The sequence below is a fragment of the Dama dama genome, chromosome 25, assembly GCF_033118175.1.
Source record: "Dama dama isolate Ldn47 chromosome 25, ASM3311817v1, whole genome shotgun sequence".
NCBI lineage: Eukaryota > Metazoa > Chordata > Mammalia > Artiodactyla > Cervidae > Dama > Dama dama.
The window spans coordinates 72,870,136-72,941,986 of NC_083705.1; the positions used below are offsets into that span (position 1 = coordinate 72,870,136).

At 49.0% G+C, this 71,851-nt stretch overlaps 1 protein-coding gene across 2 annotated transcripts; it reads right to left on the minus strand.

Moving 5' to 3' along the window:
- Nucleotides 1-443: 443 nt before the first annotated feature.
- ICE1 (interactor of little elongation complex ELL subunit 1) lies at nt 444-60,084 on the minus strand. Of its 2 annotated transcripts, XM_061129357.1 has the most exons (19): nt 59,992-60,084; nt 48,877-48,935; nt 48,147-48,181; nt 44,769-44,787; nt 43,886-43,997; nt 41,928-42,004; nt 40,945-40,982; nt 38,884-38,966; nt 38,632-38,671; nt 38,498-38,554; nt 31,616-31,702; nt 29,147-29,520; nt 22,177-26,787; nt 20,821-20,989; nt 15,403-15,563; nt 12,379-12,569; nt 10,472-10,578; nt 4,000-4,098; nt 774-1,682 (listed from the first exon to the last, which is right to left on the minus strand). In XM_061129357.1, exons 1-19 carry the CDS (start codon nt 60,073-60,075, stop codon nt 1,501-1,503), a joined length of 6,585 nt encoding a protein of 2,194 aa, XP_060985340.1. In that variant the 5' UTR covers nt 60,076-60,084; the 3' UTR covers nt 774-1,500. The 2 variants fall into 2 exon arrangements, with proteins under 2 accessions (XP_060985339.1, XP_060985340.1); XM_061129356.1 differs by lacking the exons at nt 48,147-48,181; nt 48,877-48,935; nt 59,992-60,084 and adding an exon at nt 444-724 and having other exon boundaries at nt 1,534-1,682; nt 44,769-46,280.
- Nucleotides 60,085-71,851: the final 11,767 nt, after the last annotated feature.

Below are 71,851 nucleotides of genomic sequence, written 5' to 3' on the forward strand. Positions count from 1 at the left end.
CACCCACCAGCGCCACCCCCCTGCCCCGTCACACCTGCTCAAACCTCCCTCAGAGTGTGACCGAGCTCAGGGCTGCCCAGGCCCCAGGGAGGGGCGGGCACCCATGTTCCTGAACAATGGGCATCACATAGAGCACTGCTGACGCAGGGCGGGCCCTGCCCCTCTCAGAGCCGGCACACCTGTCCACCAGGACCATCCCAGGGCCCCTCCTCTCAGGGCCTAACTCACCAGTGACCTCCTCAGGGGAACCCTCCTGGGTGGGCTACCCTGCTCCAAGCCCCCGGGTCCCTCTCACCGCACGTAACCAAAGATGACACAGGTCTTTGAGAACCTGGCCGCTTTCTTCACCAGCTCCGCCCAGCCAGGCTCTGGCACAGATTACGCGCTCCGGGGACGGAGGGAGAAAGAAGGAACACACAGACAAAAAGCATCCAAAGGGCGAGGCAGAGGTTTCTTTTTATAAATCTCCGTCTAATTCCTTTAAAAACAGGGGGAAGGAATAACAAAATAGTTGTCAGAGGTAATTTTTAAGGGGAGCATCTCTAGCTAAACAGAGACATCCAACACTGAGTGCCAGGCAGCGCTGGCGCGGGGTCTCCCGTCCCCGAAAGCCTTGGAGGACGCGCAGCGGGCACATCCCGGCGTCCGTGCCCGCGTCCACAGAGGAGGCTCCCGGGCGGCGGCTCCGTCTTTGGTCAGCACCCGGGGCTCACTTCATCTTTGGCTGGAGCAGAAGGCGGGCAAGGGTCACTGTACTCATCAGGACACTCATGTGCATGGCTTACTTTCACTTTTTATTATAAAAAAACACATACAAGAGTTTTAAGAAATGATGACTAGCAGACAAATCAGGACCAGGGTGAGTTATTAAACCCATTTTTCTCTGTACAAATACTAAAATTCCAAAAAGTGGAATATCATCAAATGTGAGACACATTGTTGGCTGTCCGTATATACAGGGCACACGGGGGGCCTGCCTGCGCTGGGCGGGGTGCAGACCCCGGGAGCCTGGACTCTCTCCTCCCGGGCTGAGCGGCGGGAGAGGCGCGCCCCGGTCTCTACCCTGAGCAGCGGCGGCCGCGCCTGCGGGGAGACGAGCGGCCCCTGCCGGCGAGGACGCTGGCAGAACCTTCGGCCTCCACTTCAGCCGCGCTTCCTCCAGGTCAGTCACTTGGGCACAAGGTCCAAAACTGGCTCATGAACCAAATAATGGTTTTATATTAATTTCATTACAAAATGCCACTCAGTTTCAAAAAGCGACCAAAAAAAAAAAAAAAAAACCACTTTCTGCAGCAAAAAAGGGCTAGGTTCAAGTTTCTGTTGTTTGACCAAGACACAAAACACTCCAGTCCGAACGTCCGTGCTCACCACAGCCGGAAGGGAGGCGAGCGCGGTTCGGGGCCCGCCCCGGTCTCTCGGCCTCGGCCCAGGGGGCGCCTCCTGGAGGCCAGCTGCCCGGCGGCCCCCAGACGCGTGAAGGCACTTCGGCGGCGCAGGCGCTCAGCCTCGCCCCTCCGCGCACAGCGCGCCCACCTCGTCCAGGGCACCGAGCACCGCGGCGGGGACGCTGCGCGCCGTCTCCCTGCGCCAGGCCTCCAGGATCTTGGAGATCTCCGCCGGGTTGCTCGGGCTCAGGTCGCACAGGGCGTACACAGCGGCCAGCTGGACCCCCCACGGGATATCTGAAAAGCATTTCCACAACTGTCATCACACGAGAAAAGTTCTGCTATTCACAATCTTAATGTTAATCTAGTGAATCACTATTCATATACTTTGTCAGCAATGAAAACTAATAATAAAAACAATACCGACAATGAAAAAATAGCTCATTAAGTCCTTCTACAAACGAAAAGACAAAACACAGCCCAGTCTCGACAGGCCCCTGGTGATGCCGGCACCCCGGGGATGGCGTGCAGAGCGGAGGGCGCACGGGGAGTGCCGGCCCTCCCGGACCGCAGTCAAGCTCTCCAGCGGCAGTTCTGGAAGGACCACATCGCGCACTTAAGGTTCAAGAGAATGTGGATCCCTAAGCATCCGTCAAATAAACGACTCCATTAACCCACTGCAAGTATTTACACATGGACTTTGGAAAGGAAAAACATGAAATGAGAGCAAATGAGAATCTGCTTTTTAGTATGAAAGTGTTAAGTCACTCAGTCATGTCCAACTCGTTGTAACTCCATGGACTGTAGCCCGCCAGGCTCCTCTGTCCCTGGGATTCTCTAGGCAAGAATACTGGAGTGGGTTGCCATTCTCTTCTCCAGGGCATCTTCCTGACCCAGGGATCAAACCTGGATCTCCTGCTTTGCCTGCATGCTCTTTACTGTCTGAATCACCAGCGAAGTCCAATATAGTGCAACAAATACACTCTTACACGCGAGAGCACAGTGCATGATCACAGACATGGCATTTAACTGCAGACTAGAGCCAGGTTAGAGATTATGGTATGTACGAGCTCTCATCCAGCTCCAGTTTATTTAGGAGTCATGTAATTCAAGTTTAATTTAGTTCAATTTAGTCGCTGAGTCGTGTCTGACTCCTACGACCCCATGGACTGTAGCCCGCCAGGCTCCCCTGTCCATGGGATTCTCCAGGCAAGAATACTGGAGTGGGTTGCCATTTCCTTCTCTAATTTTAGTTAAATTCACTTAAATTATTTAGTTTAAAAAATTTAGGAGTCATTTCTTTAAACCTTATTATTAACTATACACTGTTAGTGATGCAGCTCAACAAGGCAAACAAGTGTTTAAAAACAAACGTCTCAAACCCCACACGCTCGGAAGGTGATGCCGTAGGTAGTGCTGCACCAGCTTTAGAGTTACTTTCCCGTTTGGCTCCACGGTCATCAGAGAAGGGAACACAAGACTAAAACACAAAGCCTAACAAAGGAGTCACACGGGTGTAAACGCCACGGTGACGAGCAGGAGCGCGTGCAGAACCGCGGCTCTGGCCTCGGGCCTAGCTGTGAGCTGGCCACACCATCCAGCTTGGGGTCTCTCCTGGGGCGTCAGCTTCCTAAGCATAACACAGTCAGTGCCGCCCGGGAGGGCCGTCCTGGGGACCGATGCTGCATTGGGGGGGCAGGCCCGAGTGAGTTTCCATCAACCCTCCTCCTGCTAGGAAACGTCTGAGCTGGCGGCTCTGGGGACAGTCCATCAGCCACTCTCCAGCAACTCTAAGATGACAACACATCGTCTAGACGGGAAGGGAACACGGTCCAGATGGGAATGGAACATGGTCTAGATGGGAAGGGAACACCGTCATGGGCATTATCTCAGCAGCTATGCTAAGACCAAAGAGAAAGACGTTCTCAGTAGCTCAACCTGCCAAGCCTTACCCTGAAAGAGGAGGACAACCTAGAGGTTAAGCTCATCTGGGATGTAAACTGTGTAAACGCATTACCCCTTGATGGCATAGCATTCAAATAAAAACGACAGACTCAAGCTTCAAAGGGTCACTTTCTGAGTTTTAAGCTCTTCCCACTAAAGAATAAGACTATAAAATTACATGCTTTGCGGTATGCAAATTAAAGAACATGGGTAGCGTGAAGATTGGCTCAGAGGTTTCCAGTCTCCAAGTTCTCCCGGGTACTATGTATGGACACCAGGCCGCAGTGGAGCCGCTGCTTCACACGTGTGACCCCCCCTTGTCATCAGGACACACCTTCGGCCAGGCACATGGGGGCAGCGGGGGTCACAAGGCGGCGTGAAGCCAGTGCCAACGGCTGCTGAGACAGAATGCCAGCACCAGGTCGGGAAAAGTCCCTTCCTTCTTAGGGGTTTGCTGCCCAAGGGCATGAGTGGTGACCAGGCAAACTGCAGGAAGCCCACACAGGTTCCAATGCCGGTGCTGAGAACACGGGCGGAGTGCGGCCTCGTCGAAATCACGCCCGAACGGCGGGAGACGCGCAGAGTACGGCACACAGTTAAGAACGCAAGAGAGACTGGATGAGAGGAACGCAAATGATCTGAAAGTAAGTATGATAAACAGAAGCTATACCTTCATTCTGGGCGTGCTGGATAAACATACCAATCACCGTACTGATGTTCTTCACTGCAGACGGGAACCCTTCCTTCAAACCCAATTGACCTAAACGACCTAGAGGGAAACAAATACAAAATGTAAACAACCTTGGGTTAAATGCTAACTTTTCCTAAGAGTTTAAAACCTACGTGTTCATTTGTTTGACATTATGTGTGCTGAGCTTCAGGGTCTGAAACCGGGCTGCCGCTGCCACTGTTTAGTCGCTCAGCCGTGTCTGACCCTTTGTGACCCCATGGACTGCAGCCCGCCAGGCCCCTCTGTCCGTGGGCTTCTCCAGGCAAGAGTACTGGAGTGGGTTGCCATGGCCTTCTCCAGGGGATCTTCCCGACCCAGGGATGGAACCTGGATCTCCTACATTGCAGGCGAGGTCTTTACCACTGAGCCCCCAGAAAGCCCAGTGTCAACGAAGTACACCCAGAGTTACTTCCACAGGCTGTTAAAATACTCCTTTCATCAACTACAGAGCTGTGTGAGACGGGATTTTCTCCAAATACCTCAACCAGAACAACGTACAGCCGAAAGGGAACGCAGAGCAGCCACGGGAAACCAGACAGTAAAGAGGCTTGCAACAAGATACAGTTCCATTCTATTTTTGTTTTGAAACAGCTGTTTTTCATTAAAAATGCCATTTACAATGACTAGTATCATTTAATTAATTTCAAATGAACAGCCAGGTTTTTTTTAAAGTACGCGTTTTAATTTCTATTACGGTCAATGACACACAAAACCTGGGCTGACAAAAGCTCTCTGGGAGTCTCACCAGGACAACGCTCCCCGCCGAGCGGCCACTCACCTGGGGGCACCCACCTGCTCCAGAGCAGGACCCCCCCTTCCCCCGGGCCAGGCCGCGTGGTCTGTCCCCCTTACTTGGGAGGGGGTCCCCGAGGCCCCTTCCCGCGCTCTTGTGACCATGCTACCCTGCACAGGCACCGCTGTGTCCACACGCTTTCTCAGCACGACAAGCGGCCCACAGGTCTGTGCACGAACCAGCCCACCTGCCCTGTGGGTGGAGACACGCGGGGCGGGGCACTACGGCAGCTTCGTCACTTTGCATCCCCGGCCGGGGCTCGCTCAGTGCTGGCCACATGCACCCTAAACGCTGCGACAGACACAGCCCTCCAGGAAGTTCCTTCTACCAGGGACTCCCCGGATAATGCCTAACACGGGAGGAAACCATGAACATCTGGATCATCTCTCAGGCAGTCTTTCACTGAGGCTGAAAAGTAACATAGTTCAGAGATGAGAAAGGTCAAGGCACCGTCACTCTTAAACACCTCCTTGCATTAGATCAACGTGCTAAGCGCCTGTCCGCAGCCCTGCCCTGGAGACCACCTCTGAGGCGCGTCCGGCGGGCAGCTCGCACAGCTGTGGGGCCTTGTGGCTGTGCTCCCAGCAAACACATGGGCTAGCCTGGTGGCTCAGTGGGGAAGAACCCGCCTGCCAATGCAGGAAACGCAGGCTCAACCCTTGGGTTGGGAAGATTTCCCGGAGAACAGAATGGCAACCCACTCCAGTATTCTGGGATTCCAGAAATCCCATGGACAGAGGAGCCTGGTAGGTTGCAGTCCATGGGGTCGCAAAGAGTCCAACACTACTGAGCGACTACATCATCACCACCAGGTAACACCTGACTGTATTATACTGGATCCTTTTCTTTCAATTAAAAATGCTTAATGAATTGGGTTTTAGAAGCTATCTACCAGAGTAAATCAGAGATACAATAAAAGGAACTCATGAGTGAGATATATGGTCTAGGACTTAACACTTATACATATGATGACTTGACAAAGACAATGGACAAATCTGTTAAAGAGATTTTCCGTGGGGGGAAGAAAAGTCCCCCCACAGAAGGAATGTGGGTGAGTCCAAGGCAGTTTGGCCACAATGAAATTCAAGTAAGAGACATGGAGGTGATCTTAGATCAAAGGCAACACTCTCCACACTCAGGGAGGCCTGGGGAGAGCTGAGGGTCATAGAGAACGTGGCCCGTCTACAGGGCAGGGCTCAGAGCTGGACAGTCACCCAGGGCTCTCTGTCACGGTTTTATACGCAGGTGTGTTAAGGAAAGGATGCATTCATTAAGACAATTCCACAGAAAAGCTGAACGACATGGCAAGACCCTGAACAGAAATCACGCAGGCCTGGCTCCTGCAGTCTACGCACAACCCTGACGGGAGGGACAGTGCCGGCTGGCTCGGGGCTCCGCTGACCCCAGCCGGGCCTCCTCAGAACTCTCTGGGGGCAGCAAGTGGTATCACGTGGCTTTATACGCTTCTGCATCCAGTGGAGGCTGACTTCTGGCCCCGCTCTGCTCCCTTCCGACCCAGGACCTCAGACGGGCTCACCTCTCCCCACACCCCAGCTCTGCCAGACTCTTCACTCCTCCAGAGCGATCCAAACACTCCACATGGGGCCCTGCGCTCCATCAGCGTTCAGGCAGGCTAATAATCAGGCGTGCCCACGGCGTGCACCCACAGCGGTGTTCACACCCCAACCCAGCACCAGATGGCTCTGGATCGTCCTGCTTTATCTCCCAAGGAGCAGAAACCCCACTGGGATTTACACATTTGGAGTTAAGAATACAGATGATTGCTGTCTTTTATGAACACATGCTGTGGGACTTCATTTATTATTATGAAGTCATACTGACCAACCTAATTATTCACTAAATTCTTTAGTAAATGTCAGCTTCAGAAACTTAAGATGCTTCTCCAACACTTTCTTCTTAGAAACGGCTCAAACTCCACCTGAGATGAGTACGCGGGAAGGACAGCCCCTGGCCCACCCTAGAGCTCGCGCAGGATCCCGCCCCGTCCTTAGACTGGGCCTCACCGGGGCCCACCCCCAGCCCACCCCCCTAAGCAAGCCGCTAAGCAAGGCGGGGGGGGGGGGGGGGTGCTTTCAGTGCCAACAGACACCGCGTGAAGCTCGCCGAGGCTCTCCTGGAACAGCCCAGCGGCCCCCTGCCCTCTGCACGCCAGCCTTTCCAGGCATGTGAGCTCCACCCGCCCTCATCCTCCTGTGACCAGGCAGCGTTTGCTAGGTAGGCCAGTCTCTGCTATCTTCCAAAGGACACTTGCTTCCTAATTAGCCTTTCTTTGAACTACATTTAAGTAAATGTAGTTACATTATCCTTTTATTATACAGTACTGTTAACTACATATTAATTATACAGTATTAATTACTCCTATGGGCTTCCCTAGTGCTCAGATGGTAAAGAATCCACCTGCAATGCAGGAGACCTGGGTTCAATCCCTGGGTCAGGCAGATCCCTTGGAGGAGGGCACTGCAAACCCACCCCAGTATTCCTGTCTGGAGAATCCCCATGGACAGAGGAGCCGGGTTGGCTACAGTCCATGGGGTCACAAAGAGTCAGACACGAATTATTCCTATGAGATATACAATTGTATTATATGTCACTCTTAATTATCTAAATATACACATATTACTCTAAATAATATATCATCAAATCTTACAAACTATTTTCTCAAAGTGTTAGTTGCTCGGTCGTGCCCAACTCTTTGTGACCCCAAGGACTATAGTCCGCCAGGCTCCTCTATGCATGGAATTCTCCAGGCACAGAGAATTCTCAAGAGGTACAAACCTTCCTTCTTGAATCCAGAAGAGAAGCCGCTGCTGAAACCAGGGTTTCCAGACACTCATGCCATCCCCTGACAGCTAGAAATGCAGCTACGGGCCCTTCCGTGTCCTGGCGGCCCCGCCTGGGACACTGATCTCGGGGTGCAGGAGAGCCGTGCCCTAAGAGGCCATCTCCACTCCCACACCTCCACGCTTTCTTGTTCTATACTTAACTCCAAGTATATGTTGGGTTATCTCCAGTGAAAATTAGTAGATGTCCACTTTGAAACCAGGCTGTTGTCAGGACTCAGCTTATATATTTATTTACAAGGTTCCTATGTTTGCAGGTGAATGTGCATAGTGCATGTTAGCAGACAGAGTAACAAAATCAGTCAGAGGTATTATATTTCTTACTGTGATCTACTTATAAGACTGATTTACATGACTTAAAAATTCTTAAACCTCATTTCAAATGGTACTGTCTTTGAATTTTAATTAAATGCCAAAGATACAGAGGATGAGACACTTTAGACTCTTTTTGACCCCATGGACTGCAGCACGCCAGGCTTCCCTGTCCTTCACCATCTCCCGGAACTTGTTCAAACTCATGTCCATTGAACTGGTGATGCCAGATCCAGCCATTTCCTCCTCTGTCATCCCCTTCTCCTCCCGCCTTCAATCTTTCCCAGCATCAGGGCCTTTTCCAGTGAGTCAGTTCTTAGTATCAGGTGGCCAAAGTATTAGAGCTTCAGCTTCAGCATCAGCCCTTCCAACGAATATTCAGGACTGATTTCCTTTAGGATGGACTGGTTGGATCTCCTTGCAGTCCAAGGGACTATCAAGAGTCTTCTCCAACACCACAGTTCAAAAGCATCAATTCTTCACACTCAGCCTTCTTTATGGTCCAACTCTCACATCCATACATGACAACTGGGAAAATCATAGCTCTGACTAGATAGACCTTTGTCGGCAATGTAATGTCTCTGCTTTTTAATATGCTGTCTAGGTTGGTCATAGCTTTTCTTCTAAGGAGCAAGAGTCTTTTAATTTCATGGCTGCAGTCCCATCTGCAGTGACTTTGGAGCCCAAGAAAATAAATCTGTCACTGTTTCCACTGTTTCTCCATCTATTTGCCATTAAGTGATGGGACTGGATGCCATGATCTTAGTTTTTTTTTAATATTTTAAGCCAGCTTTTTCACTCTCCTCTTTCACCTTCATCAAGAGGCTCTTTAGTTCCTCTTCACTTTCTGCCATAGGTTGGTGTCATCTGCATTATCTGAGGTTATTGATATTTCTCCCTGCAATCTTGATTCCAGCTTGTGCTTCCTCCAGCCGAGCATTTCTCATGATGTACTCTGCATATGAATTAAATAAGCAGGGTGACAATATACAGCCTTGAAACGTACTTCTTTCCCGATTTGGAACCAGTCCATTGTTCCATGTCCAGTTGTAACTGTTGCTTCTTGACCTGCATACAGATTTCTCAGGAGGCAGGTTAAGGCTGTCTGGTATTCACATCTCTTTTAAGAATTTTCCAGTTTGTTGTAATCCACACAGTCAAAGGCTTTAGCGTAGTCAATGAAGCAGTAGTAGATGTTTTTCTGGAATTCTCTTGCTTTTTCTATGATCCAATGGATGCTGGCAATTTGATCCCTGGTTCTTCTGCCTTTTCTAAATCCAGCCTGACCATCAAGAAATTATCGATTCATGTACTATTGAAGCCTAGCTTGGAGAATTTTGAGCATTATTCTGCTTGCGTGTGAAATGAGTGCAACTGTGTGGTAGTTTGTACATTCTTTGGCACTGCCTTTCTTTGGGATTGTAATGAAAACTGACCTTTTCCAGTCCTGTAGCCACTGGTGAGTTTCCCAAATTTCCTGGCATACTGAGTGCAGCACATTCACAGCATCATCTTTGAGGATTTGCAATAGCTCAGCTGGACTTCCATCACCCCCACCAACTTTGCTCACAGTGATGTTTCCTAAGGCCCACTGACCCCGCACCCCAGGATGTCTGTACAGTCATGATGACTACCTTCAGTGACCAGAAGGGCCCCGACACAGCGGTGGGGTGAGCCCAGTTTTGTCTGCTCCCAGGAGATGAAGACATGGCAGAGAATCAGTTCATAGTAAAGACAGCCTTCTAATAACGAATAGGTTTCATCACTGATAATGAAATAACACAGGGAATGGAGAGCAGGTTGTCAGAGATGTGGCAAAAAAGGAAAAAAATTAGTCAAAGTAAAAACTAAAGACTTGTAAGGTGCAAAGGGAGCAGCAGAACTAAAGGGTCACTGAGGTCCTTTTTAGACCTGAGATTAAAAACAATTTTGTTTCTTTAAAATATTTTTAAGCAATGATTTTAATTTCTGTATATTAGAATTGTAGAAACAAAACTAGTTCCAATTATGGAAGTACATAGCTATCCTTACTGAGCAAATACAAAAAAACAGGGGCGGGGGGGGGGTGAAAGTAGGGAAGATAAACTTATTTTATAAGTCAAATTAGACTATAACTTACAGCAATTTATGTATTCTGGTATGTATATGTAGATATGTGTATCTGTCTGTATATTAAAATTAGTATCTGAGAATCAAGAGTTCAATTATAAATAAAATGTACTAACAAGAAAAATCTTGACTCGCTGACAAAGCTGAATAAAATGTTAATGCATGAAGAGCATGAGTAAAAAATGGAAACCGACCTGGCGCTAAATGCCTGCTCTAATGGCTGTGGAGTCAGTTGCTATAGTGACGTTTCAGTCAGCACTTATCATTATTCCACACTGACTCTCCCACCAACATGGCATCAATAACAAGAACAAATTCAGTACAAGAGACAACTCACCGATGAGCCTCAGTACTGATGCTATGATGATATCAGGAGTGTAGGCGATGTTCGGATGTCCTTTTCTGTACTTTATCCACTTATCCATTACAGGCCACAGCTCCTTGCTGCAAAATAACAACGACAAATATAGACATGTATGTATGTGTATGAAAGTGTGCACGCCCACCATGGCTCAAACATTATGAACCTGTCTTAAAAATAGTGCATAAGTGACAATCAGTGAAGAAGAGGAAGATGTAGCATTTCTGGCTAACAACAGAACAGACACTGAAAATTCAGGATCTCAGTGCTCACAGTGGCTTTAAAAAGTCTGCAAACACCCGTGCTGGCATCTTTATTTTATTTAAACCCTTTTCACAAGACAAAGTACCCAGTATCATCCCTAAGCTGCAGAACTGGAAGTAGCAGAGTCTGGATTCTCATGTGGACCATCTAGACATCAGGAGCGCCTGTGTTCTAGATGCCTCATTTCCCAGGGAGAAGCAAGGACAGGCTGTATTTCATAAAAAGAACTAAACCAGAGGGAATGAACCACACTTCACAGGGATTAAAGAAACTTTCTACTGACTAAAAACAGTGGCAATTCCTCTTTGCTTCTCTTTCCAAAAAGGTATTAACTTCTTACATAGTATTTATAACATTAGAAAAGTTTAATACAGACAAACAAAAGGAAAATGTAAATTAAAAGCACCCCAAATAACACAGTCAGATAACTATCATTCTTTTAATTTGGGGCTTTTCCTGCCACACACGTCTATGCCTGCATTTATGTAAATAACACGGACAGAGTGACCAAAGGAATCAGGGTCTCAAGCAGCTTAGGCAGAGATCCTGCTGTTCGCCACTCTGTCCACTCCACTAGTGCGGGGACCCTGGACAGAGCACCTCCACTGGCACTGTCCATGGTGGTCTCACCTGTCACTGGGGAGAAGGGCCCTGCCCCCAGCTCCCAGGAAGAGGGGACACAGGATAGCCACTCGCTTGTTACACAGCACGAAACAGACAGCCCTGGCACTTTCTTAGTAACAGACTACAGAACACTTTCGTCTCAACACACACAAATCTATGTAGTACGGCTCTTAATTCTAAAGTGGCTGTACCTCATTATATAGACGTCCCAGAATTCAACTATCGATTGCTTAACATTTAGATGTATCATCTTTTCCCAGTGTTAAGGGAAAACATGAACAAGTTTCCACAGGATATCAAGATACATACTATCAATCCTTTGGGGACTCCTTTTCAATGTCATAAGCCCCTTTAAACCAGCCTTTCTCAGTCAGGGTTGTAATAAAATTAAGGTTCTATTTAACCACAGACAATTATAAATACTTGACTATTTTTCCATTCTCCAAAGATGCTGCATAGTTGATACACAGAGAAGTTATTTTAATTCATTACACAAAACAGATGCCTGAGCGTCTCAGACCCCGTCCTCTCCCGAAACCCCAGTGAGAAGAGCCGCCAGTGCAGAATCCTGAACAGCCCTGTTCCTGCGGCCTTCCCACAGTGTCCGCACGTTCAGACAGTGATCGCCGCATTCCATCCACACGTACTCGCTGAGCGCCTCGCTCGCGTAGGCACAGGTCTCCACATGCCGGGGAGGCCAGGGAACCAAAGGCCCCCCGCTCATGAGATTCATTTCCCATCGGGAAAGAGACAGTAATAAGCGAAGACAATGAAAACTAGTGAAAGGTACCGTAAAAAAATAAAGCGGGGGGATGTCACAGCGACACTGGCATTTTACGAGCAGTTTTATTAACTCGCATCCAAATCAAAATGTGCGTTGTAAACGGTTCGGCTGCCTTAGAAGCAAAAATTATTCAAACCACAATTCGGCAATCGCTGAACGGACTACTTAACAATTTAAATAACCCAGCCTGAGTCAACAGAGCAGCCAGTACCTGATGATGTTGTCGTGCGTCCAAACCCACTTCTGGTGGCAGCACAGCAGGTCGATGGCGCATACATACTCCCAAGTGCTATCACTCAGATCTTCCCCAAACCTGGCACTGGGCTGAAATTCTGTTTTTGGACATAACTGTATGGTCAAAAGCAGCTTAGAAACCATGAAGCCAACATCTACAGGCGCATTCTAGCAAATAAAGGAAAAAAAAAAGGGAATTTAGAGTTTCAAATGTAAAGTATCTTCTATGGGTGATCTTAAAGCACATAATGAGCATCAGATCAATCATCACGTAACTTTAAAAGACACCCTGTGAAAGCTGGATTTTGAAGAGGGAACTGTGTTTATCTAGGCATAACAGCTGTCCTAAATGATTATACAATAGCAGCAGAGAGGCCAGATAAAAAGCTCCAGGCACAATGCAGAAGCCAGCCAGGCTAGAAAAGACTCCCCAATCCACGTAGGAACGCAAAGTTTCATTAACTCAAATCAGAGAACTAAAGTTACAAAATAAAAAAAATATTTAAAAAATTATTTAATAAACTCATTCGGCCACCTTTCTGACCATATGTATCAACCTGCTTTTCCCAGAAATTCAAAAAACTGAAGGAGACTGTACTAGAGTCTTTCATCTAGCTCCTTGTATAGCTGAGCACGCCGTCTGCGTGTCTTTCCACGCTCTTGAGTGTAGAGAGTTCCAGCAGGCCTTCTCACTGACGGCAGGGACCCGGCCATACCGCAGTTTGTCCTTTCACCTACTGAAAAGACACGTGGCTCACTTACGGCTTTAGGCTACAGTTAGTAATGCTGCTCTGGGCATTCCTGCAGAAGACTTTTTGTGGACATAAACTTGGATTCCCTTGGGTTCATACGCAGCAGTGGATTTATAATGTTCTTCTCTTTCTTCAGTTATTTTTTACTGGGTTTTGTGATTTAAACTGAACAAGAAGCTTTCAATCTCTGATGCCTGAAGAAGACTGGAATTAGCTGGTTCTTTAAAAATAAGATTTAATGTTCGGGTGACATCTATACGCCCTTCTTGTATACAAAGTTTTCAATCATCTTTTCAGTCTTTTGTAACTGAAAACTGGTTTATTGCAGCGTTCGACCCTAAAGCCAACTTTGACGTGTGTATACTGCTAAGAGAACATCCAGGCCCAGAGCTGCCTCTGTGACATTGCAGGCGGCAGTCTTCTCATTTTTCACCCTTTGTCTCTACTCATACCTCCTCTCTCATCCTGAAATCTTAAATATTTTTTGCTTTTCTCTTTTTATAGTAATCTGAACTGTTTTATTAGCATTTTTTAAAGGCAGTGTTTTCTTTTTTTCATTTTCAACTTTATTACTGTTACCTTTTAAATCACATTCTTTCTTTCCTAGATTCCTTCTCAAATTTTTAATTTTCAAGATGGTTATTAAAGAACTTTGTTTCTGTGTTTAATACTGAAGACATTTAAACTATTGCAATGAGTGTGAGTCTTCCAAAAACGAGAGGTCTCTGGTAATGAAGGGTTCCTGATACTGCAATTTTACTTTGAGTTTCCATTTGTTCACAGATTGTCCAGGGACTGTGCATCTCAATCCCTGGGGAATTTTTATATAATTTTTAAGCTATTTATGTCTAATTTTACTAAATCATTACCAGACAATTTTGACTGTAGAATATTTACTTTTTAAAACTTAAAATTCTTGTGTGGCCAAATTTACGACTGCTTTTGCAAATATCGCAGACGTGAAAAACACAGTCTTCATTCAACTTTACTTTTTGTATTGTTGATTTCTACTGTCTCTTTACTTATTTTTTAAGTATCACATCTGTTGACTTCTGTAAAATAGAATATGGAAGTCTTAGACTATAAAGGTATTTTTCCCCCCCAGGTATTTCTCTCTCTTTTTAACAGCTTTGAGTTTATATTTTTATTTGATATGATACAGATAAAATACACTTAACTAATTTCTCCCTTCTTCGTTAATCATGGCTTTTACCACCCTGTCCTATCTAGCTTCAGCCTGAATAGGCTGGAGGAGGAGACCCCAGTGCACACGTGGGAGGATTCAGCAGGGGAGGGAGCACCTGGTCGGCAGGTAACCACAGACGGAGGGCAGAATGCAGGCCGGATGCAGGAGGGCTCTGCTTGCGGCCAAGTGACTGCAATCAGAGGGGCCCTCACACAACACACTCGGGACTGTCGGGGTGGGCTGACGGAGGGCTGACTACAGACCTGCTGTTTAATACTTCCCTAACTCTTTATCCACCAAGCCCTTTCCTTTTCGTTTTATAAGAAAATTAAAGTCTAACTGACATCAGAAAGAACTAAAAAGGAAAGCACAATGGCACATAAACATTGACTACAGGCAGAAGCCAGAATTTTTTTTTAAAAGGACAGTAATACAGTCCTAACAAAGAGCAGAACAAAGTGAAAATCAACCTGTCACTGACTTCAGTGCCTCTTCAATATCTCTTCTTATAGTTTATCACTATCAATTCAGCACCCAGAGATTCTCATTAGAGAAAATCTATGAAAAGAACACCAATCTACACATTATATTAGCACATCAGTCACTAAAGAAAATAAAGTAATAAAAGAAAGCACACAATACTCCAAAAAACTACAAATTCCATCAACTGAGAAGAGGAACACAGACTACATTCAGAAAAATCATCAAAGGAAGGAGTTGGGATCTCAGTTTTCTCACCTAAGTACCACGTGTAGAAGCAGAGGTTTGCATCTTCTTGGGGCCCTTACTTATGTAAGCGTGGGTATGGATTTCACCAGCAGCAAATTAGTACCCAAAATAAACTCTGCCCAATGAACCAGGCACAGAGGTCCACACCTTCTCCCCAAGTGTCTCATGCATACTTAATGCACAAAATGCACCAGCTTAGACTAAAATGGTATTCTGAAGGATCTAACATGAAGAATAGCAGCTCTAAAATGCTCATGAACTAACACAAAACCAAATAGAATATTTACATAAGGTCTATGTGTGTGGTATTGCACAAAATAAAAAGAAACCCCACCTTCTCCCAATTGAGGAAGGCGCGCAAGCAGTTCAGAACTTCTCCCTTGGCACGCTGCCTGGCGACCAGCTGCATCGCCTTGTTGATCACGGACTGAGAGAGAAACACATCACGCCACATGTTTGCAATGAACAAGGTCAGCTTCTCAGACTCTGGGAAATCTATGAGAAAGAAAACAGGGTAACAAACCTTCAGGTCTGATTAAGTGAGTAAATTACAAAGCGAGAACATATTTAACCAATGCCCCCCCCCACCCCGTGCCGCCCACACCTGAAGAGGCAGGCCTGTGAGGCCGCAGCCTTAGCTGCTTCCAATCCACTTCTGTCCCTCCCGCCCGGCCCTCCCGTCCTCTCCCCCAGCCTCCAGCCAACTTTTCCCTTCGGCAGTTTCTTTAATCAAATTTGAAACACAGCATGAGTATACGCCACTGTAGAAAAGAGCAATAGACTCTAAAACCAGCGGAGAAGGCAGACTGCCCGTCCCAAGAGCCCGCACCCAGAACCCTGCCACTAGATGAGTGTCCAGTCAGGCCACCCCCTTGACGGATCACAGCCTCGCTGTGGCGAGGGTGCAGGGCCCCCAGGACGGACGGTCACACTGCGGACCACAGACAGACCACGCCCCACTGGGGAGAGGGAGGCGGCCCGTCCCAGTATTCTCACCATCAGAGTCCCACAGCCAGCATGGGAAACCAAAAAGACATGCCACCGGAAGATGGCTGCCCCGGGTCGGAAGGTGTCCAATATGCTACTGGGGAAAAGTGAAGGGCCACTACTGATAGCTCCAGAAAGGATGAAGAGGCTGGGCCAGCAGAAACGGCACTCAGCTGTGGAAGTGTCTGGTGGTGAAAGGAAAGCTCAATGCTGTAAAGAACGATATTGCATAGGAACCTGGAGTGTTAGGTCCATGAATCAAAGTAAATTGGACATGTTCAATAGGAGATGGCAAGACTGAACATGGACATCTTAGGAATCAGTGAACGAAAATGGACCAGAATGGGCAAATTCAACTCAGGTGACCATGATATCTACCACTGCGGGCAAGAATCCCTTAGAAGAAATGGAGTAGCTCTCAGAGCCAACAAGAGTCCGAAATGCAGTACTTAGGTGCAATCTCAAAAACTACAGAACGACCTTGGTTCATTTCTAAGGCAAACCATTCAACATCACAGTAATCCAGGTCTACGCCCCAACCACTAATGCCAAAGAAACTGAAGTTGAACGATTCTATGATGACCTACAAGACCTTCTAGAACTAACACCAAAGAAGATGTCCTTTCCATCATAGGGGACTGGAATGAAAAAGTAGGAAGTCAAGAGATACCTGGAGCAACAGGATAGTTTGGCCTTGGAGTACAGAATGAAGGAGCACAAACATTAAGAGAATTTTGCCAAGAGAAAGCACTGGTCAGAGAAAACACCCTCTTCCAACAACATAAGAGGTGACTCTACACATGGACATCACCAGATGGTCAATACCAAAATCAGATTGATTATACTGCAGCCGAAGATGGAGAAACTCTATATGGTCAGTAAAAACAAGACCTGAAGATGACTGTGGCTCAGATCATCAGCTCTATATTGCAAAATTCAGGCTCAAATTGAAGAGAACAGGGAAAACCAGTAGGCCATTCAGGTATGATCTAAATCAAATCCTTTATGATTATACAGTGGAAGTGACAAATAGATGCAAGAGATTAGATCTGGTAGACAACACTGCCTGAAGAACTACAGAAGGCAGTTTGTAACACTGTACAGGAGGCGGTGACCAAAACCATCCCAAAGAAAAAGAAATGCAAGAAGGCAAAGGGGTTGTCTGAGGAAGCTTTACAAACAGCTGAGTAAAGAGGAGAAGAGAAAGGCAAAGGAGAAAAGGGAAAAATATACTCAACTGAATACAGAGCTCCAGAGAATAGCAAGGAGAGATAAGGAGGTCATCTTTAATGAACAATGCAAAGAAGCAGAGGAAAACAACAGAATGGGAAAGACTAGAGATCTCGTCAAGAAAATTAGAGATACCAACATTTCATGTAAGGATGGGCACGATAAAGAACAGAAACAGTAAAGACCTCACAGAAGCAAAAGAGATTAAGACAAGGTGGACAGAATACGCAGAAGAACTCTACAAAAAGATCTTAATGACCTGGATAACCATGATGGTGTGGTCACTGACCTAGAACCAGACATCCTGGAGCATGAAGTCAAGTGGGCCTTAGGAAGCATTACTACTAACAAAGCTAGTGGAGGTGATGGAATTCCAACTGAACTATTTCAAATCCTAAAAAATGATGTGCTGCACTCCATATGTCAGCCAATTTGGAAAACTCAGCAGTGGCCACAGAACTAGACAAGGTCAGCTTTCATTCCAATACCAAAGAAGGGAGATGCCAAACAATGGTCAAACTACCACACAATTGTGCTCATTTAGCAGGCTAGCAAGATTACTCTCAAAATCCTTCAAGCTAGGCTTTACAACCAGTCTAAACAAGTGAATTCAAAAGGAAATCAGTCCTGAATATTCATTGGAAGGATTGATGCTGAAGCTGAAACTCCAATAATTTGGCCACCTGATGCAAAGAACTGACTCACTGGAAAAAGACCCTGATGCTGGGAAAGATTGAAGGCAGGAGGAGAAGGGGACAAGAGAGGATGAGACGGTTGGCTGGAATCACGGACTCGATGGACATGAGTTTGAGCAAGCTCAAGAGTTGGTGAGGGACAGGGAAGCCTGGCATGCTGCAGTCCATGAGGTGGGAAAGAGTCAGAGATGACTGAGTGACTGAACTGAAGTGAACTGAATGGTGAACTTCCAGATGTACAAGCTGGGTTGAGAAAAGGCAGAGGAAACACAAATCAAATTGTCTACATTCACTGGATTTTAGAGAAACAGAATTCCAGAAAAACATCTACTTCTGCTTCACTGACTACACTAAAGCCATTGGCTATGTGGATTGCAACAAACTGGAAAATTCTTAGATGGGAATATCAGTCCACTTTATCTGACTCCTGAAAAATATGTTATGTGGGTCAAGAAGCAACAATTAGAACCTTACATGAACAATGGACTGGTTCACAATTGGGAAAGGGGTAGGAGAAGACTGTATAGTGTCACCATGATTATTTAACCTCTATGTGGAGTACATCATGCAGAATGCCCGTCTGGATTAATCACAGTATGGAATCAACACTGCCAGGAGACACATCAACAACCTCAGATATGCATATGATACCACTTTAATGGCAGAAAGTAAAGAGGAACTAAAGAGCCTCTTGATGAGGGTGAAGAGGAGAGTGAAAAACTTGGCTTAAAACTCAACATTCAAAAAACTAACATTGTGGCATCTGGTCCCATCACTGATGGCAAATAGATGGGGAAACAGTGGAGACAGTGATAGACTTTATTTTCTTTAGCTCCAAAATCACTGCAGATGGTGACTACAGCCATGAAATTAAAAGACACCTGCTCCCTGGAAGGAAAGCTATAACAAACCTAGACTGTATTAAAAAGCAAAGACATTACTTGGCCAACCAAGGTCAGTATAGTCAAAGCTATGTTTCTTCCAATAGTCATGTATGGATGTGAGAGCTGGACCATAAAGAAGGCTGAGCACCAAAAGAATTGATGCTTTCAAACTGCGGTGCTGGAGAAGACTCTTGAGAGTCCCCTGGACTGCAAGGAGATCCAACCAGTCCATCCTAAATGAAATCAGCCCTGAATATTCAATGGAAGGACTGATGTCCTTCCACTGACTGAAGGCCAATTCTTTGGCCACCTGATGTGAAGAAGTGACTCAATGGAAAAGCACCTGATGTTGGAAAAGACTGAAGGCAAAAGGAGAAGGGGGTGGCAGAGGATGAGGTGGTACTAGATAGCATCCCTGACTCAATGGACATGAATCTGAGCAAACTCTGGGCAATAGTCAAGGACAGGGAAGCCTGGTGTGCTGAAGCCCATGGGGTCCAAGAGTGTTGGACATGACCTAGCAACTGAGCAATGACGCTGATAAATTAATGTTTAATTTTATAAGAAACTAAGTGTTTTCAAGTGGTTACATCAGTCAACATAAATATTTGTATCCCGTTCAGCATGAAACCACATCTCTCTCACTGTCTGTGTTCTGCTGTATCTAACACTGTGGCGTGTTCAGGAGAGAAACCCGGAGCATACACTCTCTGTGCTGCTTTATCTGTTACTTGGGAAACGGCGCTTCTCCGGTCACACTTCCTCCCATCCGAGGACATCACAGGCTGTTCCCTCTGCCTGGAATTCTCTCTCTTACTTCTGTCTTCACATCTAAGCTCAAAAGTCACTTTGACAGGGAAAGCATCCCAGGCCTAAGACTCTCTCAAAGCCACCTTCCACTGTCCCTCTCGTCCATTCAAGAGACACTTGGTGGGAGCACACAGTGCAGGTCTCCGGCAGAGGCTGTAACAGGGACAAGGGAGACAAAACCGGCGCTCTGACGGACCTAGCGGAGAAGAGGCAACAAAGGCAAGGAGCAGCCTGACCGTAACAGAGTGGAGAGAAACAGGCACAAAGGTCCGGAGGGGAGACCGGGCTGGGTGCGTCTGAGCAAGAAGCAGAGACCCAGGTGGGCCTGGCCGCCCCCGGGGCTCTCCTCCCTGCCGCCCTCCACCGATACACCTGCTGTGTGCTCCTGTCAGGTCACGGTCATGTGTGCACACTGCCAAGGCCAGGTCTGGGCACCATCAAAGTCTTCACGCTTATGTACACCCTGTAACTATTTGCTAATAAGTGACTGAAAAAATGAAGAAAAACAAAGTGGGCAACGAACGCAGCAGCCTCTTGTGCCACGCACAAGTCTATACGTGGCAGGTTCATCCTGATTCAAAAATCCCATAAACATCATGGTGACACAAGGTTATCAGCCTCTGCAATCTAGCTCAGACTCCGGTACAATATTCAGTTGCGTCTGTGTATTACGTTGCTATTTAAGTGCTTCCCTGACAACCTGATGTTAAGAATGAGGCACGTCTGCCCCCATCAGCAGACTGAAGACACAGCGCTGAAAGGAAAGATTCGAAGGGCAGCACTCCTTCCCGTGTCTCCCTGAAACGTCTTGTGAGCCTATGAATTCACCGCAGTTTCCGCTCCTTCCAGCCAGGGACACAGCGCAGTTAGCTGCGTCACAACGATTCCTTCCTCCTGTGCCGACCACGTCTGAGTCCAAAGCAGCTGCACAAGGAGGAACACCAGGACGCAGTGGGGAGAGACCCTCCCACACACAGCAGGGATGTACGTGCTGACCGAGGCAAGCGTCAGTCACACAAATCCTCCCTGAAAACCAGGGTGATGCACGAAAGACACACAACAGCTCAGCTGGAAACCCAGACGCACATCTAAGCAGGTAAAGAGCAAGCGCCCGTTTCGGAAGCGCGCGTCCCCACCCACACACACCTTCCTTGAGCAGGCTGTAGCAGAAGAGGCGCGCCCGCTCCAGGTCGCCCAGCTGCCGGCAGACCCCCACGTACACCCGGCAGAGCGCGTGGATGTAATTGTGCTCCACGGACATCTTCTGATTTTTCAGCTCTGAGAGGATACAGTGAAGCAAGCTCTCTGCTAAATGCTGAATTGGGGGATAAAAAACAAAAAGACGATGTACGTTGATATTTATCGTTAGTCTACTACAGAACAGTTACAAGTTACAAAGTCAAGTCTTTGGGAAAGCTGGGAAAATAAAAGCGGCACTGTCTCAGATAGAGGCCAGCTGCCATTGTGGTAACCCGCTCAGCAGGGATGCTGGGAGGCTCTGCGGAGAAAGGGGCCCCCGGCAGGCAGACAGCAGTTCGGCCGAGGTCAGCAGGGCTACGGGGCCCACGGCCTGGCCAACTCCTGATGCCCATCACTACCGCCACTCCAACAAGCTATCATGTTTTGGCTTTTACTAAAATAATCTGTGTGTATGAAATCCACTCTGACTCTACCGCCATTCTTGTTTTCTGAAATGCAATATACTCTACACACTTACCCTGTTTAGCTCTTAGAATACTGGGTAACAGTTTCCTTACTCAGGAAAAGGAGTACTAAGTAACCTGATACATTCAATCACGTGAAAATAAACATCCTTCAAAGTTACCTGCACTGCTCTTCATGCTTTCTGAAATGAACAATAAACATGTATACCACTGTGATTCCAGGCCTATACTCACAGATAATCACTAATGTTAATCCAGGGACACTGGAAGTCACTCACCCACTATCAACATGAACATGGAAAAGATAATAACCTAGGAAAGTCCTAAGAAACCCAGTATGTAAACCTACACACTTCTCTCCCCACCTCCTCTTGAAACTAAGCATGTATTCCTATTTGACTGGTGACCTGTATTGAGTGTGGGGGGCAAGGGGGGGACCCACACACTAACTTTTTCTCAAAATTCTCAGATGTGTATGTAACAGTAATGACAGAAAGGCTCTATCACAGAGCAACTGATGCTCTGAAGAAAACTATTTTGGGCCTTTAAACGTGCCAGCATCAATGGGAACTGTACAATTTAAGTCCTGACAGGCACATTTTTTTCCCTTTAAAATTGTAACTTATCTAGTGAATACAGACTACCAAGTCCCCAACGTCTGACCACTTCTCAGATGTACAAACTGCTGGCTAGAAATAAAGCACAGGTCCTGACTTACACGGGTGACTGTCCATCCTGGACAATAACCTTCTGTTTGGGGCCCCCCCTCGCTGGCAGGAGGCAGCCTGTGTCGGGGGACGGGCAATCCCAACGCTTTCCGGGCGGAGAAGCCACCTACCTTTCTTGTGGTGCTGAACTCGTAGACAACTTCCTTCTCCTGGTCTCGCATGACTGGCTTTTTGGAGATGTTTCCCACATACACGTGACTCCGGATGACAGGTAACAGGTCAAAGGCCGCCTCCCTGATCTTTCTCAAGGCCTCCGCGATGGCTCTGTCAGGGGTCTCCGCGGTTTCTTCGGGGTTGGGGGGCGACTGCGAGGCTGGCAGAGGACACCTGTCTTCCTCTGTGCTCGGGGCTGCAGCCTGGGGGGGGTCCCTCTGGGGGCTACAGCCCATGCCCTTCGGGGTGGGCTCCGGCTCTGGGGACCCGCTGTCCAGGCGCAGCCTCTTGGCGCTCCGCGGAGTGCTTACAGACAGCATCCTTTTCCCAGCTGGGTCCTGTGGAGGTCCCAGGCCTCCTGCCTTGTCCTGCTTGCCGTTGCCGCTGGAGCTGCCCCCTGCCTTCACGAAGGCGGTGGAGCTGGAAGCAATGGCTTGGAAGCCTGCAATGGCGCCCACGGGCCCCGGCAGGCCCTTACGGTCGGCCGGCGGGCCTCGTGTGAGCTGGATGTTCCCTTTGAGGATGTTGAGGGTGCGGGCCCGGGCGGACAGCTCCGGGTACATGGTGTCTAGGATCTTCACTGAGTTCTCCGGGGGCGCTGCCGCCGCAGGATGGGTGGCGGCGAGCGGGGGCAGGCGGCCGGGCACTGGGAGGGCGTGCTTTGGGGTCGCCGCACAGAACTGCAGGGGGGACGACAAGACCCTGTCCTCAGCCGGCGCGGACGACGGGGACGGGGAGGCGCACGGAGGAGAGCAGGGCCCTGGCTCCTCCGGAGGCGGGGACGTCACGGGCGGTGCCAGGGGCTCGGACGACGGGGACATCGGGCAGAGCGGGGACAGGGGCGAGGAGGGGCTGGAGCTGGAGATGAGGGGAGACGCTGGCCTGGACGTCCGTGGTGGCGTGGCGATCAGGGGCGCCAGCAGCGGGGGCAGCGGGGGCCCCACCTCCTGCCGGATCTTGCTCAGCGTGTCCACACAGCAGTCTGCGGGTGTGGATGTGTCGGCAGTGGCCAGGATGGTTTGCGTGTGACTTCTCTGGGGTTTTCCATGACCTCTTTCCCCTGAAAACGAAGGAGAGACTTCACGCTGAGTGGTTTCAACTCGGCCCGAAGCTGGAGTCTTGACTGGCTTGTTGGACTGATCTCTGTTTGAAACCTTTGATCGATTCTTATTTTTGCCCAGTGGCTCCAGTTTCGAGTTATAATAAGTGTGATCAAATGGAGCAGTCTGCGACTCAAAGTTCTGATCATATATCTCAGAGCTGATCCTCACGCTGGGTTTAACGGGTCTGTTTCGCAAACGACTTTTATCAAAGTTACCAGTCTGCCCACTGCTTGAGATCTCCTCCTGGGTTCCAGCCGCACTGCGGCCACACGGGGGCTCCTGAAGAGGTGCGACAGCCTCTGGAGACCTCTCCACGGGAGGAACCGACAGGAAACCAGCTGCCAGCTCTTCCGGATCGGCGGAAAGGGGGGCGTCCTCTGGGGCATCACATAGGATAACCTGGCCCACCTCCGGCATGAGCGCCACCCCGTTGATGATGGTCCAGTTGTCCCCTTTCTCAATGACTAGGTTCTGATCCTTGTTGATGAGCACGTTGATGACCTCAGAGGTCACCGTGGAGATCTGACATTGAAGCCTCACCTCTCCTGGACCCGCTCCTGGGTCAGTGCTCGGGACCGAGGGCTCTGTGGGTTCTGACGGGACCTCCTCCCCACTGCCCACCGGCCTGACGGCATCCACGCGGCCCTCAGGCACGCTCTGCATGTTTTCGCGGCCAGGTCCAACACGTGCAGGGGACCCGCCCTGCATGTGCGGGCCGGCCGTCGGCAAGGGTGAGGTGGCGGTGGTTGTGTTCAGAGGCGGAAGCTGCTGCTGGAGGTGCTCTGCCGTCACGCTCTCAGGCCCTCTGAAGAGCAGCAGCCCCACGGCCTCCTCTGCCCCGCTGTCCTCCTGGCTGGCCTGCAGCTCCTGCCCGAGCCTGGTGAGCACCTCGGACAGCGTCTCCATGGAGCAGCGAGGGAGCTGACCCCGCAAAGGACAGTCGTCCTCCTCCGACTCCACCCACTCTTCAGAGGTCTCCAGCGCTTCCTCTTCACAGATCTGACTTCCATACCCTTCTCCTGATGATCCACTGTGCTTCAATTCCTCATTCATTCCTCTATTCAGGGTTCCTTTGCTAGAACATTCTGAAACAGAGTCCGCTGAACTATAGTCTCTCAGCTGACAGCTTTCAAGAAACATGACGACCTCGGAGGTGGACAGTCTGTCCACCTCAGAGAGCGTGCTGATGTTGAAGTCCTGAAGAGCTGAGGTCAGGGAGCCCACCTCGATGGAAGGCCCGGACTCTGCAGCCCCCACGGCCCACCTGGGGGCCCCGGGGGCGCCGTGCGGGCCCGGCTCAGAGGCGGGGTCGGGCTCCGTCTCCCCTTCGCTGCCGCTGGGCGCCTCGCTCTCCTCCACCTCAGTGTCGCCTCCGCCCACCTCCCGGATGCCACTGTAACAGCACGGGGCAGCACGCGAAAATGCAGTCTTGGCGGTGCCCAGGCCTTCAGGAGGCGCGCCGCCAGGACTCTCAGACTCCAGCTGCAGGCGTTCCTTCAGGCCACGCTGCACGGCAGGCTGGGCCTGTGAAAAGGCCAGAGACGCCCCAGGGCACCTGACTTCCTCTCCAGCAGGAAAACCTCTGGAGAGCGTCAGCTCCGGGGCTGGACGTCTGTTCACGTCCAGGCTGGCCGTGTGCACGTCTGGGGCTGGAAGGCCAGGGCTCCGCTTCTGAGCCTCTTGTTGCACCGCGGCGCCCGTCAGGGCCTCTCGGTTTGGGACCAGGATGTTCTCAGAAGAGAAAGCGAATTTACAGTCTGTAGGATGATGGGAATTTCCTACAGGGTAAGAACCGCTTGGAGCATCACTATCTAATCTTCCCCAGGAGGTGGGGGCTCCTGAGGCAGGGCTCCGGGCCCTGCTCTGCGCAGGGGCACCCCTCTCTCTGCCACGCTGCGCTCCACACGCCGTCCAGCTGGCCTGGGTGTCGCCGGCGTTCGCTGAGGCGGGCTCGCTCCCAGCCGGCCCCGGGGGCTCCAGGCGGGCAGGCTGCGCGGGGCCAGGCCGCGCCTGCTTCGTGATCACGGACACCTGGTTGGGCAGCACGGATGCCGGGGCCCGGGGCGCAGCGGGACTGCGGTCCTCGCCGGCGAATGCGGACGCCAACCCGCTGCCCTCTGAGGACCTCGGGGCCCGCGGCGCGCCGTCGGGCTGTGCGGTCAGCCTCTCCTCACCGCCCCGCCGCAAGAGGTCACTGTGGTGCCAGGAAGCGCTTCTGCCAAAGTCTAAGCTGCTCCTGACCAAGCTGGACGGAGGCCTCGGTGATGCTGTGAAACCTGTCCCAGCGGGTGCGAGCTCTACCCTCAGCGCCTGCCTAGCAGCCAGCCCGCTGCCGGCGGCCCCCGGGAACGCTGACCGCGGGAGGAGCGCCAACCGCGGGGGAAACAGAGGCTGCGGGAGCGAGCGGGCACTGTTCAAGTCCTTCACAAAGGCCGCGCATCCCAGTGGGCCGCTCCTCTGACCAAAAGGACCAGACGCCCCCAACACGGGGCTCAGAGCGGGGAAGCTGCTCTCCAGATGGCCCCCTCCCAAGGGGCACCCTGGGGACTCGGGGGGCACCTCCAACGTGGTCACCGCGACAGCGGGCGCCGTCTGCTCTGAGCCAGGTGGGCGGGGAGGGCCAATGGCAGGGGGAATGGCGGGACCACCGCCACCCTCCAGCCCCGAGGGAGATGGGGGGCGGCCACAGCGAGGGGAGGCGCCCGAGGCCAAGGAGCAAGACCACGCATCTCCCAGGCCGAGTCCCGCAGCTCCCGGGGCAGGGGGTGCTCCTGAAACGCACCTCTGCATGGCTCCTCTTTCCTTCTCCAAGGCTCTGGGCTGTCCCTGGAAATGACCAGAAGTTGACCGCCACCCCGATTCAGACGCAGTTCCATCATTAAGCGTCCACCTGGCCAGCTCTGACTTGGGTGATTCAAGCACTGGGGACAGCAGGGTCTTCCCATCAGGTGCCCTGGGCTCACTGAGCGGCCGCAGGCCCGGGGGAGGGGGAGGCGGGTCTGACCGACCGTGAGCCGTGCCCTCCTCGCGTGCCAGGCCGCCGAACAGCGTCTCGGCAGCCTCGCCACCCGTGGCTCTGGGACGTGTCCACGTGCCGTGCACCAACCTAGCCTTCTCCCCGACCTCTCTCTGTCTGCCCGGCTCGTCCACAACGCCCTTCTCTCTCCCAGCCCTGAGCTCAGAGGACACGGTCCAGAGCTGCTCCCGAGCGAAGACGAATGAGGCCGCGGGCTCCCACAGGGTTGCTGCGAAGGTCCCAAAGCCGAGCGTGGTCCCCGCGCTGAGGGCCGGGGCAGCCTCGCGGGCATGGGACCGCTCCTCCCAGGCTCCAGCTCCTTCCCTCTCTCCAGATGAGCCACAGCGGTCCTGGGCCTCAGGCGGATCGTTTTCTGACACAGGCTCAGGATTCCTATGTGGGGCCGAGTCATAATCGCTGGAGTCGGCACCCTCTCCAAAGAAGGGCTCCTTAAAAACAAAGGAATTGTATCCATCAGTTAAATACAACTTCAACCAACTACACACAGTACCGATTAAATGCACTGGACACGGACAGGCTCTGGAGGCATCTGAGGAAGGCAGGCCACCCCGGGCGCTCCACGGGTGGGTGGGCGGGGGTTGGGGAGCCAGCGCCTTCCCCATCTCTCCTCAGAGAAGCCCCCCATGCTCCCCGCATGCACACCGCGTCCCCGCGAGAGGCATCCAGGTGCTGTGCACTCGCAGCCGAGGGTTTGCTCTGTGCTGACTCTGAACCGTCCTCCTCCTCAACTCGCAAGGCCCACTGCCTGCAGCTGCCCCGCTGTCCTCTCTGCCCCGACTCGCCCCTCCCGCCCCCCCCCCCCAGGCCTGGCTCGCGCTCTGGGGGCCGCTCTGCAGGCCCGTCTGCCCACGCCTCTCACTGAGGCTGCACCCCAGCTGCAGTTATCCCTGGACTCTCAAGTTCCCCTCCATGTAGGAACCACTCCCCTTTCCTGTGGCCCATGACCTCCACATCTGCTCCAGAAGCCCTCCATGACCCCTGACCAGCCCCTCGTCTAGACCTGCCTCCGTCACCCAGCCCCAGAGAGCCAGCGCACCACCGCCCTGCCTTTGGTCCTGCACAGCAGACGGACTGATGATGAGTAACCAACCCTGACCCAAACGGGCTCCCGCCAGAAAAGCCCATCCTCCCGAGGGTGCCTCCTGTCCTGCTTCTCCTCTACTGCAGGCGTCGCGTCCAGCCTCTGTCCTCTTCCTTCCGGCCTCACCGGCACTCCGCCAGGATGCAGCCCTTCCCTTCCCCACGCTGAGGGAGTGACGCCGCTGGCCCCAGGCCTCCGCTGCACACAGGCCGCTGCACCCAGCCTGCCCCGCTCCACACCACAGACGGGACCCCAGGCTCACAGGCGCCCCAGGGGAGGCCCACCCACCCCTAACGTGGAACACTTCCTCCGCTGCCTTCCCGCCCAGAGGCTCTTGTTCTCTGCGCTGTTTCCACACCAGTGACTGACCCCTCCTCTCACAGCCACACTGCAAATCTCACCAGGTTCGCTGCTCGCTCAGCCTGGAGACCTTTTCCAAACCAGTGCCTACCAGTTAACTCCAGTGCGGCTACTGGGTCCAGGGGTCAAGAACACAGAACACTGCTGGATCCCAAGACTCCAGTCCACAGTCCTGCCTGTCCCCGGACTCCCCCACTTTCTCCCCATCCCCACTGCGACTCAACGGAAACTTTCACGTGGAACTTCACCTTTAGGGTCCACTTCTCTGGACCCATCAACAACTCCCCACTCCCATCAGGAGAACACGTGAAGCCCTTAAGACACACATGGGCTTGGGCCCTGGTCTGGGTGAACACTCCCCGGGTCAGGTTGGCCCAAGTTCCACACCTCTGTGAACAGCACCTCCACCCGACGCCTCCCTCACGCCCAGCTGGACGCCAGCATCCGGGGGCCTCTCCCACCAGCCCACCGCTGGCCGCCTGCCAGGGTGAGCGCCCAGCCCAGCCCCAGCAACGCAGACTCCACCACAGCCCCCTCATGGGCAACCCCCCAAGACCCAAGCAAGGGTGACCAGACTCGGTCACCTCTGGGCTCCTGGTGTCTAGCACCGTGTCCAGAATGTAACAGGCATGCATCACGGTTCCTAAATGAAGTGAGTCAAAGGAGCCATTTATCTCTTTCTTCCTTAAGCCAAAAAGTATACAAATCTGCTCTGTCAAGACTAACTTCCTCTATATGGAATTTGGTTCTGTCTTTTCCTAGTCTCCTAGTGAGTGTGTTGCTAAGTGAAGGTTGCTCAGTCATGTCCAACTCTTTGCGACCCCTATCACTTTCACAATTTAAACAATAAAAAGGAAAGAGAGAAAAAAAGATTAACTTCCTAAGAAATCACATAAACCCACTCTGCAAATACACAGAGATGAAGAATTCACTGCATGAAGGTGGAGAATGCATCAACCTAAGTTAACAGGTGTGCATGCCATACATGGACTTTTCGTCTCTGAAACACTTCAGGCCTACAAACACCTGTGTAACTCACTCATTCCATGCCTGTTACGTGTCCAAAACTAAAGGTAAGAGTAAGCAACCAAGACACAGTCCTCCACAGGAGACTTAAAATATGCTGCAGATGAAAACAGTAACAATGCACCCCCAGTACAAAACGAAGACCATGACGTGCGTGTGTGTATGTGTGTGTGTGCACATGCGTGTGTGTGTGTGTGTGCGCGCGTGCATGTACAAGATACAGACCCCGGGGCTCCGCCCTGACACTATCTGGAACGCGCTCACATGTCAGGGTGGACAAGGTGGCCACCTGGCGAGGCCCATACAAAGTGCCCACTCACAGGTGCAAGCAGAGAAGGTGAACCGCCCAGACGAGGCGGCGACACGGGCGGCGGGGAGGGCACCGGGGACAGCAGGGGTGGGGGCCGCCTGAAGAAGTCGACCGCAGCCTGGAGGTCCTCGTCGAAACCAGGGCCCTGAGCCGCGCCCCTCCATGCCACAGCCTCAGGAACCGGATCCTCCCCAGAGAGGCCGCTGTCACGACCCGCTGCTCCGCCCACGTCCTCACAGGCAGAGAAGTCGCCCTCGATCTCCATGGACAGTTCTGCCAGGCATGTCTGCACAGCCGAGGTTCGGACGGGGCTGCCACCTGCTGCAGGGAGCACCCCATCTTCCCCGGACTCGACAGATCTGCGGTTTTCTTGGGCAGGCTTTCCTGCGGGGGACAAAAAAGTGAGTATCAAATTATTTACAGTTATCAATAAAAGAAAAAAAACCAAACACCTATTTTAACAGTTCAAAATGCTTGTATTAAATCCAAGTAGAAACATTTTTAAAAGTCAACGATCCCTGCCTAAAGAATATCCTATAAGACTTAAAACACATTGCACAAAAGTACGCTTCCCTCAACAAAAAGACGACTGGTGAGGGGAGGGGTGAGATGCTTTTGTCAGCAGGCAGCAGGGCGTGCCCGCCAAGGCTTCTGCCTGTGGCCATGGTGACGGGCCTCGATGACACACTCGTTCTCCTGGGGAGAAACAGCCTTCTCCAACAAGGCGACAGGAAACATTTCTTCTTCTAAAATCAACTTATACCAGGCTTACTCCATGTAGGGATTCCCTTGTGGCTCAGCTGGTGAAGAATTCGCCTACAATGCAGGAGACCTGGGTTCGATCCCTGGGTTGGGAAGATCCCCTGGAGAAGGGAAAGGCTACCCACTCCAGTGTTCTGGCCTGCAGAATCCCATGGACTCTATAGTTCATGGATTCCCAAAGAGTCGGACATGACAGAGTGACTTTCACCTTCACCCCATGAAAGGATCTGTACAACACTCTAAGGAACCTGATTGTGTCACAGAAATGCTCTGCACTGTCACGCAACAGAGAGCTACTATAAAAGGCCAGTTCTCTGTGGGTTTTGATCTTGGTAAGTTGCAGCAATGCTAACTGTAGGAAAAACACTGTGTCCTGGAAATTAACTGGAAACAACCACTTGTCATATTTGAAAGCTGTAAAAATATATGAAAGCTACAAACACACCTTTCATAGAAACCCTCAGGGCTCTGTGGAGCAGTGGCTGATTACAGGAATGGGGAGGGGGAAAAAGCTGAGCCCGAGACAGCTTGCAGAACCAGATGTAAAGATGGACATGCCTAAGAGGACTAGATGGTCCCAATGACTGCACCTGGGGCAATCTGAGCAATAAGAGGAATAATACAAGTACTGGATTATAACACACAGGATAAAACAAGTGTCTATGAGACCATATTGATAGAAATAAGTGAATGAATAAGTGGAGAAAAATGACAGTTCTTTCTTACAGAAAAATTGCAATTAATACCTTCAGGAAAATGAGGGAATTACAAAAACCACTATTCAACAAAGTAGTAATCGTAGCCCACAAGCTGCATCAGCAAAGCTCACATCAGTGGGCCAGGGCTGCAGGGAAACAGTAGGCGCGTCATGTCGCAGCATCTCCCTCAGGGTGGCCACTGAGTGAAGAAGCAAACGCAATTTCATAGGAGGAACTGGGCCGACACCACTGCCACAAGAGGTCAAGGTCAACAGCCCCCAGGACAAGGCAGACCACACGCTCTCTCCCCAGCACACACTAGAAGCTCTTGTGGAAAATACACAGCCTCACTCTAATACAAGAGAACATGCCACAACCCACAGCCTTTCTACCCAGCGATCTGTAGTCTCCAAAAGGGTCAGGAAACAAGGAAAGATCGGTAACTGTCAGACCAGGGGCAACTAAAGGCAGAAAGAAAAGGGAAAGCATCACTCAGTCATGCCCAGCTCTTTGCAACCCCAGGGACTGGGGCCCACCACGCTCCTCTGTCCATGGAATTCTCCTGGCAAGAATTCTGGAGCGAGTAGCCAATCCCTTCTCCTGGGGATCTTCCTGACCCAGGGATCAAACCCAGGTCTCGAACATTGCAGATTCTTTACCATCTGAGCCACCAAGGAAGCCCAATTAAAGGAACCCAGGGAAGGTGACATGAGCAGGGAAACGGGGAAAGTCGGTCTCCATCTGCAACCAGCCACACACACTCCCTCTACAAGTCCTTCCCAGTTTCCATGGATGTTCCCTGATGAAGCAGCTATTACAAAATCCAAAGCCAGATGCATTCAGTGAGACCAGAAGTCACGATGGAAGGAACAGAGCTTTGTATGATTACAGGTGCCCACCTTAGTTTATTACACTCTTTTGATGCGAGATTCTAGAGATTGAAAACTAAAGCGGTACAACGTCCACAGTAAACACCGCTGCTGATGCATGAAATGAAGCTCTGGAAGCTTCCCCCTCACCTGGGATGCATCTGCCGCCCTCACCGGGGAGCCTGTGTGTGGTGTTGATGCACAGCCAGAGCTCCTTCAGAAGCAGCTTTACCTTCCCTGTGGAAGAGTCAAGTGTTAGAGTCATGTCATTCAGCTCATTCGGCCCAAGGCCAAGACACACTCCTGGGAAACGGGGACTTACCAGGGAATGAGAGACCCAGGTAAGTTAAACCACCTTCCCCTCCGTCAGCCACTGAACACAGCTCAGCCGGCTGCCGGCACGAAGGCCTATTGACTGAAGCCTGAACACAAGCCTGGGTTTTGTTTGGAGGATGTGGTGCACACAGGGCGGGACTCAGAAAACCCGACGTGCTTGTTGGTAAAGGTCGTCACCACCGTAATGCAGGCACAGGATAAATAAATCTCTGCTCTCTGCATTTTCCACAGACAGTGCCATGTGACTGGGGACTGCAGGGAGGAAGCCCAGCTAGAAGGACCAGTATGTATCACCGCTCCATGGATTCTACAAAGAAGAAACAGTATCCGCTAGGTTCCATGAGGTCATCAGAAAAGCCACCAGAGGTGACCAGGCGGTAATTAACTTAGCGGCTTCATGGGTCCTGGGAAATTCTTTAACGGCCTTAAAGGGAAATGAGAGGAGACAAACGTGGGTATAAACATACGGAGAGGGAGAGAGAGTCACCCACATGCCTAGACACACAGAAAGCAGCCTCCACATCTGCAAGGAAAGAGAGGGCTTTGGGATTTTGGGAAATTTTTTTCAAAGGGTCTGAATTCCTAAAGTGGTTAAGAATCACTGGCTCAAGTTGAAAGGCAAAGGACAATTGTAACTAAATGAAAGTCATATAACATTAAGAATATCACACTGTGGTTTTAAAGTGAATTTAACACTAAAAATACAAATTCCCCAAAATGTTCCAAGCAAAAAGCATTCATCAAAATATAAACATGAATAGTTTGTGTCAAATACACATAAAAAGACAAGCCACACTACTTAAAATTTAACTGAAAATAGTATTAAATACTTGTAATTTCAGGTCACCTCAAAATTCTGTTATAGCTCACTTGATGTTATTAAACAGAATCATTTCTTGAAAACACTGAAATCTATAATCTAGTTCTAGAGAGGCTAAAAAGATCAATAATAAAAATATCTCCAAGGAAAATTTTGGAACAGGACAGCCCTATTTAATGGCAAACTGCATCACTCTATAAATGAAGTCCACAGAAAGAGGACCAGGACAAATGGGGCAAACTTACAGAACTTGGAAAATTTGGGCATTTCCGACCTCTCCTGACCCAAATTAGCCAGTCACTGTGTGAAGTGCATCCATATTTAAGTTTCAAAATTCTATGATCAAGTAGTTTATCTACATTGTGATTAACCTATCCAAAAGCCTGCTTCAAAATACTGTGACCCCCCCGCCCTTTGCTTAAATGACCTGACCAGGATCCCTGCTTATTACAAATACCCAAAGCAGCAAATAAGGAACCTTAAAAAAAACAAAAACAGTTCCTTCTCTATTCTTAGAAGCTATTAACCAGAGCTATGCCTATTCCAACTGAGCACTCCTTCATTACTTCCAGTCTGACACGAGAGCTATCCAAAACCAGCAAGCAGAAAACAGCCTTCATTGTGGCACTGGGACTTACTCGTGAAAACCCCATTCGGCTCAACCACACACCTTCCCCTGGCCCTTTGATAATGTCTCCTTTATCAAACGCCAGGCAGCTCTGAGGACAGCGTTTCTAGACCTGCCTGCCCCACTGACTCGTCAGTGCCCACGTGAACGGCACACGTCCTTGTAACTCTATTTTAGTATCTGTGCTGGCACGACTCTGGCTCAGGGCTAATTTATTATTATGGGGTCTATTCCTCCTGATAAGCCTTCCCCATCCAGTGTTAGAGTATACATTTATAAATTCATGTGGGGAAAATTCCCATCTCTGTGCCTTCACTGTTTGGATCCAGGAACACAGCATTTGTGTGCATGTTCAGCCATTTTAGAGCTGTCTTCACAAAGGCAGGCACGCGGCCTCCAGGTACTTCCCCGCGCGTCTGACCGATCTGTGGCCATCTGAGAACGGACCGTTATCCGATCTGCTCTGACAGACTAGTGACGACCCACCGCGTGTCCTCACTGTACGCACCAGCGCTTGCCCAAGCTCCAACACTGCTATTTTCCTTTCCCTACACAGTCAGTCGCCTCTTTCAAAATGAGAACAGCCTGACTTCCTTACGAGCCCTGACAGCGCCTGCGCTGTGAGCCTGCTCAGGGTGTCCAGCGTGCAGAGAGGGGATGAAGAGCAGGCGGGCCACGTTCTGACGGCAGCGCCTGTGCTCTCTGTGTTTCACCTCCCTCAAGCTCAGAATATTTTTTTCCTACTATTATCTTGTCTTTTGTTTTTCAAATGAGGAATGGATGCTGAATTGAGATGATCCTACCATGTCCCTCTTAACCAGTTGTGGTAGTCCTGAGATAAATCCTAAGTCATAATTTGTCCATATTCTAAATTACTAATAGATGTGAGTTCTTAAAATTTTAGTATTTTCACAGCTTTATTCTTAAGTTACAGAGCTCTGAGTCTTAAAGATATGTGTGCATATATCTTCACATATATAGTTTTGGTACACGGTTATGCTAGTCTAAAACAATGAGACAGGAAGCAGTCCATAGTTTTTAAGCCCTAAAGCAAAAATAATAATAAAGACATCAGGTTTTCACTGAAGACCTGCTCACCTGTGAGCCATCTAGATCTTCCATAGTATTAGATCTTTAACTTTTAATTTTCTTATGGCTTATTTCTCTGTTCAGGATATTCCAACAAGTGGTCTATGTCAATCTGAGTGTGTTTGCCTACAAAACACTCCACTTTATAAACATGACAAAATCTGAAATTTATAAATTCAGAAATTCTCCAAATTGACAGGTTTCTCAGTCCTGGTACTACTAGGTTTTTCTGCCTTCCTTTCTTGATCAGCTTCGCCAAAGAGTGGTCAGCTACAGCAGCGCTGCAGAGACCCAGCCACTCATTTTAGTGGTCCCAAAGTAACCGCTCTGTTTCCCGTTTCATTCACGCATGTTTCCATCCTCATCAATTCCTTCCTTCTATTTTCCTTGCGTTTCTGTTGTATTTTCCTACCTTCTTAAGTCATTCATTTTCTGGAATTCTTGCTTCATTTTCTGTAATTCCTGCGTCCTAACATCATTTACCAGGTGGCGCTAGCAGTAAAGAATTTACCTGCGAATGCAGGAGACTTAAAAAGGCTGTGGGTTCGATCCCTGTGTGGTGAAGATCCCCTGGAAAAGGGCACGGCAAGCCACTCCAATACTCTTGCCTGGAGAATCCCACAGACAGAGGAGCCTGGCGAGCTACAGTCCATGGGGTCGTAGAGGCAGACAGACTGAAGCAACGCAGCACACCAGGGCGCGTGTCAGGGATTCTTCCTCTGAGGCTGCCCTGTGTCTATCCTCATATCCTCACCACATCGCTTAAGACCACGGATCACTCACTGAATACTGTCAATATCTCAAAGATTTTAATAAATGCTGCCTTATTTTTTATTTCCAAAAGTTTAGTATTTCAGCTTTTATCTTTTCTGTTATCCAAGAGCAGTTTATTATGTGTATTCAGTTATCAGTTTTTCAGGAAGGACGAAGGAGAGATTTTTATTAATATCTTTTGAAATATCTATAACCTAATCTCAGATTGTAGCTTTTTATTCAATAAATAGTCAGCTTTTAGGTATTTTTGACAAGTAATTCAAAGAATCCCCAGGATGTGGTTTAAGAGTTAATGTAAATCATCCATCCTGCAATCATGATTCCCATTCCATCTCCCATTTTGTTTGCTTTTACTCTCCATTTCTAACAAACACACTGAAGTCTCTTATGCAGACAGATTTGGTTCTTCCCCCTAGAATATCCAAGCGTTTCACCTAATGCAGTGTTATGCCTAAAGATCAAAAGAGCAGTATTTTCTTGATGAATTGCACTGTTGATCATTCTAGATAGTTCCTTTTAATCCAAGTAAATTCATTCCTAGGTGTGAATTATTCTTTTTCATTATAAGTCGTGTTCAATTCTCGCAACTCCATGGACTGTGGCCCACCAGGCTCTGTGTCCATGGGATTCTCCAGGCAAGAATATTGGAGTGGGTTGCCATTTCCTTCTCCAGGGGATCTTTCTGACCCAGGGATCGAACCCAGGCCCCCTGCATTGCAGGCAGATTCTTTACCAACTGAAACACGAGGGAAGCCCTTTGTGTTATATGACTGCTTTCAAATCAGAATTTGCTTCAACTGAAATTTCTACATCCATCCCACTCTATTCAATCTTTCTGTGTCATTTGTTTTTAAATATATTTCCTTTGAACAAGTCAGGGATGGAGACTGTACATAAACATCATGCTCTACAGTTGGCAGGCTTTTCTACTGTAACTATCACATCAAGGTCCTGATCTGGGAAATCGTCTATCATTTCCTGATCACACTCTCTCCGGAAAGAGTAGCTCTGTTCTCCGCCCTGAGAAGTCCTAGGTGACTATCACAACATCTGGCTCTATGCTCCAAAGTCTCAGATTTCCCCTAACACCTTTTATTTCCTTATCTTTTTACACCACACACTCAGAGATATCCACGATTAAATCCCTTGGCTCATCAAAGCAATCTTCTATTTGCCCACTCAGCAACCCAGCCTTTCCAGCGGGTTCACTCCTACGATCGTGTTTTTAGTATCAGAGAACTCTGCCTCAGATGTCACAGCAGCGGCCTCTGAGGACACGACTTCAGCTGGAGACGTCCTCTCCCTGTTCCTGGCCGACCACTGCTCCCTCAGGGACTGCTCTCCTCGTGCCTGGGGTCTTTCTCTCCTGTCCCTGCTCCTCCTCAGGACAGGAGCACCTCTCACAGCCAGGGCACGTCTCTTCAGCCTCCATCCACAGGGCTGTTCCTCTGGCAACAAACGCAGGTCCTCGTGTCACGAACCTACAGGACACGCCTTCATCAGGAGGGCAAGCAGAGCGGGAATGGTGAGGACCCCCATGGTGTACACATACCTCACTTTCTGCAAACAGGGGGAGCTATCCTTCCAAGCGGCACCATTAACCCCATGTTCTGACAGCCACAGCCGTCCCGGGTCCTGCCTTTCCTAACTCACCAGAAGACTAAACTCGGGCCGCGGCCTGCGGCCAGTCTGGGTCACAGCCCGTGACAGCGTGCAGCCTGACGGCGGCAGACCTCCCACCCGTCAGTCACGCTGCGCCTCCTCGCCCCCGCACCACCCCCGCTCTGGGGACGCCAGGCTCCTGCAGTCAAAGCCTGCTTTTGGAGGGCTGCTACTTCCTCTGTGACTTGGGATTTCATCACCAATTGCCACCATCTGCTTTATACCTTCCTCAATAATTGTTAGCACTTTTTAACTATTCTTTTTTTTTTTATCTGCCATCTTTAGATAAGGAATGTGAAAAGAAAGACAGGCCAACACAGGACTCAGGCAGTCTTTTCAAAAGTGAAGCCGGCCCAATGCTCTTTCTAACTCATAATGTCCTTCAGAAGTCCAGTATTAACAGAGGGAAGTGTTAAACACATACTTAAGAACTGGGAATTTAACCCATCAAGCTCCACAGCGAAATAATCAGCAGATTCCTAAAGACTTCATTTATTTGGAAAAAGTAAAATAAACAATATCCTTTCCCTCACAGAGAGGATATATTTTAAAAAAAAAAAAAGATTTTACTAGTTCTAGTAAAACTAGTAAGTAGCTCTTTGATGAAAAATCAGAACATGAGACTAGCGAGCAACTACGGAAGGGGGTGAGGGTTCTATTTTAAACAGTAAGGTCTGATAACGGCTGACTCCTAAAACTGAGATGACCAAACTCAAGAGCTGGCTGTCAGCTGGTAAAGCCAAGCGCTGCCCAGCCCTCGCTTTCTCTCAGCAGCACCAGTACGCAAAAGTCTCCATACCTCGGAGCAGGAGGAGCCAAAGATACATGGAATCGTATATCAGTGATAGTGACAAACAGGGAATCAGGCCCCAGGCAGCTGAAACATGTCAACTGTTAGTCTAGCCTGAAGCCTTGAACTGTGGACTAAAAAAATAAAAAATTAAAGGAAGGAATAAAGGTAAAGGAGACTTCTGAAGAGACACTACATACCTGAACAAAACAATGTGTTTTTAATGATTTCCATTTGGAAAAAACATGGGTGACATGAAAATACCATTATTTACTTACCATTTTGAACTTATCTCTACCAAAAAAGTATGAGATAGCAGAGCAGAAATTCATAACTTTTTCTAAACTGAGAATGAAAGCACAAAGAAGGGAAGCAAATGGCCGAAGGTCCTGCAACAGGTGGAAGTGGTGATGTGATCCCCGGGGTCCCCACTTCTCGTATCACGCCTCCAGCCATGCGGCAGTGGGTCCAGAGTGCAACGAGTGGGGCGCGGGGCACCCTGCTCCCGGAGGACCACCACACCCTCCGTGGGACGTCCAGGCTTCCCCAGGTCTTCTGTCTGCCAAAAACACCCTGTGGGGCTCGGACTCCACGGTCTCCCTGCCTGCCTTTAACCACATCTATATAACTGGCACCTAAGAAACCAAGCATTAACTTGATAGACTGTAACCTAACGAGGAAACTCTACTTATTTATTGCAAAGTGTGCAAAGTATACCTCTCCCAGCTTTTTGACTCTTTCATTCACTGGATTATCTTATCAGACAGCAAGGTTACAGATCTAATGATGACAGGAAACAGGAGGTGGTTTCTTCTAACAAAAATCACTTACACGCCCTGGAATCCCTTACCCCATAGGTAAGAGTAACAAGCAGCCTCCCAAACCACTAAAAGAAATACACGGAGATTAAAACTAAATTCGTAATATACTCACTTTTATCAATGCTTCCGCAAGAATCACTTGAAATCTGTGTTCCAATATGTCTCAATTCTAAAATGTGGGGGAAAACAGTTAGAATAATGTGTGTCGAAACAGCATTTTTAAGTAAGCATTAACTGAATACTCACCCCTTTCATTTCTCTGTTTAGAAAATTCGTCAAGTCTTTCCTGTGAAAACAGAACAGAAGCAGTGTTCACAGCGGATACAGGAGGGCAGCTGTTTAGGACGGGATGTACAGGGGCGGCCCAGGGCGCCCCTCCCGGCCCCCACGTCTCTGGGGGCCTCTGACTCTGCATGATGGGGACCCACGCGCTGAGAGAGGACACGAGCAGGCCGGAGAGAAGAGCTCAACACAGGCGGCACTGCTGTGACCTATTACCTGTGTCTTCTTAAATTCCTTTTCAAGTATTTTCTTTTCATTCCTTAGTTGCTTGAAGTCCTGAGTTTGCTTGACAGCAGCCTCTTTATTTAAAGAGTACGGTGAAGTAAAAGAGAAAAATAATTTACCAAATTTATAAGTACCGTTGATGAAATACTCAAAAAACCTACGGAGAGCTTTTCTCAATTTTTCCCCAAATTTGAAACAGATTTTGTAAAGTTACCATTCTTTCAGTATTCTGTCGGAGTCAGGAATAAAGGCAGAAACACTTTTGATTAAACGACTATCTACAAAAACGAAGAACTGTCATAGGCCTTAAGAAACCTTTCCAATCCCCAAACAAGCCAACCCAGACCCTTCAGTCAGGCAAAAGGCCACCACACAAGACCTACAGAGGAGAGGCTGTGGTGTGCTCACTATTCAACAGCCAGCAACACTCCAGCGCCAGAGACTCGGAAGTGTGATTCTGCTGAGCAGTGGTTCAGGCCCTGCTCTTCATCCAGCGGCAGGGACAGCCTTCCTGGCATTTACTATACCGCTGTGCCTGCCTGCCCGGAGTTACCTGCCTCAAGTCAACTCACCCCAAGTGCCATAACTTTATCACAGAAGTACTTCTAACATGTTTGTGCAGCTCCCCTGTGGACCGAGAGCAAATTCTTAACTCGAGTTTTAGGCTCTGAAGCACCGAAGGGTTCAACTATACTATGAAGAACCTCACCAGTCCTGACTGTATCTGAATATGTGCACATACAATTGCTATGAGAAGTAAAATCCTACAAACACCATAGAGACAGTCCCCTCCTGATTCCTCTAACAAACTTGTCTATTTTTTCACCTGATTTCTATGTCCTATCACTTACTAGAAACATATTTCTGTCACATGGAAAATATATTTTTGATTCAAAAGAAGTTTGTTGTAATAGCTTCATACACTCTCACAGGCACTTTGGATCCCTTTAAAACACGTCCTTAAATAGACACGTATCCCCACACACTAGCAACAGAAGGTCATACTGGGAAGGAACACAGTGATGTTGTACTTACTGCCACAATGCTTTTGCAACAACCAAATCAGGGGAAAAGTTGTTACCAAAATATTTAGAGCTTAAGTCTGAAAAACTGGGCTCAATTTAGGCAAGTTAATAACTGGAAACATATTCAGCAACGTCTATTCAAATTCTCAGTTCACACTCGAAATGAAAATAAACTATTCTCTGACGGACTCCCAGTTGCCAAGGGGGATGGAGAGAGAGGCGGTGGGAGTGTGGGGTTAGCAATGCAAATGGTATATTACAGAATGGACACCAGCAAGGTCCTACCACACAGCACAGGGGACTAAACTCAATCTGCTGTGTGGACCATAATGGAAAAGAAGATAAAAAAGGATCTTCTTTTTAAAAGAATGTTTATATTATGTGAGTCACTATGCTGTGTGGCAGAGATTAACACAATGCTATAAATCAACTATACTTCAATAAAAAAATAAAACCAACCGTTCTCTGAGGCAGAGCACTAGTGCTGTGAGAGCAGGGCCCATGCAGGGCCGGTGAGGCCGCAGAAGAGGGCAGCCCAGGCCCACGCCTGGCTGAGAGCAGAGGACCGGGGCCAGCGAGGGTCTGCAGGGCTCCGATGCAGGGAATCTCACAGAGATCTCTCCACCACGGGAGTCATGATCATCCAAATATTCTTTTCTGAATACTAAGAGGAGTGTCCTTCCCCACTAACCAGTGATTTCATCACCAAAAAAATGAGAAGGCCCCATGAGATTCAACTTTCAAAATTAAGTCCTTGACTGACTGCTGCTGCTGACACAGAACATGTGGGCCATGTTCTGGGTGAACACGTCAAGGACCTGCACGCTCCAGGCCACGACTGTCCGGGAACTGAGAGGAGCGCGGTGCTCACGCTTCTCCCTAAGGGCGCCCTTCACGCACTCTCCCAGGGATAAGCCGTCAAAACCAGGACCGGACTGCCTGCCTGAGAACTACAGCCCTGTATAGACACCAATCACCTCTACGAGGATGATGACCTCCATCAGTGGGGTAACAGGGTGCCAATTACCTTCCAGCTTCTTCACTTTGGCTTCTAGTTTCTTCTTCCTGATAACACAATTGTACACATTAACATGGGTAGGAAAGTTATAACAGAAAAAGTATATTACAACTTCACATTTGTGATACTTTTTTTTAAGTACTAAGATTTATGTAACAAACCGTTAGCCACGTCAAGCCACGACAAGCATCACACACCAACCACTAAAAACACCAACTGTTCAAAAGGCAGAGCAAACCACAGAAACAACAGCATGCTGTTTTCATGCAGTCTGTGGAAAAGGGATTTAAAATTCTGTTTTTCAGGCAACGCCATGCCTGGGACTCTTAGATGAGCGTGGACACATAAGCCAAGCTGAGGTGTCCAGGTGGTGTCCTGATCAGGTGAGGCTACTTTAAGGAGCACGTCTGGTAGGAACAGTCATACCACCATTTTATAGGAGACAGTGGCTAGAAAACTACACTTTTTCAGTTTTAGGAAAGATTTCTGAGTCAGAGAAGGTAGGAAACCCTCTGAGAAAGTCTCTTGAGTTACTGTGAAATAACTTTATGTGTAGTTCACAAGTTTTGTAAATGATGTGAACATAGTATTAGACTTCAAAACAGTTAACTGACATTTTGGAAGAGCCCTTTGCTCTAATAGACCAAGACACCCATTCCACATAATACGTGCTAAAGGACTTGTACAAAAAAAGGAGACAACAATTTATGTTTTCTCTGTGAAAACGTAACACAGACACACACATACAGACAGACATAAAAACTGTTATGGAGTTCCTTCTTTGTGCAAGCGCTTAACATACGATGGGGTATTTTGTCCTATTAATCCTTCAACATAGAATTTCCAGACATGCGGAAACTAAGGTTGAGAGACTAATTAATTAATTATGGCCAATAAACCCAAAGACAGAGAGAAGACAACACTACTCATATAAACATTAGACAGCTTCAAGGCTGAACACCTTATTTTCACAGTAATTTTTAAATACGTACTGAGCATCAGTTTTTAAGCATTCTTCTTTCACACGAGCATATTCCCGATGAGTGTCCTGATACAACTTTAGAGAACTCTGGAAAAGAAATTTTATATATTGAAATTTTTAATATATTGAAATTTACATATTGATTGACATTCACCAATGTGAAAGTCACTGACCATCAGTGATAACTCATTTTGACCTTGATAAGCTAAATCATTATCATTTAATAGTATGAAATTAACCAAATGAATAAACATGTTTAGGCAGGAAACCAAAGTACAATTTATTGAACACATTAACAGATATAACCAAACTCTCAACAGAGGTAACATGATTAACAGTCTAGTCAAACAGAGCTATAAAATTTAAAATATGCTAATTTTAAGGTAAATCCAAATCTTCATAACATTGAAAAGTTAGTATTTTTGTCTCAACCAATTAGAATTCAACAACCCTAGAGCAATCTTTGAGCTTAATAAATGTAAATTACTATTACCACTGGGCTTCCCCAGGTGGCTCAGTGGTAAAGAATCCACCTGCCAATGCAGGAGATGCAGGTTCAATCCCTAGGTCAGGAAGATGCCCTGGAGTAGGAAATGACAACACACTCCAGTATTTTTGCCTGTAAAATCCCAGGGATAGAGGAACCTGGCAACAGTCTATGGGGTTGCAAAGAGTCAGATACAACTGAGCAACTAAACAACAACAACAATTATTACCACTGTGCAAAAATATCCATCATTACACTTACTGATAACTGGGGGGAATATGTTCACACCAATCAACAGGCATGCCTACAGGCATCATGGAATGGGAAAGAAACATACTGAACCTGATTACACAGTTCACCTATACACACAGTTGCTCAACTGCCAGAGCTCAGAGAGACAGTCTTTATGACCCCTGTTTACAGATAAGGGGCCTGAGGATTCAGAAGCTGAGGAATTCTTTGAAAGCCAAAGTGAAGGATTGACTGTTGAGGGTTTATTATTCAACTCTGACTCCAATATTAACATTTCATCTCAGGAATGGCTGATGACATTACTTTGTCATCAGAGACAGACAAAATTCAGCACGATTGTTTAACTTTCACCACACAGATAAATATATAATACTTTCTAAACAAACAGGAAAATCAATCACTGTTGAAGAGGTTTTCCTTATGGAATGACATGAAGACCGAGAGGCCAAGTGCTATCAGGTCAAGGAGACAGGAAGCAGCGTGGCTACCACTTGTCTCATGCTAAACACCTAACTATCGGCTTCAGAGTTTTTAATCTGTAAAAGCCATAAACTGTCTTCTAGAGCTCCAGCAAGAGTAACACGAATTTTATATTAAAAAATAAGTTTACAGCACTTAAAATTGTTTTATTGCAGCTGGGTTTTGAAACGGAGAACCTTATTTTTCTAAGTTTAAGCCTGAACTTTGGCATGTTATTTTACACTTATACGCTGTGCTGAGTCGCTCAGCTGTATCCTACTCTTTGCGACCCCACGGACTGTAGCCGCCAGGCTCCTCTCTCCATGAGGATTCTCCAGGCAAGAATACTGGAGTGGACTGCCATGCCCTCCTCCAGGGGATCTTACCAAGTCAGGGATCAAACCCACGTCTTCCACATTGCAGGTAGATTGTTTACTGTCTGAGCCACCACAATGACAGAAAGAAAACAGAAAAAGCAAGCAATGCAGGGCACAAAGTCATACAAATTCACAGCTAAAAGGTTCTTCTATGAATCTCTCACAAAGCACAAGCACCTAATACAGCACCCCACTAATCACTAGTGATCACTGTTGAGGACTGAGGCACCGGTCAGCTAGTTCAATGTTCTCTAAGCACAGCAGTGCACGTGAGGGCCCTGACTGTCATTTCTCTCTCCTTTGGTAAGATACGTAACGTCCCCTATCCCAGTGGTAGTAAATAAGCAGGTCTTACTGTATTCAAAACCTTTGTAGGAAAATTAGCTTAGGTACCTTTTTCTCTTCTAATTCGGCTTTTAAAAATCCCAGTTCTTCCTGACACTTCTGCAGAGGAGAAATTTTTTGAAGCATCTGCTCCACTTGGTGATGCAGAGTACTATTCTCTCTAAAAATGGACAATACATTATTAAAGTTATTATGAGAAGTACCTATGGTGAATTATTAAATGTATCTACTGGCGAGTTTCAAATTTTTTTTCTAAAAACAAAAAAGAAAATAAGAATCTCTTTTTAAATGCATTCTATTTATTTTGGTATTTTTAAATACGAAAATTACTTACATATCACTTTTTATTTCTTTGACATGACTCTATTTCTAATAAAAGTACAGCAAAAGCCATCTGAGAAGCAGACGCCAGAGGCTCTCAATGCCTGGAGAACGCAAGAGTACTGGCACTGTCTATTAGGTGCTGTGGCTCTTCCAATAATAAACATATTGCCACTGCTTTAAATTAAATGACAAGCAGCTTTGTGATTCATTTTATAACCACACTTTGCCTTCTTCTAATTGGTAAGTGTAATCAGTAGTGTTGCATACAACACTACTAAATTCTAAGTAAGGTTATTTTAAATCATTTAAAATATACACAGTAAACAACCACATTAAGTTGTCCAATTCACAGAGACAATAATTGATAGCAATAAGCTTCATCTCAAGCCACACAGTCAGTAAAAGTAACTGAAAAACCAAACCCTAGGCTGTAATTTGAGACCTCAGTAAGAATTCATTTAGACAATAGGAAGGAAAATGTACATCTTTTATTATGAGCACTCAAAAAAGCCTACATAATGGGTCAATTCTATGTGGCACTTTTTTGTGTAGAAATCTAGTCCAGTAAATGTCTACCCTGAATCAACTGTGAAAACAGGTAGCTTACCTTCTTGCAAACTGCAGCTGTAAAACTTGTTAAAGAAAACTGTGAAAACTTCATCTACAGATACCGGTCTGAAGATAAAACTCCCTTTAAAACTGTAATAATCTGTGTTCAATACACATACAGGTAAGATCATAATTCCTAGAATACAACATCCAAAGTTCCACCTATAACATATGACAAAAAGCTTTTTACTGAGCTACTCCTAATTTACAACATTACCGTAAGTCAAAATATATACTTCTCTAAATTAAAAGATTCTTGATTAATTGTATGATTAATATGAAATTCCAGACAAAAGCAAAGACAAAGGAATAAACAACTAATGAAAACGACTCTGAATCCCCACACGTCCTGCCTTTCCTTTCTCAGAGTCCAGAGCACAGTTCCAGGAAACAAGAATTACATACTTACTAAAATCGTATACATATATGTATCTATATGTTTAATGAACACAGGTGGCTCAGATGGTAAAGAATTAGCCTACAATGTGGGGGAGCTGAGAAAAGAAATACAGGGAGAACATAAAATCTAAAAACCTCTCACTTTCACAATCTGCACAATTTGATGACTTCATTTCCCATCACGCTGCCAGTAAAATATTACTGGAGACAGCAGTTTCATCTTTAAGTTTCATCTCCTGTAAAACCCTACTCTCATATCACAATATAGAAATACCTATAGGTCATAACATGTCTTTATCCTCCTCTATTAGAACATAAACTTCTAACCGAGTATATTTTATTCATCCTAAATTACTGCAGTCTTTGCAAGAAAGAAAAATTCACAAAAATTTCCGATGAAATAAAATATACCCTCTGTCCTATAGAAAGAGAAACTAATAAAGAAGAAGACGGTCAGAATGACACAAAAGAGCACAGAAAGGAAACTAAGCAAGGTGAAAAGACGGCCCTCAGAGTGGGAGAAAACAACAGCAAGTCAGACAACTGACAGAGGACTAATCTGCAAAATACACAAGCAGCTCATACAGCTCGATACCAGAAAAACAAACAAGCCGATCAAAACGTGGGAGAGAGACCCAAACGGATGTTTCTCCAAAGAAGACATACAGATGGCTAACAAACACATGAAAAGTTGCTCAACATCGCTCATTATCAGAGAAATGCAAGTCAAAACTACAATGAGATATCACCTCACACTGGTCAGAGTGGCCATCATCAAAAAGTCTACAAACGATAAATGCTGGAGAGGATATGGAGAAGAGGGAACACTCTTGCACTATTGGTGGGAATGTAAATTGATACAGCCACTATGGAAGATGGTATGGAGATTCCTTAAAAAACTAGGAATAAAAACTAGGTCATATGGTGATATGACCCAGCAATCCCACTCCTAGGCATATACCCTGAGGAAACCAAAATTGAAAGAGACACATGTATCCCATTGTTCATTGCAGCACTATTTACAATAGCTGGAACATAGAAGCAACTTAGATGTCCATCGACAGATGAATGGATAAAGAAGTTGTGGCACACACACACAATGGAATATTACTCAGCCATAAAAAGGAACACATCTGAGTTCTAATGAGGTGGATAAACCTAGACCCTACTGTACAGCGTGAAGTACAGTCAGAAAGAGAAAGGTAAATACTGTATTCTAAAACATATATACGGAATCTAGAAAAACAGTACTGAAGAATCATTTACAGGGCAACAGTGGAGAATCAGACATAGAAAATACTTATGGACATGGGGAGAGGGAGGAAAGGGTGAGATGTGTGGAGAGTAACAGGGAAACTTACATGACCATACGTAAAACAGACAGCCAGCGGGAATCTGCTGTCTGGCTCAGGAAACTCACACAGGGGCTCTGTATCAGCCGAGAGGGGTGGCGTGGGTGGGAGACGGGAGGGAGGTTCTAAAGGGCGGGGATATATGTATACCTATGGCTCATTCACCTTAAAGGCATGACAGAAAACAGCAAAATTCTGTAAAGCAAGTATCCTTAATAAAAAATAATTACAAAAAAAAAAAAGAGCACAGAATCAAGTCGCGTAAGATGCCGTATTAAACCTACAGCACTGGCACCTCAGGCTGCAGAGTAAACCACCGCATACTTGAGGTACAGTGAATACACACTGTGAGCAAATGCAGGTGTGTTTATTTTTTTTTTTTAATCTCTATTTACCTGTAGTTGAGGCTGAAGCAGATCACCCCATTATAGGGGGGAATTCAAGAATAAGTTTTATCAATTTTTAATAAACTATTCTAATAAATTTCATAAAGTTTAGGAAACTAGCTCAATAATTTCCCTGCTGGATGACATTTGTTATTACCTCAAAAAGTTCATACCATTTCTTCCAGAAAGGATACAAAGAGCACATATTTGCCTCAGACTGGAATTAACTGCCTATTTCCCTATTTTGCTAATTAAAGGTGTTTATGGTTTCCACACAGCTTTCAAAACCAAAGATATTACTCTTTAAGTAACATAGATATATAGTTAAACAGACAGACAGTTTCAATAAATAAAACACAAGAGGAGATTTTCAGAGGCCTGTTGTTTTAAATGTAAAAATTCAGATACTAAAGAGATTGAAATGCTATGCCTTGATTTTATTACTCCAATGATACAAATCAGGTATGATGGTGCCAACACAAACCAGTAACTGATGATCACATGTGAGTTTAGGAATGCCAGAAACAAAACTGAAACCAGTCTCAGGTTAGTGAAAAACCTAAATCATAGCACTTGCCCCAACTCTGAAGCTGGAGCTGCAGGTCAGTGAATCCCTAACAATACGTATGTGTATTGTCATAGGAGAGACTTAAGTATTAGCACGCGATGTGGCAGAACAACTGGGCACACAGTTTCCCCCCTTTCAAGAAAATACAGAGGCCGATTTGCTCCAGATGGCTCCTGAACAAGTGGGGACTCAGAGCCCAGGAACTGTCCAGTGGATACAGAAGTCCACTATGCCTCGGCAGATATTTATTACTTTCTACAAACCACAAAGCTAAGAACAAAAGTTACCCTTCCAACACTCTGATACTCCTATAGTACACTTCTTACAGAAACTCCCAAATCTTCTCACAGCATCATCTCAGCTTCACATTACTCCTAAACCTAAAGAACACAGGGGCTGTCCTCAGTGCAAATGAGAAAGACCGACTCTTGATAAAGCTTACAAAACCTCAGAGAATCAGAATTAACGACAAAAACAAAACATTCTGTAACAAGGAGACGAGCAGCCTTGATTTAGCACGTGTCTAGAGGAGAAGACAGCTGCTCACTGGCTTATTAGAGGCACTTCCTGCTTTGAATCTGTAAATACCACTTCCCAAAGGATAATCATGAAAATTCTCACATTTGTTTACATTCTTAAAAATTCAAAGAAAAAAGCCAGTAAAAGGATATCATCACATTTCTTCTGATATTCTGTTAACAAATTACTGCAACAAAGAAGAGAGTTATGTTACTTTTCAATCTGGAAAACATACTATGTTTCAAGCATATTTGAAAATGTACAAGGAACTCTCTGATCCTGGGTTTCCAACAACAAATTTATCTTTAATCTATTACACATGTGCATATGCAGATACAGCACCTTAAATTCCTTAAAAGCACTGCACATATTTGAGTTTTTAATTTAAAATTCCTTTGATCTAAATACTATCTTCGCCCAAAAATTCCTGTGATTTTTAAAGGATTAAAAAAACAATCTCACACTGTGACCATGAACTACCACAAGGAAATCTATCCAGTCCTAAAGCTATGAAGGCTTTCAAGAATATTTAAAGCTCTTAGAATTTTGAACATTTCCAGCCGAGCAGAAATGATGTCCTAGCTGGCCCCTGAGCTTTGCCGGAAAGGTCTGAGAGCACTGGGAGTTCCCGGTGGTCCAGGGAGCTAAGACCCTGCAAGCCACACACTGTGGCCACACACCAGAGAAGCATGCACACCTGTAAGACCAGAGGCCCCCCAGAGGCCAGGCCAGGCCCGAGGAGCTCACTTTCCCCCCAGCAGCACGCAGGCCCCGGCGAGCAACCCCAGGTCTACCCTCAGCCCAGGACGCTACCACCACCACCTGCTCCAGCGTGTACGTCAGGTGCGTGGAGTTCGGCCAAACGCATGAAAACATACTCACTCTGTGTTAATGATTTTTTGCTTCAAGGTAATTAATGCGTCAACGTATTCATTCAAATTCTGGAAGAAAAAAAGCTGCAGTTAGCTATTTGTTTTTATAATATAAGCTTTTCTATAACATTTATGATAAAATATAAACAGATGGCTCACTATATTATACAAACACAGAAACATGTCTACGTTGTATATAACCCCCAGGGGTACTGTGCGTGACCCCGGGCCCCCGCTGCACCGCGCAGAAGCGCCTTCTCTGCCTGGATGACAGCACTCTGACGGCAAGATGCTCTGACTGTGCATGCTTTCTCACTGTGAGAGCTCAATAAGCAGTCCTTGTTTTAGTTCACTCACTACTATTAACCACCAGTCTACACTTCACTCTGCGTTATTTCCAAAAGGACTTAATCCAAAAAGATACGTAAATTCTTAAAAACACCAAACAATGAAAAATAACATGGCAAAGACAAATAGGAATATTAAAATAGGGCCAAAAGTCAGTGAAGTTTCTTTTTACAAGGATCTATTTTATACTTTAGGGACAGCTACAAATTTGGCTCTAAATCTTTGCTATCAATTTGATGGAAAAAAATTGACTGTTCAAAATGCTCCTAATACCTAAAATTGAACAGATTTTTTTTTAAGTGACTTTTTCCTTTAATGTCTCCTTTTTTCACTGATAAACATTTCAGTAATAAGAACTTATTTTTCATGTCATCCACAAAATGTCTTTTTCTATCTAATCTTATTTTGAGAATTAGAGAACAATTTCCCTTCATACTAACATGTGCATTTTCTTTGCAGTCATACATGTAAGCATTTATTGAAATAAAAAATCTACACATTAAAACAAAAAGTATGTATCATCTTATAATCACACCACCTGTCAAAAATCACTCTTACTTTTTGTATATATCCTTTCAGAACTGTCAATGTATATTTAAAACATGTTTGGATGTACTCAATTCACCAGTTCTCCACTGAAGACCAGGCTGGGTCCTTTTCAGTCTTCACCATATTGTTAACAATACGCTGGGCAATGTATTTCCTTGCCCAGTTTCCGGGGAGACACATCTGTCTCCAAATCCAAACAGGAGCCCTGCGTTAGTGACAGCTGGGAGCGCGACCATCTCAGAGCCGTGCTTTTCATTTCTATCTCTTCATGAGTGACACTGAGAAACTGCCCTTATTTCTTCTGGCCATTCTTAGAAAAAATTTCAAAAGCTCTTAACAGTTAAAAACAGACACCCACTAGGATGGCTAAAATCAAAATGACAGATAATAACAAGCGCTGGTGAGCATGCAGAGAAGCTGGGACTCTCCTAACACTGCTGGTGGAACAGGAAATGTACAGCTGCTGTGGAAAATAATTTTACAGCTCCTCAAAATGCTGAACAGTTAACTATATGACTGAGCAATTCCACTCCAAGGTATACACCCAGAAGTGAAAACATATGTCCATGCCAAGTTTGTACACTCTTATTTAAAGTGCTTCCCAGGTGGCGCTAGGTGTAAAGAACTTGCCTACTAATGCAGGAGACACGGGTTTGATGGTTTGATCCCTGGATAGAGAATGTATCCTGGAGGAAGACATGGCAACCCCCTCCAGTATTCTTGCCTGGAGAATCCCATGGACAGAGAAGCCTGGCAGGTTACAGTCCATAGGGTCACAAAAGAGTCGGACACGACTAAAACAAGTTGGCATTTAAAGCAGCATTTATTCACACTAGCCAAAACGTAGAAATAAACTAAACATCAATTGATAAATGGATGAACCATCATCTGATGAAGGAAAAAATAAAATGTGTCACAGCCATACAGCATGAGTATCTGACAATGAGCAGAAATGAATGGCACACGCTACAGCACGGATGCACACCGAAAACCTGCTAAGTGAAAGAAGCCAGTTACGAAAGGCTAACGCTGTATGCTTCATTCATGTGAACTGTCCATAACAGGCAAAGCCAGAAAGACAGAAAGTAGACTAGAGATCACCAGGGGCTTGGGGGCTGGGGAAGCAGGATGACTGCTAATGCTTAATGGGCTCTTGGAGAGGGCACAGGTGCAAGAAAAACATGTTTAACAAGTGGTAACCGGGTTTCCATAACTGTGAATATACTAAAAACCACCTAACTGTACATATTAAAAGGATGAACCTCAGGGTATGTGAATTATACTTCAACAAAACTGTTACAGCTAAATTAAAAACAGGAAAGCAAAGTAAAAGACTCAAAAGATATGGTGGTAAAGCTGAAAAAAAATGTCCTCCAAACCTCTGCCCCCAAAAAGCAGAGACATGGGAAAGAATTCAGAAAAGTAAAAGCAATCAGTGTTTCAGCGCAAGAGGTCTCACTTGCCTGATAAGAGTCTCAGGAAAGAATGGAAAAGATAGGGAGAACATTAAACGCTGAAATTCAAGAAGAAAAACCCAGAACTGCAGCCAGAGTTGCCAAACTAAAAGGGCCTAGCACGCGGATCCAAACTAGATCCAAAGCAGGAAACAGAAGCACAGAATTTCAGAGCCTGAGGCAAAATAAGGATCCTGTAAGAGTCATGAGAGAGAGAAAACCAAAGTGACACAAGTCACAAACAAAAACCTGGACTCAGAATATCTTCCGACTCCGACAATCATCCAGAGACCTGAGAAAGGAAGCCTTTAGCATGTTGGGGGAAAATGAATTCCAAGGTAAGATTCCGCACAAGCTATCAATCACGATGGAAAACAGACATTCTAACACTTGGCAGTCTCCTCAAACTCACTCCCCAGACGCCCCTGCTCAGGGAGGCAGCCAAGGACATGAAGAGAGCCCACCCTAACCATGAAATTACAGAGAGGACGAGGCAGGCATGGAACAGAGGCCCGGAGAGCCCAGCAGGGAGCTGTGCGCTGGCTGAGGCAGGCCCGAGGGCTCAGAGGGGGTTTTCCCCCGAGGATGAAATCACAGGAGACCTCGTGGGACGAAGGCATCAAGATGAGCTGTTTAACTGACAGAGAGCTGCAAGGGAACGTGGCGTCATCACGCACTGAGATGGATTATTTTTTAAATAACCTCTTCCCACCCACCCCCAATTCTCTTTCAAGTTCTTTGCAAGTCAATCTCATCTTCCCAGCCTTGCTTCCAAGTGCCATTCTGTAATGTCCAGAACTGTGCCAGACACATTCCAGAAACCTCAGGCTCTCTGGAGAGACACAGCTAGGTTTAAATTCCTCTTCCACCACTTTCTAGAAGGGTGCATTGGGCAAACCAACTTAACTTTCCCTGCCTCAGTACTATTTCCAGTTTTACAGACAAGGAGACCGAAACACTTTGTGTATGTGTTTGGGGGTGGGGCAGGTTATGTATCTGGTTTGCTATCAGGATTAAACAGAAGGAGCCATGTAAAGCGTTTACGTTCATCTCAGATATATTAACATTTTCAAGATTAATCCACTGAATTAAGTAAGGATATAGCTATTAATCAGGAGAACCATTAGAAAACACACAGATAAGGAAAAACAACTGCAATTTACTCCACAGTTTGGCTCTGACAGTCATAATGATGTCAACTCTGAATAGTGACCTAAGGGTCATCGCGACTACAGTGAGAGGATTGGTTTTTTTCACTGGGGGGAGCGGGGCGCAGCCTGAAGGAGGGTACAGGGCAGAAAGACAGCTCAAGCCTCACCCTCCAAAGGCAGAAATGGAAAAATATGTCTGAAACTGAAAAACAAGAAGTAGCAATACACATCTATTATTTAACAATATGCAATGGTGCAAACAAAACTGGTGTCTCTTGAGAACACGGACAGGCGGGCTGGGGGCTTAACAAATTCGGTGTGTCTAGCTGTCTTTCTAAACCACGCTCACACAGAACTCTGACTTTAAAAACTTAAAACCACAAAACAGCGCTACCCAGGGAAGGAGCACCCACACCGGGTGAGGACAGCGCCATGGTGGCCACAGCGCCGCGGCCCCTAACCCCTCCTCTGGCCCGGCTGGCTGCTGTCGCTGCGTGTCCTAATGGAACAGTCTTCAGTGCGTCTCCGACCCTGGTCGCGGTCAAGGCCTCTAGCTGACACGTCTGGGACCGTGACCGTGCCCGTGCTGCGGCGCGGAGGGCGCAGGCCCCGGCTGACCCGCTCGCTCGCGTGCGCACGCCGGGCCCTCCCCGGCTGCCCAGCCTCCAGGCAGGACGCGGTCCCGGGCCGCTCTCCCTCCCCGGGAGGTGAGGGCGAGGGTGTCCCGAAGACCGCTCTTCCTCCGCGGCCCTGCTCTCCTTCTGGAACCCCATTCCCGCTGTCTCTGTCCCAGCACAGCTTCCTCTCCTTCTCCTTCGGGGACTTCTGCCACGGCGGCCCCTGGAAACCTCACTTGCCCGCAGTCCCCTCGGCCGTCCTAACTCCCCCTGCGTTTCCTCTGCCTCCGTGCTCACTCCGGCGCTCGCGGAGCCAGCCCCAGAGCAGCCCAGCCCCACAGCTCGCGGTTCACGTCAGCCAGGCCACAGCCGCCGAGGAAGAGGGAAGAGAGAAGCAATCCTCCGATCCCCGCCTTCCCTCAGCACAGCGGCTGCGCACACAGCGCGCAGGCGGGAGGCCGGCAGAGCGGACCGCCCCGAGTGAGGGAAGCGGTCCTCCTAACGCGCCAAGTACAACACACAGACGCCCAGCAAAGACCCAATGACAGCGGGCTAAGTAACCTGCCTGAGTCAGCCTGTGAGCACTGACGTTCTAGGGGCGGGAAGGTTCTCGCTGACTCTGGAGCCGTCCTTCCCGCCGTGGGAAGCCTGCCACTTCCGCGGTCACTCCTCACCCCGCAGCCAGAGGCTGTCCACCCCCGGGCTGATGCAGACCAGAGCCCACAGGGAAGGCCTGAAGCTGCCGTCCTCAAAAAGGCCTGCTCGCAAGGGCGGCCTTGGCTGGCACCCGGGAATCAGGCTTTCTGGAGGGTTCCCGCCACGCCTGGAACCTGTAAGAGTGGTACCCGGTGGCCCAACGGTGCGACAGGGCTGCTGCTGAAACCTGCTTTCCTCCCGGCAGCCGGCGCCTGGGCACGTAGGCAGGCGCGACCACGTGGCCAGCCCACAGCAGCCCCTGGGCTGGGAATCTCTAAGGAGCCGCCCTGCAGGACAATACTTGACACCATCACAACACAGGGCTACAGGAACTCCAGTCAAGCACTCAGCTGGCTTCCTCCACGTGGCACCTCGCTAGCCTTCCCTGGGTCTGCTCTCAATGCAATAAACCACTAACCTAACCCTGGATCAGCCCTCCCTGGGGATCACCAAACCCGGGGTGGTCGTGGGGATCGCTACTACAGGGTAACCACCAAAGCCTCTCCAGACCTGGCCAAGTGTTCCGCAGAGAATACAAGGCTGTACTGGAACTTCCCCACACGCGAGAGAGAGACTAAAGGAAAAAGGCTGAAGAGACACAAAAACGACATACAAGACACCTCCCTGACGGGACCTCGCACCAGGAGGGGGAAGCTACACCTGGCCATGTTGTAGGCCCGTCGGATGGGTCTACAGATACTGACCTGAGGGAAATCATACCCACAGAGAGAGGCAAGAGGGAAGTGCGGCACGAAGGCTTCCAGCCTGATGGGAGAGCTGAGGCTCTGCTGGAAAGCGCTCAGATCTCGAGGAAGCACACGGAGTGTGGAGTGTGTCTGTGTGTGTGTGCAGGCCCACAAGGACCTTCACGCAAACATCCTGACCAGCTATGAATGGGATGAACAGAGTATCAGCCTTCTCTGCACTGTTCTGGCGACTTTCCTGGCAGTTCTAAACTATTTCAAAATAAACTCTTTTTAAAAACCACAAATCTCTCTGATTGCTGTGCTGTGGGTGATTTGGTTACATGAACAGCTCAGATCCTCTCCGACGAGCCGTTTCCTCCTCCTGTCTGCGGCTGAATGGAGTCTGGTCGAGCTCCATGAGAGCTGAGCGTGTCCCCTGAGCGGTCAGCCAGGGCCCCGGGTGATGCCCCCTGGCACAGTGGGAAGGCCTACCCGTCCACCTGCGCGCACCCGCCAGGACCGCTGAGTGGCTGTGGCTCTGGGGAGGGCAGGCTCCAGCCTCACGGGCCTCTTCCTCCCAGTTCCTCTGCTCTGGGCTTGGTCACTCAGAGACTCCATTCCACTGCCAGTCTCTGCCCGTGACACCTCCTCTGCCCACACCACTCCCCTTCCATCCCTTCCCTCTCGTTTATCACAAATGGTTCCTCTGGCCTAGAGCCACTTCCTCCGCAAAGCCTTCAGCTTGCCCTCCTGGATGCTCCCAGGGCGCCTACACTGAATGGCGCCTAGAAAGGACAGGTGACCTCTGACCAACACGGTCTGAACTGTGTGGGTTCCACCTTTTACTTAGATTTTCTCAGTAAGTACTCATTGCAAGACACGTACACTGTGGTTGCTGTTTGATTCATCTGTAACCTCAACCACAACACACGCTCCATGCCGTTTCTGTTCACGGTCATTGTTCCAACACACACCACAGGATCACAAACATGGTGGCACTTGAAAACACTCAGCATGAATTTTAACTCCGTGGGCATTCGTGATAACCACTTACATGTCGGTGTGTCTAGGGGTAAGTATGTTTCAAGTTGCAAAGAATGGAAGTTGAAACCACTGGTGATTATCAATAGAAGTCCAACACAAATTTATATAAATAATTGGCTCAAACCTGCTCCAAGGACAGCCAGACACCATTTATTCTGAATCTATTCTAGTTACATAAGCTAACAGTATGACTATGTGCTTCAAACTCTCATCTGGATTCTCCAGAGAGTTAAAATGTTTTACTCTACAATAACTAAAATTGGTTAAAAAAAAAAAGCGGTGGGGGAGGAGAGGCCCTCTCCTTTACCAGAATAAAGGGGCTTATGCCAGCTTGACTTAAAACCTCTCAGCTTAAGATTTGTTTAACGGTACATAATTATCACCAGTGTGAGGATCCACACAGGTTTAGGACTTCCAAAGTTCGACAACCCATACGGACACTGGGCTCCAGATCAGTGATCAATCATTGTAACCAATAAGGATGAGAAAACAGATGAGGTGATGTGAGAGACTAGGGGAAAACGTGGTCAATCTATAAACTTCTAAATCAAGCAGCAAAAGCAATGTATCTCTGCACCCGCTAAAGAGAAAGAGGACAGGGAATTCCCTGGCAGTCGAGTGGTTAAGACTCCAGGCTTTCATTGCTGAGGGCTCAGGGTCAATCCCTGGTCAGGGAACTAAGATCCTGCAAGCCAGAGGCATGGCCAGAATAAGAGAGAGAGAGGAGGGCCGGGAGGGGTGAGACGGGGAGGAGGACGTGCAGCCCACGCAGAGCACTGCCCCATGGGGACAGAGCGCCGGCCTCCACGGGGCTCCGGACGGAGCCACGGCGCTGGCTCGGGGGCTCCTGCAGGCAGACACTCCTGATGTGCCCGGTAAACTTCTGCAAGCCCCAGGACCTCAGGGCATCAGAGCTCACAGCAGGGTGTGCTCTCGACAGACCCCCCTCTCTGAGACAACTGCAGCTGAGACACACACGTGCTGTGGTACTGCGCGATCCTGCAGAAGCCGCCTTTCCGCGGGGCCGACCGTGGGCCTGCTGACTGGCAAACGCCTGTCCTCAGCCCTCCTGATTTCCCACAAGCGACCTCTTTACCTCCGTCTGTCTGCTTCTCCTGGCTTCATGACTCTGTACCCGCCTTAGTGACCAGCAGACGTGGACAGAACACGCTCCTCCCCTCTCCCGCCCCCACCTCTCCCCAAGTAAGATTCTCACAGTGAACTCAGAGCCCATCCGACCTGGCCACTTCGCTTTTCCCCAGAGGGGACTGTGGCACCTGAAGGCGCCTGACTCCACAACCAGACGTGAACACAGCTGAAACCCCTCAGGGCTCCAGTCCACACTACCAGTGTCTGTCCCATCCCACGAACAAGGGTTCCCCTGAGCATAACCACACCCATCCCTCCGGTGCTACCCGTGGCTGTCTCTACGCTACACAGGCTGCGCTGAGTGTCAGTGAAGGAGACCACAACACCTAACTATTTATTTTATGATCCTGCCCCTTTTGGAAAAGGCCTGCAGACTCCTGTACGTAGAGACCGCACAGGACGACCCCTGCGGCTGCTGGCTGGCTTGAGAACCAACAGAAGAATGTGGCGTGGCAGAAAGGAGGGAAGTGCCCAGGAGGAGACTGCAACAGCCTCTGGGGCAGCGATCACAGGGGTTCACACGAGGGTGGAAGTGGTGGGGACAGGGAGAAACGGGGGGACCAGGAGGAGATGACAGTAAGCTGACGGAGTGGGTGCAGGGTGAGAGAAAAGTGAGGAACCAAGGGGGACATCGAGTTTCTGGCCAAGCCACCAGGAGGATGCAGTTGCTACCCTGAACGAAGACCAGCTCTTTGAAGGAGAATCGGACCCACGACTGGCCGGCGTTATTTACACTCATCGGCCTCCTACACAAAAGCCTCCTGTGACTCACTGTCCTTTCAGAAGAAGAGCCAACATCCTTACGACGGTCTCCAAGGGTGCCCACAGTCAGCCTCTCTTCTAACTTCATCAGATTCCACAGGTCATTGTGCCCCCCACCAAATCCATGCGCTGACATATAGTTAGCAACAGGACAGGCACCTGCAGGGTGGCTCTCTGCTGGGTCAACAGGTCATAACGGCACAGCCTTCAGGCTGCAATCTGTGCTCTTAGGAAGGAGACCCCAGAGCACTGCCAAGTGAGGGCCAGCAGGAAGGAATCACGAACCAGGAATGCCGCTCTCATCAGAGAGGAGATCCGCCAGTCCCTGGATCCTGGACTTCCCAGCCACTGTGACTGCGAGGAGTGAATCCCTGTCACTTATAAGTCACCCAACCAGGGCGGCCCCAAACCGACCAAGACCCCAGCGCGCACTCCACCCCAGCTACCATGCCTCCACCACGTCTTCCCAAGCACATGGGCGACTCTGGCCACCACAGCTGACCTCTCTGCCATCTGGGGTGCTCCTCTCCAAAGACGTCTACAGAGCTTATCCTCACCCTCTCTGCCCAAAGACAACCTCCCTGAGGCCTCCAGGACTCCCTACTTAAATTCTACCAGACACTGGCCCTTTCCTCAGCCTTTTATTCCCCTCCCTCCTTTCTCTGCTCAACTTATTTCCAACACATTTGTTACCTTCTCACCTAACCTGTTGACTGTCTCCTCCTCCGACCTCCTAACATAGAGGCTCTAAGAGATGAAGAATACTTGCCTTTTCACCCACTGCTGTAACTGCACTTCCTAAAACACAGCAGGGGATCAAAAAATATTTTCTGAGTGAATAAAGAGCCCAAAGAATAAATACAACTTACAAAAGATTCAAGAGAACTTCAATCATGGACCTGGGTTTTGAGGGAAAAGCAAAAGCACATTACGAATACCTCCATGAGACAACTCAGCTCAGACAGTGAGTTTTCCATTAGTTCCCCCTCTACTTCAGAGTGCCAGAGTAGGACTTTCTTCTCTCCCTCCCTGCTCCCAGCCCTTAAAATGTCTGGGATCAGCTCATAAATGATGCTGATAAAAAGACAAAACCCCAAACCCTCAGTTTCTCTGCCGGCCTCGGGGCCTACACTCCGTGGCTTCACAGAGCTCTGCCCCTGCACCAACTGAAGCTTCTCCAGCTCCTCAGACACCTCGCTCCTTTTCACCCCAAAATCCAATCACCTGTCAAACCCTCTACCTAGGAAGCTCCTCCCACACCTGTTCCAGTCTTGCTTCTCATCATTCACATGTCCGAATATCACCAGCTCAAGGACAACCTGCCCTCCAGGCAGCCCCAGTGGGGACAAAACCACCACTCCAATTCCTCCTTTATTTTCCTAACACTTCAAACCTTCTAAAGTCTTACGTGCACACATATACCTGATCTACAAAATGCTTAGTTCACTACTTTATTCACCACTAGCTCCCCAGTGCCCAGAACACTTGGTAGAATAGGACAGATGGTAAAGAATCCACCTGCCAAATGCAGGAGACGCAAATTCAATCCCTGGGTTGGGAAGATTCCCTGGAGAAGGAAATGGCAACCCCCTCCAGTATATTCCTGCCTGGAAAAAAAATCCCACGGACAGAGAGAGGAGCCTGGAGGACTATACATACAGCCCATGGAGTGGCAAAGAGTTGGAGGCGACAGAGCCACTGAGCACACAGGCGCACGCGGTGGACAGCCCCACTTCACCACTGAAAAATACTGACCAGCAGCAAAAAGAGACTCCTGACATCAGAGGGCCGCGAGAAGTCCAGCTGGAGAGGAGCACTCCGCAGGACATGAGGCAGACGCTGGCAGCGGCTCCTCTTCTGCCGGGGGCGCGCACACTTCACGCCACACTTCAGAGACCTGCAGTGCCCGCGTGCCTTCGGGGAACGAATGACCCTCCTGGCCAACCCGCAGGCCACATGAGCACCCGCCCCCACAAGCAAGAAATACGGAAGGACTGGCCTGCACAGTAAAAAAAAAAAAAAAAAACCACCACCTTCTTCTGGAAGAGATTAGCTTCCCTTGGCATTCTGGCCACCACTCATCTCTCTCGGAGTCAGCCTTGGGGGAAACATCGGGATTGGAGAAGGGAACCCTAGAGGGCCCCCCACCCCTCCACTTGCGCTGCACCTAGGAAATGAATCCCGGATTCTAAGCCTGAAGAACGCAGCGGGAAGTCGCTAAGACGTGTCCAACTGTTGTAAGCCCAGGAACTGTAGCCTGCCAGGGTCCTGTGTCCATGGCATCCTCCAGGCCAGAATACTGTAATGGGTAGCCTTTCCCTTCTCCAGGGGATCTTCTCGACCCAGGGATCGAACCCAGGTCTCCCGCATTGCAGGCGGATTCTTTACCAGCTGAGCCACCAGGGCAGTCCAAGAATACTGGAGTGGGTAGCCTTTCCCTCCTTCAGCGGATCTTCCCGACCCAGGAATCGAACCAGGGACTCTCTCCCCTGCATTGCAGGCGGATTCTTCACCAGCTGAACCACCAGGGAAGCCCTAGCCGTTCCCAATACTGGGAGGGGGAGGGGGAGGGGGGCTTCCGCCCTACCCCTGCCCCCACCCCCGCCCCGCGCCCCACACGGCCCGGCCCAGACCCTCCGCGCCCTCGGCCTGAGGGACAGACACCGCACCTGCTGCAGGGACGCGCAACCCTGACAGCGCGAGAGGTCCGCCGCCGTCCCCGGCGCCGCCGAGTGGGTCTCGCCCGGCATCATGGTGCCGCCGCCGGGCCCGCGGAGCCCGCGCGCCTCAGGGGCCGGCGGCCTCGGCCCCGTCCTGCTTCTGCTGACGCCGCCGGGGCCGCCCGGCCCTACCGGGCCGCTTCCCGCCGAGTCCGGGCGGGTCCATCCGTGCACCGAGGTCCCCGTGGAGCCTGGCGAACGGCTCTCCGAGCCAGAGCCACCTCAGGCGCTGGAGAGAGGGACGGTACACCCGGCGCGGCCCCCCGAGCGTGCGACACCGCCCAGCCAGGACCCCGCCCCGCCCCAGCTCGCCCCGCCCCCTCGCCGCGGTGCTGGGCTGCCCGCCGCGCCGCCTGAGGGAAAACGGGGAGCGGAGGCGCGCTGCGGCGGCGGGGGGACACGGCCCGAGGAAACGGCGCAGGGCGGACAGGCGTCGGACGGGCCCCTTCTTCCGCCGTGTAGGGTTTAGTCTTCCTTTGCCGGCTTGCTGTGTAGTCGGCTTTCCATAGACACCTAAAACCGTCGCCGAGGGGGAGGTGACCTGAGGTGACGTCACTGCAGGCGCCTCCCGGCCCTGAAGGACCCCGCACCCTGACGGGCCGGTGCACGAGTTTTAACTGGAGCGGCGCGCTCCGTCAGAGTGCGCCCGGGCCCAGGCGCAGACCGGGGGACTACATCTCCCGGCGGCCCCCGCGCGCCGGGCGGACCCCGAGCAGTTCTTCCGGCCGCCGCGGGCGTGCCTGAGGGGGTGGTTCGTCTCGTTCGTTGTTGTCATTGCCGCTGACCAGTTCTTCTTCCTAGACGTTTCTCTTCTCCGCAGCTCACCCGCCTTCCGTGTCCACTTGCCGTCCGGGCCCGCGCTCCTCGGCCTCTTTTTTTCCCCCTGCCAAGCACAGCACCTGGCCGAATCCTGGGCGACCCCGCCTCCCGCCAGTGGCCGGCTACTACCAAATCTTTTTAAAATCTCTTGAAAAGGGAAAAAAAGAGAAAATCTTCACTTTACAGCAATTCCCGGAGACGCTCAAGTCCTCATCCTCTTGTTTGAATCAAAGTTTTCTCGAATATCCGCTGCCACCAGAATCTTTTTGATAATCCCTGCTTGTTGCCATCGGTTACCTTGCTCGGAAGCCTCAGACGTCGCTTCTCGACGTCTGGTTAGGAAGTCCGAATTCTGAGCGTCCCATACAAGAACTGCATGCATTAAAGGAAGCGTCCCAGACCCTACCAGCTCCTTCCTAAATCTTCAGGATGGAAATTGCAACGGAACCCCGCCCCCCCCCCCCAACCTCGACCCCGGCCACTTCCAAGAAAGTAGTCTGTTTTCCTCTCCAAACACCGGCATCCCTGACCTTGCTTGTACACGCTCTGCGGTTGAAGCCGGCGGTGAAGTGCAAGGACAAGGTGTCCAGCAGTCGCCTAGATCGCCTGTCCTTGGCAGTGAAGACACGTCTGTACTCGTCCGAGAGGCTAGTGTGGGATGTGCAGAAAACAGGAGTAGGGTTAGAAGTGAAAGGAGAAGCGAGAAAGGGGAGAGGAGCCCCTGTGGTCCTGATGACTTTCCATGTCTGCCTTCCAACCTTGGCCAAACGAGTCTTAACAGTAACTTTTTACCTAAGGTTCCCCAAATGAGTGGTGTTTGTTTTATTTTTTTCCCCCCAGGGTTCGTTAGTCGGGGAGGCACCAGCTTATGCTCCAGCGTTGGCTCCCTCTGCACTGTCCACCCGCCCACACGACATCCCTACCCTTGCTGGAACTGGGAACTCAACTGCCGCCATCCCGTCCCCTTCACCTGCCTGGACGCCCTTCCTCCCAGCTTGGCATTCTGTAATCCTACTGTCCTTCCAGGCCGCCCGTTTTACACGACCACAATATATGTGCCCTGTTTTGTCCCCTTGTTGTTTACTTACTGTGTCATATCCTAACTCCTTTGTGACTCCATGGACTGTAGCCCACCGGGCTCCTCTGTCCATGGGGTTTCCCAGGCAAGAATACTGGAGTGCGTTGTCGTTTCCTTCTCCAGGGGATCTTCCTGACCCAGGGATTGAAACTGTGTCTCCTGCATTGGCAAGCAGATTCTTTATCGCTGAGCCATCAGGGAAGCCCCTTTTTGTCCCTTAGCACTTTTTTTTTTAATTAATGCCACATTTTGTCTTGGATAATGGTGTTCTTTATGTCTTAGAGGTGAATTTTCCTTTTAAATGCTGCAAAGTGCTGTACACAGTAGGTGCTTCATGAATGTCAGAGTGAGTCAGATTTGCTGCATCTAATTGAAAATGAAAAATAATGAGTACTTCCATTCAGAAGTGAAAGTGCATTTGTTCCATCTTCTGTCTTTCTCATAAGATAGTCAAAGGTGGGGGGGGGAAACAAACAAAAAAAAAACAAACAAAAAACCCCAAAAAAACAGCAGCAGTCTGTTTTGTATAATGTGTGGGCAAACTTTCCATAAATGACCACACAGTAAATGTTTTAGGATTTTGGAAACATACAGGTCTTTACGGCATATGTTATTTTTTTTATTTTTGAGCAACCATCTGCAGATGTAAAGATCATTCTTACCTGGCAGGCTGTGCAAAAACAAGTGTAGTTGTAGTTCATAATGGAAATTGGTGTTGGCCACTGGTTAGAGAATGCTGGAAATGACATTTTTCCTGTCCCATAAGAATGGCCACACCTACTGTGTTATACTTTAGCCACCTGATGTGAAGAGTCCACTCACTGGAAAAGACCCTAATGCTGGGAAAGATTGAAGGCGGGAGGAGAAGTGGGCAGCAGAGGATGAGATGGTAGGATGGCATCACCAACTCAATAGACATGAGTTTGAGCAAACTCGGGGAGATAGTGAAGGACAGGGAAGCCTGGCGTGATGCAGTCCAGGGGTCTCAAAGAGTTGGACATGACTTAGCGACTGAGCAACAGCAGCATTGTGATGGACACAAACAAGCATGTGTCTGCGTTGCAGAAAACGAGGAGCAATGGCTTTGGAGCCACACACCTGGCTTTAAACTCTCAAGCAAGTGATCTGTTTGAGCTGCTATTTCCTTGCAGAGGAGTAGCTGTAATTTAAGGGTAAAATGAAAAGGACAGGGCCAAGCCCATAGGCTCTACCATACAGTGAAGAGGTATTCACAGTTTATTGATGGTGTTACCTAGTTTGGAAAATAGATATCTCCATCCAACCCACATTAAAAAAATAATTAAAAAAAAAAAAAAAGAGGTTTGGTTTGGGTTTTCTTTTTTTTTTAGCAATTTTAAAATTTTGATCAAGCTTCCAAGGAAAATTGTTTTTCTGTCAGACTGTCCTAAGACCTGAAGTGATGTCTAGATTCTGGTTCTGATTTTGGGGACCCCTGTGCCTGGAGTCCAGGCAGCTGTTTAGAGAATCCAGCTATAATCTCAATTCTTGCCCCACACCCTCATCATTACCCCCCATATCCTTGGTAACTTCTCAAAGTTAATACCTTGAAGAATAATATAATTTAAAGGTTAATTGATTATTTAATTTATTAACATGATTCCACTGAAATGGCTAACAGGTTTTGTCTAGAAGTCAAGGCTTATATCAAGAACTCAAGTTCTTATATACAAGAACTCAAAATGGAAAGCTGTTTGTTCTTTGAATATTCTGCTATTTTGCTTCATGGAGAGCTATTCTTTTCACCTGCTGCATTTACCCATAAGCAAAATAAACTATGTTTCTTCTGTCTTTTAAAATTCTGAGAGGTGTGTTATGGAATAATGTGCAACTCTAGCAGTCTACAGTTCAGTGGTGTTATCTAATTAAGTTGTGTTAGTTTCTGCATCTGTGATGTAATGCTGACATAAGCCCACAAGATGTCTGTCTTTCCCTGTATGTGTTTTAGACCCAAATGGAATTTCCAGTCATGTTTATGACTTACTCGCAGTACTCTGGCCACCTGATGCAAAGAGCCGACTCATCAGAAAAGACCCTGATGCTGGGAAAGACTGAAGGCGGGAGGAGAGGGGGACGACAGAGGATGAGATGGTTGGAAGGCATCAGCAACTCAATGGATATGAGTTGAGCAAACTCGGGGAGACGGTGAAGGAAGGGTAGCAGTTTTGCAGTCTATGGGGTTGTAGAGAGTCAAACACGACTGAATGATTGAACAACAACAACAATCCCTTCTGGAACAATCCCTTCAGGGAGGGGAGGGATGTTTGAGTTTTCCTTGGGGGTCAGTGGTGGGGCTCTATGCCTTTGCTTCTCTTTTTAAATTATTTATGTATTTGGCAGCATTGGGTCTTAATTGCAGCACAGGATATCTTCGTTGCATCATGCAGGATCTTTTGTTGCAGGACAGAGATTCTTTAGTTTTGGTGTGCAGATTTACTTTGCTTTGCAGCACGTGGGGTCATAGCTTCCTGACCAGGGAACAAACCTGTGTCCCCTGCATTGTAAGGCAGATTCTTAACCTTTGGACTACCAGAGAAGTCCCAAAGCCCCAGCTCATTAATCAAGGGGTATTACCTGAAAGGTTGAGTTTACTCAGAAACCTGAAGAACCAGTTTTCGGAAGACACCCTGAGGCTGGGAAAGATTGAAGAAGGGAGGAGGAGGGGACAGAGGACGAGATGGGATGGACAAGAGTTTGAGCAAGCTCTGGGAGTTGGTGAAGGACTGGGAGGCCTGGCGTGGTGCAGTCCATGGGGTCACAGAGTCGGACACAACTGAGCCACTGAACATCAACCTGGAAGACCGAGTTTACACAGAAACCTGAAGAACCGGTTTTTGCTTTAAAACAAGCGTGATTTGGAATAGAAGGCAAAACTGATACAGCTGATACAGATGAAGCGCACTTTAAAGGACTTCCCTGGTTGCTAAAGCCCTCTCCAGGGGAGGGTGAGGTATTTTGTGAACATCTGGCAGCTCTAACTCCTGGTCACCTCTGACTCTTCCTGTGGTCTCCAGGATTTGCTTCCTGAAAGTTCCTACCCTGCAGACCCAGTAACTTCTGGCCCCTTCCAGCCCCAGGATCATCTACACAGTTTGGGGGGCCAGATAGCTGATGAAAATGCTAGACCCCTTGTTGAGAACTTCTGATGAATTATAAGATGCAACAGCAAAGCCTCAAACAGGGGCGGGCCTCTTGTGTGTGAGGGTCGGTCTGACAATGAGTTGCACGCTGAGAAAGTGGCCCCGCCACCTCCCAGTCCCCAACCAGACCTGCCCCCAGCTCCCCTCCCTCCCCCGTGGTCCACCTTCTCCCGAGCCTGGAGCGCAGAACTGTGTCCTCCTGCTCCCAGACTCCGCGCACCAGGTGGTCCTCCCTCCTGTGCTAAGACGCCAGAGTCCAACCGGTCCAGAGACGTTGTGGGTGACCTCTTGCTTCACCAAACACTCTCATCCTAGGCCTGGGGTCTCTCCTCCCTGTCTGTCTGTCCGTCTGTCCAGGCCTTTGGTGATCCTGGTTGCACGTGGTCTCAGCCACCCATGTTGTGGTTCACTCCTGTCTTCTATGGCTGTGATTGTAAGACTCCACGGAGCCCTAGAATAACTGCACCGTGACCCCAGGAAAATTCTGAAGGACGGCTCAAAATGTTGTTCTAACTGTCAAAGAAAAGAAACTTATTTCCGACACTTGACAAAGAACAGCAAAGCCTTTATTTATGCCTTGGTGACAGCTGTAGGGAGCCCTGCCGGGGTTTTGCAGCAGGAGAGAGGGCTTGGGCTCCGCGCCAGCGACCACGAGGGAAGGTGGAGATTTGCAGCCACGGTGCAGGGTGGTGCGGGAGGGGGTGGTCAGGGGGTGGAACGATTCTAAGAGAAAACATCCAGCCTCGGGGGGTGGGGGCGGGGGTCCTGGCTAAACCATCCTGACAGGACTCTTGCTGCAGGCAGGCAGGGTGGTCAGACCTCTCGTAGGGGACATGGAAGATGGGGAACATGATCAGAAGTCTCCAGGGTCCCATACCCAGGGTGGGGCCTCCTGGTCCAAGTGACTGAACAGGACTCTGGCTCAAATCCGACCCGGCAGAGATGAACCCTGAAGCCTGGGGGTCCGGGCCACACTGAGAGGATGGCTGGGAGGAGACCTGTGGAGGGGAGACCTGGCAGGCTGCGGCAGCTGCTCTCCCTGGCTCTGCTCCGCCCGCCCCTCCACATGTCACCTGAAGCAAAGCGCTCTCTCCTGGAAGAAGCCTGGGGACCTATCTCTGTCTCAGAGCCACCGCTCAGTCCAAGAACGAGGGAGCTCTGTTGAGGCCGTTCTCTGTCATGATAGTCGCTCAGTCGTGTCCGATTCTCTGCGACCCCATGGACTGTAGCTCTCCAGGCTTTTCTGTCCATGGGATTCTCCAGGCAAGAATACTGGAGTGGGTGGCCATTTCCTCCTCCAGGGGATCCTCCCGACCCAGGGGTCAAACCCGGGTCTCCTGCACTGCAGGCAGATTCTTTGCCATCTGAGTCACCAGGGCAAACCCACCAGGGCATTTCTGGATAAGGATAGCCTTCCCTGTTAGCCCTTCAAGGCTGCCGGTGGGTCCCAGCACCGGTGACAGCAAGGCTGGCCCCACGGTGAGAAAGGGAAGACAGAGGTCACCGCAGGTCACCCGTGGCACCTTCTGACCCCTAATCCCTTCAGGCAGATCCGAAGGAGGGAAGGGTCTCTGGTGGACAGGGTCTGCAGGTAGCGGTGCTCCTTTTGAGACAGGCTTCCTTTTTCAGCTTCATGGGAATCAAAGCCGGTGCGGAGACGCAGCATCCCCAGGGCCCAGGGAGGCTGTCCTGCCAACTGAACGTGCTGCCGGGCGCCTCCCGGCCCTTCACACCTCCACTGCTGGCTCAGTCCTCACCCTGGAGTCCTGCCGGCACCTCCGTAGGTCCAGCAGGTACATAAAACCCTCTGCCCCAATATTTGCTGCAAACCATGTTCCACTGGTTTATGGAGACAGAGATGGTGCCTTCCCTCCCGCCCTCTTCAGAGTCTGTGCTCTGAGCTGAGGTTTGGTCCTCGCGGTCCCCGCCGGCCTGGCCTGTATCCTTGAGCGCTCGGAGGACCGACTCTGGGAATGACCTGTTTCTGTCATGCCTGTGATCCCCGTGAGCCCCGTGCTCTTGGCACCCTCCTTGCCACTGTTTAAAGGGACCATCCCTGCTAATATAACCGGAACCGCTGCTAAACTAAAGCATGTGTGTTCAACACTGCTTCACCATCATCTTCGGTTATTAAATACAAGGTCTGGTGAGCCCCACTCGAGGTTTGACATGACACTGCCCCTTGCTGTCCTCGGTCCCATCCCGGGAAGTGTCTTCAAGCCCCTGTGAACCTGTCTCTAGGCCTGGGTCCCAGCGGGGCCCTGCTCTGAGGGACACTAGGCGCCAACCTCACACGCTGCAAATTCTCACTCCACGTCAGGGGTTCCCAGCCTCACCAGCTGCTCTCTTGTGTAGTTGCTGAGTCGTGTCCAACTCTCTGTGACCCAGGGACTGCAGCACGCCAGGCCTCCCTGTCCATCACCATCTCCCAGAGTTCGCTCAAACTCATGTCCATTGAGTCGGTGACACCATCCAACCATCTCATGCTCTGTTGTCCCCTTCTCCTCCTGCCCTCACTCTTTCCCAGCATCACGGTCTTTTCCAGTGAGTTGGCTCTTCGCATCAAGTGGCCAAAGTATTGGAGCTTCGTCTTCAGCAACCCTGGGCCTGGGTAATTCGGGAGAGCGGTGGTGCGGGGCCTTCCTGTGCACCTCAGGATATTAAACAGCAACCCCCAGGCTGTATTCCAGATGCCAGTAGCCCCTCACCCTGTGTCACTGTTGTGAACGCCAAACCTCTCTCCAGACCTTGCTCACATCCCCGGGTGGAGGTGGGGGGTACAAAACCACCCCTCTTTGAGAACCGCTGCACTACCTCACGGAAGTTGCATCTTTAATTTTCTTGGTGGCTGGAAGGGAAAACATGGAGGTGAGGGAGCAAGTTCTTTAAGACAGAGGATGCACGTCTCAGCTCAGCGTCCTCAGCTTGCACCGCTTTCCTTAACGCAGCTGCTGATCACTGTTTCCCCCTTCACTGGTGTCTTACTGGGGCCCAGACACCCTCCCCCCTTGATGCCCCCCAGTCTCCCTTCCCCCTTTCCTGGGGTCTTACCGGGGCCCAGACACTCTCTCCCCTGGACGTCCCCTGGTCTCCCTTTCCCCCTTCACTGGCATCTTACAGGGGTCCAGACACTCTCTCCCCTGGACGCCCCCCGGTCTCCCTTCCCCCTTCCCTGGGGTCTTACCGGGGTGCAGACACCCTCTCCCCTGGATGCCCACAGGCTGCTCCCCTGCAGTCTTTCACTGGCCCCCCAGGCTGCCCCTTGCAGGGTCAGTGTGGGCAGACCTGGAGCGATCCACCTCCTCCCCTCCCTCTGTGTTCACTCCCGGCGCGGTGAACCCCTCCGTCTGCCTGGCTCCCGGTCCCAGCTGACTCCACGCAGCCTGGTCCGCTGGCCTGGACTCCACAGGAGCAGGTCCCCCGGCCCTGTGTGCTCTCCTGCAGCCGGGAAGAGGCGTCCTGACCGTCCCGCCGGGTTACCTGCCGCGTGTTCTCCACTTACAGGCCCAGAGCCGGCGAGGTCCCTTCCCTCCTCTCCTCTCTCCCTCACGTCCAGCTCGCGGGCAGCCGGGCAGTCCAAGCGTGTGCATCCCAGGCTCCCATCGTGCCCTACGCCCTCCCTCACGCCTGTCCCAGTTTGCTCATCCCAGCAGTGCTTTGACACAAGAGTCGTCTCAGATTCCCCAGCGGACCAGGCAAGAGTGAAGTCACGGCCCGACCTTGCTGTGTCTGTGTTCTCACTGTCCCCCGCCCCTCCCAGACGTGTCCTGACCAGCTCCAGGCACCTCCGACCCCCTTCAAGAGGCTCTTCCCCTCAACATCTGTGGGCCCCCTCCCCTACCTCATTCACTTCTCTGCTGCAGCCCCGCTCCCCCAGGCAGAGGGTCTGCCTGGGGAGGCTGTCTAGACCAGCTTGGCTGACAGTCTTCTGAGCTCTCGTCACCACCTGGCATGACCTGCCTGTGTGCTGATGGGTTCAGTCGGCTGGAACTGGCGTGTCGTGGAGGAGAAGCACTTTGTATTCATTCTGGGACCCCAGCATCTAGAGCATGCCTCACTTGTGCAGTTATTCAACAGGTCTCGTTGTGGAAAGAATTAATAAGTGATCAATTAACAGTTAACTAATCACTAATTAACAAATGAGTGATTAATAACAAATATCTGGATTAAAAAATATAGGTTAGTCAGATTAAAAACCAGGAACTCCACAGTTGTTCTCCATGACACTCAGCTACATGAGATGAAAAATGCATGTCAGCACGTGGGTGTTTGTAACAGCTTTGTTCATAATTGCTGAGACTTGAGAGCAACTCAGATGACCTTCAGTAGGTGCACAAATAGATAAACTGCGCTCCATCCAGTCAATGGAATACTATTCAGTACTAAAAAATGCGCCTTAAGCCATGAAAAGACATCAGTTCAGTTCAGTCACTCAGGCATGTCCAACTCTTTGAGACCCCATGGACTGCAGCACACCAGGCCTCCCTGCCCATCACCAACTCTTGGACTTTGCTCAAACTCATGTCCATCAGGTCAGTGATGCCATCTAACCATGTCATCCTCTGTCATCCCCTTCTCCTCCTGCCTTCAATCTTCCCCAGCACCAGGGTCTATGAAAAGACATGGAGGAAACAAGTGCACATTATGAAGTGAAATAAGCCAATATTAGTGGGCTAAATCCTGTATGATTCTGACTCTTATGACATTCCAGAAAAGGCAAACTATGCAGACAATAAAGGCTTCCCAGGTGGTGCTAGTGGTAAAGAACCATCCTGCCAATGCAGGAGACTTAAGACATGCTGGGTTGATCCCTGGGTTGGGAAGATCCCCTGGAGGAGGGCATAGCAACCCACTCCAGTATTCTTGCCTGGAGAATCCCATGAACAGAGGAACCCAGCTGGTTATGGCCATAGGATCACAAAGAGACACTACAGAAGTGACTTAGCATGTATGCATGGAGACAGTGAAAAGATTGTGTTTCTGGGGCCTGGGGAGAAGGGGAGGTGAATAGGTGGAGCACAGAGAATTTTTAGAGCAGTGAAAATATTTTTCTGTGTTATAGGATAATAATGGTCAGATGTCTTATGTTTGTCCAAATCCATAGACTGTTCATCACCAAGAGTGAACACTCATGTAAACTATGGACTTTTGGTGATGGTGATTCATCAGTGTGGCTTCATCAGTTATAACAAATGTACCACATGGAGGGAGATGTTGGCAATGGGGGAGGCTGTGTGGGGGCGGGGCAGGGGGGGCAGGGGATACATCTGTATTTACCACTCTATTTTGCAGAGAACCTAAAATGTCTAAAAGTTAAAATGTAATATATATATATGTGTGTGTGTATACATATATATACATATACATATATGTATATATATATATGCAAGAAGTTTCAGGCAGTGGGACTCACAATAAGTCTCCGAGTCAGGGACTCTGGAGTGCAGTGAGCCGGGGCCAGCAATACTGTTTAATTGAAGTGAGGGCAGGGGCGCAGACCAGACCATACGGAGTCTGGTAAGCCAGGGCAGAAGTGCTTTAGATTTGAAGTGCAGTGGTCACTCACTGGGCTTCCCTGGTGTCTCAGATGGTAAAGCCATCAAGTCGTGTCAGTCGCGTCCAACTATTTGCGACCCTGTGGATTATAGCTTGCCAGGCTCATCTGTCCATGGGATTCTCCAGGCAAGAATACTGGAGTGGGTTGCCATGCCATCCTCCAGGGGTTTTTCCTGACCCAGGAATCAAACCTGCATCTCCTAGGTCCCCTGCATTGGCAGGCGATCTCTTTACCACTCGTCCCACCTGAGAAGCCCTCTGAAAACACAGATGGTAAAGAGTCTGCCTGGAATTCAGGAGACATGTATTCAATCCCTGCGTGGGGAAGATCCCCTAGAGAGGGGAATGGCAGCCCACTCCATGGGCAGTCATTCAGTTCAGTTGTGTCTGACTCTTTGCAACCCCATGGACTGCAGCACGCCAGGCCTCCCTGTCCTCCACCAACTCCAGGAGCCTGCTCAAACTCAAGTCCATCGAGTCGGTGATGCCATCCAACCATCTCATCCTCTGTCAACCCGTTCTCCTCCCAACTTCAATCTTTCCCAGGATCAGGATCTTTTCCAATGAGTCAGTTCTTCACATCAGGTGGCCAAAGTATTAGAACTTCAGCTTCAGCATCAGTCCTTCCATTGAATATTCAGGACTATTTTCCTTTAGGATGGACTGGTTTGATCTCCTTGTAGTCCAATGGACTCTCAAGAGCCTTCTCCAACACCACAGTTCAAAAGTATCAATTCTTCAGCATTCAGCTTTCTTTATGGTCCAACCCTCACATCCACATGTGACTACTGGAAAAACCATAGCTTTGAATAGGCAGCCATTAGAGGTTTTAAGAAATGGAGTGGTCTAATAAGATTTACATTAAAAACATTTCATTCTGGCTGTCATATGGAAATAGCCTAGGAGACTGGGTATCCTTTCCTGATTTGGGAAAGAATAATCAGCTTTGGGCAGAGAATCAAGTATGTGTTCCTCTAAAGACACATGTAACTTAAGAAGTTGTTTACGGCTTTCACAAGAGAGATCACACAATAAAATTATCTGGGCCCCTGAATGACAAAAAGATTTTGAGAAGTAATATTTTGAGTTTCTTACTGGCCTTTAAGTGGCTTCCCTGGTGGCTGAGCAATAAAGAATCCACCTGCCAATGCAGGAGACGTGGGTTTAATCCCTGGGTTAGGAAGATCTGGAGAAGGAA

What these genes read in the sequence shown, in the direction of transcription:
- ICE1 (XM_061129357.1), bottom strand. Translation starts at nt 60,075, where the DNA reads ATGATGCCGGGCGAGACCCACTCGGCGGCGCCGGGGACGGCGGCGGAC. An exon ending in AGTTCAGCACCACAAGAAAG is followed by an intron (nt 20,990 to 22,176) that starts GTAGGTGGCTTC and finishes CCCCCAATTCAG; the next exon opens with CATTTAGCAGAGAGCTTGCT. An exon ending in CCAGCACGCCCAGAATGAAG is followed by an intron (nt 1,683 to 3,999) that starts GTATAGCTTCTG and finishes AATGCTTTTCAG; the next exon opens with ATATCCCGTGGGGGGTCCAG.